Consider the following 72,089-nt stretch of genomic DNA (forward strand, 5'->3'; position numbering starts at 1 on the left):
GCATCTCATGTAGGGAGATGACAGGCCAGTTGCTAATCTCCAACATGAAGACAGCACGACGCAGGTATTCCTTCGCCTGTGCGATGCTCGTGAAGCGATCAATGATGCAACACTCCCTGGGCCCTCGCCACCAATTGCCACGATCATCTCCAGCAGCAATAGAGACCTCCACCACCAAGCGCACCGGCAAGGCCTCACCAGAGAGAGGAGGTTGCGATGGAGCCGAATTCCCAGCGCACGAGGAGGAATGACGCATACAAGAACATCGATGTGGGCGTCCACCAGAGTTGCCTTGGGTAACAGTGATCGATCCAACGGCAATGTCATTAGCGGCCAACACGCCAACGATAAGGGTAGTCGCAGAGACCTCAAGGCACTCCAAGCCCTATGGCAAGGGCGGCGAGATGCACCCTTGACCGCCAGCGAACAGGACCGGGCAGCTGTGCAAGCCATGCCCTAGGGAGCGGTAGCGGAAGCAGCGAGTACGCCAACGGCACTATGCCACTTGATGGGATGGTGAGAAACAATTGAAGCATTTCCCACAAAGGTCATTTGACACATTGTTGTGCGAACGACAAGTCAGTCAGAGGTGTCTTCACCGGGTCCGACGATCCTCAACCACCTACCAGCCATCCAAGTCCAGACCGCACCTCAAGAGAGAGGCACGGTGTACCTCAGACCAGGTGGCAGGGTGGGAGGAAGGATGTGGTGCGCCCTAGAGCACTTAGGATGATCTTGACCCTCAGCAGCCTCACAGGGGCAGGAACGACCAAGGCGGCTGGTGCAGCCATGGAAGTGACCGATGAGATCACTGCATCCCGCTAGGAGGAGGGAGTTGGGGCGTGGAAGCCCTCACCAGAGTCGACAGACTTGGAGGATGACGGGCTAGCGTCGCGCCAGCACGACTGCTTCGATCGGCCAATCGGGGGAAACGGTCGCACAATCGGTGATAAGGGGGATACAGGGCCTGACGCCAGGGAGGAGAGGAGGGTTTGGGTGGCCACCGTGCCTGGAGTGGACGCCAGTGTGAGGCTGTGAAGGGTGGAGGCGCCAAGAGGGCATGGGTCAGGGAGGGGAGCGAAAGGGTCCATCCCTGTTCTAAAACTCAACTAGGGGGAGAGACGTCCACCCTAGCATTAATATGTAGAAGGTGAGAATTAAACCCTAGTTGGCTAAGGTCCCAGGGATAAAAAGATTACATAAGAAGTGCATCACCATTAGAGGTCCCAAGGCTTCAAACAGAAAAAAGAATAAATTTTTCAAGGATTTTGGTTAAGTTACTGTTCTAACTTTTGAGTATGAGTCTGAAATATATTATTTCTAAAATTATTTTGGCTAGACATTCCATTCGAGTGATACATCTGTAACTACATACACTGGTTCAATGTGGAAATGCATAACTTTTATGTTCGATCCTATCATCAATTTTTTTTTCTCAGTTAATAATTTTTAGTTTAGACACTTCGTAAGATGAGTGTTGTATACAACCCACCGTACCTGTTGTACTAAACCTATTTTATTAATCTGAAATAGAGTTTGGTAACCGATAAACTGATACTTCTCTATGATTTTGCTTCTATGGTTGTTATCGTTTTGACTTCTTAAGTGAGGTATGTTGCACCTAAGAAATTCCATGATATATAAGCAGATAGAGGGAAACACACTTGACATTTGCTTCATTGCTCAATTACACCACTGGTGAGAACAATAGAGTTAGTTTGGTTCATGTTCTGGTTTCCTGGTTGCATCTTCTTCTTGATGGATGCACATAATCCTCACCGGTCATCTGAAATTTTCAGCAAGGTCATCCTCATGTGCAGATTTGTTTTCATCCAGGTGAAACTCTAGATTGCAGCACAATTAATCATCTTGAACATCATAGATTTTGTCGAGGTATGCAACCGAATAATCCTAGATGGACCATTGAAATGTTTAGCAAGGCCCTCATGTGCATATTTGTTTTCTTATTCAGATTCGTTTCATCCTGAAGAAGTCATGTATCGCAACACAATCTAGAGTTCTGGATTGTGTCAAATCAATCACTTAAATGTTAATATATTTTCATTGAGGTATGGAAGCAAATAATTCTAGATGGTCACTTGATTTGTTCTAGTAGCAGTAGACAAGGCAATGGCTTTTGACATTGAACTGGCAAGCGTCATAAGGGACTCAGACTTGTTTTATTGTCTGTTGGAGATTTGCCACTTTGTCATCACCAGTTAAATGTTTGACTGAGAGATCCAAATTCTAAATGAAAAGTGGGTTAAATCAACTATCAGCTACAATTGCATGCTATGCATCTTCAAATTAGGGTGATAATTGCATATATCTGATCATTTTAATAATTCTCCTAGCTACTTTCACTGAAACTTTTATCAAACATGATCCCTTGGATTTTGCAGTTTGGTATTTAATTCGGCAACTGTGGAGTTGTTACTTGCATAATTCGGTAGACAACGGACAAGAAGGGTTGTATGGGTATTTGTGGAGGATATCCATTTTTTTATGCGACATCTCACACAATTGGAGAAAGGTCTATAGAGTTAGAGAAGTGAAACAATTTGTTAATTTGGCTTCTTTTTTTTATGATTCTCAAAGTATTTCTTCTATTGGTTATCTTTTTGATAACTTGTGTTCACCAATGTGTTTGACTGACAGGTCATGACTGAAGCATCTATTTAATTTTGACTACTAAAATGCATGTGATGTATATGTTCATGCCTTCTATTCTTTTGGTAAGCATGGGTTTAATATATTTTTACACATTCGTACCATAATTCAACAAGATGACGATGAAAGCCTATACACTTGAATGGATGTTTTTTTTGAATAAATTGATTCCTTTAGCATTGTATTTTAAAACATTGGAATGCACGGACACCCTACTAGCATACATGCATAGCTCACTTTGTTCTTGCCTCAACTTTCATTTCAATGAAAACCGGGCCCAACACAATTTGTAGGTGCGTGGTCCTCTCACCTCATCCTAGCGTAACGAAGACAATGGCAACTGTCATGACATAGCTACTTTGATAAAATAGTTGAGTTCGAAGAATCAAATGACTATTTGAAAATAAAGTAGATATATCCATTGGACAAACTGAACTACTAATGACTACAAAAGCAATGTCTAATTTTACACGTAGCTTGCACTCTACACTTCTCACCCATAACACCTTAAAGGAAAGTATGTAGTCAAAGTTTTATATGAGGCATAACTTGCACAATAGTGCATACTAGTTTGTCAAAAAACACATTTTCATGATATCATGCTTAACATTTCCATAATATCATGCTTATATTAGATTCAAATGTTAACGTTCATAGTTATGTTTAGGGATAGGATAATCCATCAATCCATGTCCAAAATATTACCCATTTTACCGGAGACAGTAATGTAAAAATTGTTGACTGGGAACTGGTCCGTGCATCATACATAAGGATACAGGATGATGATATTATTAATATTTACAAGAATCAAGAATGGAAGCTTTGTTCAGAACACTGCAGATTTACAATCAATGATAAGACATACAAAAGAATATATCACCTACACTTGAATTACAAATCAAAACAAAGAAACTAAACATAAATACCAAAAATCAGATAAAGCTACACAATTTAGCCATGGAAACAGGGGAGGCCGATCAAGTAGCCAAAACCAATAAAATGCATCCAAAATCAAATATAGTTATCATCATCATGTTTAAATTCGATTTAGTGACCCAAAATTTGTGATATGCGTCGTTCAGCATCCAATGGTATATCTCTACCAGGCACATTGACCTTCAGTAGGCTCAAGTACCTACACAGTGAACGTTCAAACCAAATGAATATAGTTCAATTATAAATAATAGGGAAATACTTAATTACTTCACGTGCAACCCATTCATACAACTACATTACAACCAGGTGTTTAAGCCCTTTGATTTACTGGTTGTAAAGAAGCTATGTATGGATATGCTTATGTGAGAATATTCGGCAGGCTTACTCTTTTGCAGAAAACAAATATTCATGTTCGGCGATGAATCCAAGCAATGACTGCAAATGGATAAGTACTGTGAAGAATATTGAAAGACTAGCAATATGGAAGCATAATCAAAGTGATGTACCTCAAAAGGCAAATTCAATAACTCATAGAATGTTCGAACACGATCTAATCTCTGTTGGACTGCTTCACTATCTATTGAGGGTATGGCTGCAAGAGCCTGCAGAGAGGAGATTCAATTTTCATGAGTGACTGCATACAAAATTTTGCCTTTTACTGTAAAAAAACTTGTGTCAAATTGCACATGCAGACAGCTGTCATTATACAGATTAATATAATGTTTATATCATACTACAAAAGAAAAATCACCTGTTCTAGTGCTATGGAATTCCTGCATATTTGCTGGACTCCTAACAAGTTGATTGATTTCATTTGAGCAAGTGCCTGAATGAACATACAAACAAGGACCGCCAGTAAGATATCTGAGTTTACAGTACGTGCTTATAGCAAGAACATAATACTGCAGTTAAATAAAACAAACCTTTATTGACGCATTAGCAGCAACACTGGAAATGCCACCAAATACATAATTCCTTTTTGATTCTGTGATATAAGGAGCCATTTCTTCATCCCTACGTGCAATCTGTTTGCATTGGAAAGTTTGAACACATCATACACCCCACAAACACAAAAGTTGGAAGAACAAATGTACAGTTAACATGATGTTTTACCTGGTTGCCTAGGCACCTAAATCTCTTTTCTAACTTTTAGTATTCTCGTATGCGAAATGACTATTAAATGAAAAGAATTGTAAGGGAGCACCAAGCTTTTCTCAATTTTGTTAATATATTGCTATTCATAAATAAAAGGCAGTATACCTAAAGAAATTTGTTTGCGGTTTTTCAAAAAGTATATATAGCAAAACTTGGTTTTGTAATATGATTCCATGCAGATACCTTCTGTTATGATGTATCATATGCATACTAGAATCAGGGGATCTAATACAACATGACTAAAAAGAGAACCAAAGATATGGTTATCCAAAGGTGAATCAGCATACCTGAGTTGTTAGTGAGATAATGAAGTCATCAGGATCTTCAGCATCTTGATCTTCTACATATTCTCTTTTGGTCATTTCCTGTTTAAATTTATGCTGGTAGAAAATTCTTGACATAGAATACATCCATCTAAAGGAGTGATGCCAAAAGAAACTTTAGTGCTAGTACCTGCATGTGATATATTGTCTCTAGTTGCATTTCCAATCTCAATACTCTGACACAATCAATTGCTAGCCTTCTGTACTCATTAGCAAGAGATGCAAGACCTTTTGGAATTGCATTAGTTGAACGATTATGTCGACCATACCAGATGTGATTGTTGCTCTCTGAGGTGGTTGGTGGACTTACGAATGACTCTCCAACCCTGAAATTCCTCAACAACCAAAAGTATTGAAATTTCATGCAGCAAAGAATATTGGGCAATGACAGTATTAGGGACGGAAAGCCCAAAAGAAAGTTGTTAGGAATAGCAACTTGTATTCAATGGTAGCCCCAAGTAGCCAATATATAAAGTTCAAGAGGGAAACCCTAGACTAGGAGATTAAAATAATACCCTTGACTATTATACCCTTAACAAAAGTAACTACAAAAATGGATGGTGATAATGGTTTAGGTTAAAATTGAAATCAGATGTATACTAAAAATGGATTCTGATGGTTATTGTCAAACATGCAGATCTGTAGTGTTTAGCACTTCGCTCCAAGTTGGCCCTTCTAAATATTATAAGTGGAACAGTACTGCACTTCAGCAGGTTACACTTAACAAAAGAAATTATGAAAGCAGAGTTTATCAACTAAAATGGGTGTCACAATGATAAAGTGAAATAATAGGATTACCCTTCAACTGAATCAGCTAAATATTCCAACGAGTCACTAAGAGAAGCCAACAATATTAGTTTTTGGTCATCATGGATCAAGTTTTCCTGCATACCCAAGTACCCAAAAGAAAGGGTTAAAAGTGGTAACACTATAAGTATCTTGGAAATAGTGAAATAACATCAAATCACTGAAAAGTTTATAACATTGGATGTTATTTTCTAAATTGTACATATTTACAGCATTGTTGAGCTAAATTTTCCATTTGAGCATCGTATGAATTCCTTTAAAATTCTAATGAGAAAAAAACATAGTAAGCTGCTTGAGCCAAACTAGCACCTAACAGGTACTTTTCAAGGTAGATAATTTGTGTGCCCTATATTTGCCTGCAACACATATCAACCAGATCTTTACATTTGCATCATTATCACTATCAGTTTTTCAGACAAGATCAAGAAGAAATTGTGATTAAAAATCAACAGCTTAACCCACTGTAACCTATAACTCTGGAAGAAAAGCATGCAGGACATACTCGGAGAATGGACACACAATTAGTCATGGATTACAATTGATGCCCATAGAAATTCACAAATAAAAAAACTATAGAATTCATAAGCCCAACTAAAGAAAAGGCAAAAACATTCAATAAAGTTAAAACTGGTAAATGGTACCTGTTTAATTGGGCACATATCTAATAGGAGATCACTTATTTCAATCTCTACTTCGACTGCCTCTGCATCTGTTACAAGTTGACTAGAAGAATTTTGCAAAGAAATGTTTGATGGTTCCAGGCGCATTAAACTTTCAACATCATTCCTTGAAAGGAGAATATAGCTTTGCTTTTCAAGGACAGCCTGCAATTTTGACATACCATAAAAGAATCATGAACTTTGCATATGAGAGAAGAAAACAGTGTACTGATGTGGCTACCAAAAAAAAGAACTTTTTCTTTATTAATTTAGCACAATGCTAGCTGAGCTGCAATAGCATCAAAATAAGCTGCAATTGCAGGTAAGTGGCTACAAAAAGTTTGAGATATGCTCTTAGACAAAACTTATTGATGTAAAGATGTTCCAATACAATTGGTTAAGTTAGTTTGGTTGTGCATAACCCAATAGCTGTGTCTACTTCTGAAATATATGTAAACTCAGAAACATGCCAAAAAGTACAACTAGTAACAATAGTACATCACTAAATTATTACTATTATTATTTTATAGGCATCACTAAACTATTAAAAGCTACTTTCAAGACCTAGAATACAAAATTAAGGCATGCACTAGTTATTAGTTTACAGCCATGAAACATGTCTGACATATAGCAATCATTATAGCCATCCTCATAAATGGAGCGGTCATTTCAAGCATGACAAAGTACTAGTCTATAAACACGATGGACAGATAAGAAAAACAAGGTCACCACAAGGCACCAAATTCAGCATCAATGTAATTATTTCCAAACAAGTATTAAACTGTGATACCCTCAAGGTAATTGAAACACCTTTAGGAATCCCCATGCTGATCACTTAGCGTAGAATATAACATAAGGGTTGTTCGATGAGTGTAGTCCTTCAAATGAAGACACCTTATTCATAGAATTGCTAGCATATATATTCTATACTTTGGTATCAACACCTACTTATTATCACTTCATTCCGATGCATCCGATAAGGCAGGACATCTTCCAGCTCAGTTGGTATGATTTTTTTTTTCAACCAAGGGAACTCCCCTCTGTCACGTTTTTATTAAAGGGATCCACAAAAAGTTTTGTGATCGAATCATTACAAGGTTCAATTTTGCAGAGCAAAACTTGTGCGGGTGTAAATGTTGATGCCTGAAACATATTCGGACAAGTTTCATACTTTACGGCTTGCAGGCATGCGAAAATATCAGAAAGCGATAAAATATAACCAAACATAAGCTGCAGGAGTTTCATACTTTACGGCTTGCAGGCATGCGAAAATATCAGAAAGCCATAAAATATAACCAAACATAAGCTGCAGGCTAAACTTCACATCACACTACATATTGGAAAATAATAAGTTGAGGTGCTGATTTGCATGTGCTATCTCCAATTAAAAAAAATCTCAATTTGGCTCATCTTTTGTTCAAATTTATGTTTTAAGGCAATGTAACTGAGAAGTCAATATATAAATGTACAGAGGCACTTCTGCACTTTCGCGGAACTGCACTTGCTCGAGTAATGTTTTAAATATGTGTACTAGTTGATAAGTTAATGCATTAGGCAGTTAGAACACTATGAACAGCACATGTGGGAAATATACCAACTCAATACCCATAGCTGGGTATTTAAGAGTACAATAGTCATTAGCATTTCAGAACAACAGAATTATTTACAGATGCAGGCAGCATCCAGGACTTAAGCGGACAAGAGTTTGTGTCGTAGGTAAAGTCCACAAACAGTTTTATTAAGTCTGTCTTCCTCCTAATCTGCAAACACAGTCAGAGTCAATATCTAGTCCGAGCAAGAGATAACAAGCACCCTTATCAATATCTCTCCCTACGTATCTCTTGCTATCCCCTTACATTTCTCTCTTTTCGCCTACATGCCTATGGCCTATCTGTCCCTACCAATTTCTGTTTCTCTGCTCTGCTGTCTACTTCATCCAGCACCAAGGCACCTGGCTGCAAAGTCCCAGGGCCGCATGCCTACTTACCTCCTAAAGCTACCACCATATATGATGAAGAAAAAATAATAGACTTGATTCTATCATCATGGATGCAACAAAAAATACATAAGTTCATTAAAATACCTCCATATATGATGCACGACATCTTTCATGTGTACGTTCTAAAAATGTTTGGACATACTCCACAAGTTCAGTCGCATAGTTAGGCATCAATTGAACCCATCCAAGAACCTAAAGAGAAAATAAGAAATTATATTAAATAAATACAAATAAAATTAACAGAAAACGGAAACATTACTGTTGGGGCACTACCTCTTTAGCTATTATATCAACGGCTAGAAGACCTTGTAGCACAGGACGCCCAAGCTCAACTGATGAACTATATACTGAGGTTGCATGTACACGTGGTCTAAATGCTGCTGGGCCTGTCAAAAGCTATATTGTAATAAAGTTTTTCAAATATGCAAAGATGAAAACAAATGATAATATTATTGCAACCAGCCAGCCATATTACATGTAAACACAATTTTGGAACCCAAACTATCTACGTTAAGTCCATTTCTTCACAGATGGGTAGGGTCAGAACATTAGAACGGATCATTCACTATTTAATGATCTAGCTACAATCGTGTGCGCGAATATTTATATCATAACAAAAGAAACATCTAATACAGTATTTTCCATGTGTAATACTGAAAGCTTAAGCAATTGTCAACAATGGCTACAAAAAGGATCAAAAGAGCAGTCCCATTAATGGACTTTCAAACAATATACTTATGCCGGAGGTCTGATAAGTTCAATGGCAGAGCCAGATTAACCTTGGAAATAGACCTTGCATGTAAGCCAGTAATCAGCTGGTATAGGAAATAAATGACACATGTATTGGAAAATTTTGGTGTATAGCGCCTTCTTTTTGTTGTTTCATTTACATGCCACCTTTCTTTAGCATTAATCCCATATTATTATATGCATCAATATTTATATTAAAAAAGTTTGACTAACATAGAGAATATTACAAACACTAAGAATTCTCTAAATATATATGCGGGCTACATATTGTTCATTGGCCCTTTTAATATTTAGTCACCAATTAGATTCAAGATTTTGAAAGGCCTCAACCCATCCCATACTCATTAGAGCTTTGCTGCAGCGTAGATTAGTTGAGGTACTAGGTTATTACGATTACAACAGGATTAGCACTGTACTGGTTTTGATAGGACTTTTACACATAGTTTAATATTGGAGGCCAAGGGCACTATATAGTGTGCATGAGGAAACATGTGTCCAGACCAAAACCAATGTGGTACTAATATACCCTAACACCAAGCCAACATGCTGAATGCTTGAATCAGAGGAAACATGAGTCCAGACCAAAACCATTGTGGTACTAATATACCCTAACAACAAGCCAACATGCTGAATGCATGAATTAGTTACCCCTCCTTGAACCCTAGCTATCTCGATCAGTGATGAATGGGACCACCCAGATTCCCATCAGTGATGTACCACTATATGCTTCATGGAATAAAATGACCAAACTAATCAAGTTACTGTTCTGCTGCATGTAAAATGACCAGACTAATAAAGTTACTGTGGAATAGAAAATTAGCTAGGCACACAAAAATGCATGAATTGGAGAGTATTATCAGAAATTATACTTCACTATATGTTGGTGGACAGTAGCTGACTTACTGGATATAGCCTGCTGAACACATTTTCGGTAATCTACAAATATTGCTGGCAAGAAGTGCTCCTTCAAAAAGTTATTCACAAAAGCCAATAAGCCATCATTCCTGCATAAGTTTAAGATGAATAATAAAAAAACATGGTCTAGTTTTATATCTGCCATATTTAAAAGTTAAACACAGTGGACATTTCACTTAGATCCTTGTTTGGAAAATAAGCATAGTTTTTATGGCGGTGTGGCAAGACGTAGCGACCCACCACCTTCACACCTTTATATCGCTTATGGCGTGCGGCGTGGCGACACCATACGAGCTAAAGAAACACCAAAACAGCAGCAAGGGGAGGAAAGAAAAAGAAAAAGGAAAAGAAGGGAGAGGGATTGCCCAGCCCACCCGCCAACCCACAAGTGCTTCCCCTCCAGCATAGCACCCCTCCCGCAGATATCCCCTACCAGGTCTACCTCCCCATCTTTCTCTTCGTTGCACCATCAGCCCCCCACATCTCCCTCTCTCCCCTCCCTTCACTACGCAACCCCCTCAAATCGACCAAGAAACCGCCGGCCCCTTCCCGGTTCGCCGCCACCGCAGCTAACTGGGAGTGCTGCGCCAGCCACGGGTGCCAGGGCCACAGCCAACCATGGTGGACGATCGAGCGGCCCCCGCGCGACGGCAGGAATTGCAGATCCAGCAAGGGCCGTCTAGATCTAAGCTGCTGAGCACTCTGACACTAGATCCGACCACTGCGAGCTCGGGGAGGTCCAACGCGCCTGTCACACAGCTTTCGGTCACCATAGGACACCTTAGCGGTGCCACGGGGATACCATGCATGCTCGTGCCGTGGCGTCGGCGTGGCGAGACCCGGATTTCCACCACGCCGATATGGCAACACCATGACAACTATGATAATAAGACTCACAATACATGGGAACAGAGGCAATCATCACATCGGAGCAGAAGTCGGTGCTAGTCACGACCAGTCAACCAAGTTATTACATCAGTCCACTAGTGATTGACTCGACTTTACAACTTAAAAATCTTGGCTGGCACTTGTGACCACAATTATTCCCAGGTTCGAAAAACATCAATTAAGAAATAAGCTTCTAAGGAAACAAGCTCCACCAATTTTCTTTTACAAAAATTAAGCTTTACAAAAATTAAGCTCCTCATAATTTTGGTTCCAAAAAATTATACACAGCTCAGAACTGAATTCCTGAGCACTTCTTCAGGTCATACCATGGTCAGCCTCTGGAACATCATCATCTCTTTTGCACAACCTATATGCTATATGGACTCTGGAATGATATCATAGGAGAAATTCTTGGTAACGGCATGCACGGAGCCATCCTTGAATGGTGAGGTCTCCCAATCTAGTTTTACCAAGTCTATCTTTTTTTCAAAAATACAAGTAGGCACATTCTTGATCCTCTCAAAACAACCCCCTTAGGTGTACCTATTGGACTAGCTCTCTTGTGTATTTTGTCATTCCTCTGAAATTTCATACTAGCTAGTAAGCTTCCTATGCAAAATGAGAAAATTGAACCAGAGGTCCTCCAATCTGGTAATAAAGTGCCATTTTTTGTAACACGAACCCACAAGGTCACAACGACTTCTTTAATACTCTATACAAGGTCACAATGGGTCTATTGCTTTTTTCCCTTTTTTTCTGTGGAGTGGGTGGGGGTGTTGAGGGGGCCTGGACAGTAGTCAAAGTACAAACATGGTGAAGAGAAGCACATTCACACTTTACATTGCGTATGATCAACAGATCCATATAACTCAGGTTATCAGAAGGCAAACCTTCAATAGAAGTAATAAAAATTGAGATTGTGAGACCTAGCATTACCCAAGTTGTGCGTACTTCTGAGGCAACATCAACCCTATTTTATTCATGAACTGCAAAATAAAATATCTCCATGAACAACATAGTAATGACACTGCAAGATGCATGTACAACAGACAACTATGAGGCAGGTCACCTCAAAGACAGGACGGTAAACTGATGCGGCTAGGACAATTCCTTGGTCAGGTATGACGCTTGCTGTTCCATACCCTTCTTGTGGTACACTTGAATTTCTTCGCCATCCTTGACCTGTGGCATATCAGAATTGAACATACATGGCATACAACAACAAAGCCTTTGTCCCAAGAAAGTTGGGGTAAGCTAGAGATGAAACCCACAATATCCAACTAAAAAGATGATACATTGCATAGATATAGTTTAATAGCAAAGGAAATGTAAATCCACATAAAAGCAATAATTAGCTAAGGTGCATGACTAATGTCCAAACAAAAAACAAAAGCAAGCAGAAATATATTTATAGTAGTCACAACAGGCTACAGATAGATACATCCAATAAAGCCGTTAAAAAACAAGATTTCATCCAAAAGATGCGTACTAAGCTGGTCAATACATACCTTCATTTGGCACTGAGATCGCTGCATCAGTAATGCGGAAAGCAAAAGAAAGGCCTTCTGATCCATCCCTGTAGTAAGAATGTTTAGTAAACCAGCGATGTAAAAGAAAAGGAAACAAAGAAGTGTATATATATCGAAATTACATACAAAAATATAAGTTTATATGTTTAATAACTATTCTTATATAACAGACAGATTGAAATAATCCAAGCCATTCGTCTAGAAGAACCTATGGATTTGATTCAAAGTTGGATCCTTCTCAAATAAAGCACTAGCCATTAAGTAAATGAATAGCCACACAAGCCCTCAAGGATCCCAGTGACAGTATTGTAATCTGCGACATGCTGACTGGTGCCAGATGCCGGAGCTCAAGCACTACGGTGGTCAGAAATAGTCAGATGAAAGACAATGAAATTAAATGCTCTAGTACTCTATGTGAGATTTTCCTTGTCACCTATTCTCTACACTCATCTCACACACAGACAAAAGTGAACAAAATCATTCACTTGATTACAATATTGTAAATACACAATAAAAAAGTAGTAATCAAATAGTAGGTCACCGATAGGCGAATACTTGCCTCTTTTCCTTCACTGGATCTTTATTTGCAAGCCTAGCTGTCTGGACAGCTGCATCAGCAGTAGCAGCTTCTGGAGTCGCCCGCAAAATTTCACACAGAAGTTGCTGGCACTCACTCTAATCAAATAAGAAACACAGACGAGAATGAAAAGCATTAGAACAATAAGAGAATACTATAGTGGCAGAACTATTCATTTCATTGCACAATAACAGACCATGTTGATAGCATACTGCCCAATAATGATTAACAGGCTCATTACATAAAACTTTTTCAAATGAAAACTATGATGTTATACCGAATTCCAAAACACGAATGGGATGCATAGTGTTGACCAAATTTGAGAGAAGGAATGGCTGTGGATGAAGTATAGAAATCAGATAAATAATAAAACAACAGACAAGTAATATTAAAGGCTACCTGCACGACTGATAGAGAGAATGCAACGCTGAAACCACCAGTAGCTTGGGAAGATTCAGAATCTAGATTCCAGCTTGCATCACCATTTGCAATATGAGGTGTGTTTACATTGTCAACCTCAGATGATGATTTTTGTTCAAGAAGCTCTCCAACAATAATATGGTTCTCTGAAAAGTGGAGCAATTTTCAATTTTGCACAATCAACAAGATATAGCTTTATAAGCAACCAAAATAACTGATACACAGCACCTACCAAGTATGTCTACAAGGCATTCAAATATTGAACCAAGAAGTTGACTAGCTGCACGCTGAGCATCTCCTGTGGGTGCCATAGCTGGCAAAATAGGACTGACAACTAGTTGTGCTGCCATTAGTGATGCACCATTCTTTGTTTTCTGTTTAAGCAATTCGTATCGACGAATGGATACATCCGAAAGTGACACATCAGATGTTGTTCTTTTTGCAGCTTTGTCTATACTGGATTTTGAAGCCTCTTCAGAATAGGCTTTAATCTTTGAAGTGATAACATCGTGGATTGTAGGGCGCACTCGTTGGCTGTCATGAAAATGCAACTAATTAAAATCACAAAAGGTTAAAGTGGAAATCAGAACAGCACCAGCACAATTCTCTTGCTCTATGAAAGAGTGTATAGCCTGGAATAATAGATTGATAATGGCAGAGGCAAAGCTCATACACATATATATAGGCAAGGAACCGATTTGGCTAATAGAATCAGTGCCAATCAATCAAGGATCCTTGCCTAATCTAATACACCACACAAGGCAGGCAAGCAGCGTGCGGCTGCATGCTATAGGGAGCCGCATGCCAGGGGACCTGCCTAAACTAGGACCTGCCTAATCACCTTGCTAACACGCCCCCGCAGTCTGATCGCTAGTGCCACAGACGTTCAGACTGGACCTGAATTCTGAGAACACCGAAGACGGAAGACCCTTAGTGAAGATGTCGGCGTACTGAGACGATGTGGGAACATGAAGGACGCGAACATCACCAACTGCAACGCGCTCCCGAACAAAGTGGAGATCAATCTCAATATGCTTGGTGCGCTGATGCTGGACCGGGTTGGAGGACATGTAGACAGCACTGATGTTATCGCAGTACAGCAGTGAAGCACGGCGAGGGGGCGCGTGCAGCTCCAGAAGGAGTTGGTGCAGCCAGGAGACCTCGGCAACGCCGTGGGCCACAGCACGGTACTCGGCCTCAGCGCTGGACCTGGAGACGGTGTTCTGACGCTTCGACGACCAGGAGACCAGGTTATCACCGAGGAAGACCGCGTAGCCCGTGGTGGACTTGCGGGTGTCTGGACAACCAGCCCAGTCGGCGTTGGAGTAGACAGTCAGATCACCAGAGGCAGACGGCCGAAGAAGTAACCCCAAGTGGAGAGTGCCACGAACATAGCGAAGAATGCGCTTCAGAGCGGTGAGATGCAGGTCCCGGGGATCGTGCATGTGGAGGCACACCTGCTGAACGGCATAAGCAATGTCTGGCCTGGTGAAGGTGAGGTACTGTAGAGCTCCAGCAAGACTGCGGTAATCAGAGGCATCCGAAACAGGAGGACCAGCGTCAGCAGGCAACTTGGGGCTGGTGTCCACCGGAGTAGAGCAAGGCTTGCACTCAGACATCCCTGCGCGAGCCAGAATGTCCAGCATGTACTGTCGCTGAGAGAGCAGAAGACCATCGCCTATGCGCTGAACGTGCATGCCCAGGAAGTGATGAAGCTCGCCCAAGTCCTTCATGGCGAACTCCTGCTGGAGGGCAGCAATGGCGCGCTGAAGGAGTGCTGTGGATGAGGCGGTGAGCACGATGTCATCAACATAAAGGAGCAGGTAAACCAGGTCGGAGCCACGATGGTACACGAAGAGCGATGTGTCTGACTTGGCTTCGACGAATCCGAGTGTGAGGAGGTACGCAGCAAATCGACTGTACCAAGCTCGGGGAGCCTGCTTCAATCCGTAGAGGGACTTGTTGAGACGGCAGACGAAGTCAGGTTGTGCGGGCTCCTCAAACCCGGATGGCTGAGCGCAGAACACTGTCTCGGACAAGTGGCCATGGAGGAATGCATTCTTGATATCAAGCTGGTGAATGGACCAACCTCGAGAGAGAGCCAGGGACAGAACAGTGCGAACTGTGGCCAGCTTGACGACGGGGCTGAAAGTCTCATCAAAGTCCACTCCCGGTCGCTGAGAAAAACCACGAAGCACCCAGCGAGCCTTGTAGCGCTCGAGAGAGCCGTCAGAGAGGAACTTATGCTTGAAGATCCACTTGCCAGAGACAACATCGGTGCCCGGCTGGCGAGGAACCAAGTCCCAGGTGTGGTTCTGCAGGAGGGCAGTATGTTCTTCTTCCATAGCCGCCCGCCAGTTTGGATCGGCGAGGGCGCTACGAAAGGTCTTCGGCACGGGGGACTGGGGCGCTGCGTGGAACAGTGCCGGCTGTCGGTAGCCGAGCTTCGCCCGCGTCGTCATGGGATGCTGGTTCGTGATGGGACGAACCGGCACAGCACCCTTGGGCAGGGGCGATGTGACGGGCGGAGCGACGATCGGTGCAGGGCGCGGGCGGCGAGAGTACACCAGCAGAGGCCGCGCCGGGCCCGGCGCAGGTACTGGCGCAGGTGCTGGCGCCGCCAAGGGGCTGGCAGCCGGCGGTGCTGCCGATGGGCCGGCCGTGGCTGGCTCCAGGAGTGGCGCAGGAGGCTGGAGGGCGTCCAGCGCAGGTGAAGAAGCGGCCAGGACCGGCTGGCGGCCGCCCAGCACTGGCTGGGGACTGGCCAGGGTCGGCTGGCGGTCGGCCAGCACCGGCTGGGAGCCAGCCAGGACAAGCTGGGGCGATGGGGTGGTCACGGGAGGGCCGGCCAAGGTTGGCAGGCAATCAACCGTGACCAGGGGCGCCGAGGAGGCAGCGCCTGGCGTCGTCAAAGCCGCACGTGGCTGTGCGGCGGGTGGACCTGCAGACAGAACAGGGGGTGACGCCCCCCCCCCCCGGCCGCCCCTGTTCCCATGGCCGCCACCAGTGCCACCCCCGGACTTGGAGGATGGGTGCGGCGGGACGGGCGGGCGCGGAGCAGAGGGAGGTTTGGGGGTGATGCTGGTCCCTGCGGCGACGAGGGCAGTGGGTTGGGTGGTCGCCCGGTTGGCGGCGGTGATCTCCTCGAGAAGGAGATCGTTACGGACGTCGAGGAAGGACGGGAAGGGGCGGCCGATGTCGGCGAAGTTCTCGTTGAGACCGCGGAGCACGTTCAGCACCAGTGTGCGGTCTCCCCGAGATAGATAAGAGCGTCCGCCATGCTCTTGAACTTCCTGCAGTAATCGGTGATGGAGAGGTCACCTTGGCAGAAGTGGCGGAACTAGGCGTCGAGGTGCAGCGCGCGGGTCTCGCGGTTGCCGAGGAACTGGTCCTCGATGGCCAGCCAGGCAGCGCGAGCGCTGCCACCGCGTCCCATGACGATCTCGGCGAGGTCGGGGGCGATCGTGCCGTCGAGCCAAGAACGGACGACACAGTCCATCCGCACCCAGTCGGGACTGTCCACAGGAGGGGCGTCGCGGAGGACGTGGTCCTGAAGGGAGAAGCGGCCGACGGTGAGCAGGAATTGCTCGCGCCAGCGTGTGTAGGGGCCGGAGGTGGCGTCGAGAACGGTCAGGATCAAGCTCCGAATGTTCTGGATGCCTGCGGCCTGAGTGTGGAGGTTGAGCACGGCGGCAGCCTCGTGGAGAAGCATGGCGGCGTGAACGTCGGGGACGTGGGCCGTCTGGTGGGAGGCGATGGAGGCGCCGTCGTCGTCATCGTTGACGGGGGGGGGGGGGCCCTCGAGCTCCTCGGCGGCTGCAGCGGCGGCACGCGCGCTGGCGGCACGGGCAAGGGCATCGCGAACGCGAGCGGCGGCCGCGTCGCGCTCGGTGGTTGCTGCGGCGGCCTCCTGTTCCGCCTCGAGAGCGCGAGCCAAGGCGGCGTCGCGAGCAGCTTGGCGCGCGAGGCGAGCATCGTCGAGACGCTTGAGCTCGGCCTCGCGAGCCCGGGCGGCCTCGGCGGCGGAGGCAGCGGCGTCAGCCGCGGGAGCAGGAGGGGTGGTAGACCCGGCCATGGGGGGAGGCGCAGCCAAGGGGGAGGCGCGCGGCTATGGCAGCGAAAGAAGAATTCGGGTGAGAACCCGGACTCGTGATACCATGAAAGAGTGTATAGCCTGGAATAATAGATTGATAATGGCAGAGGCAAAACTCACACATATATATAGGCAAGGAACCGATTTGGCTAATAGAATCAGTGCCAATCAATCAAGGATCCTTGCCTAATCTAATACACCACACAAGGCAGGCAAGCAGCGTGCGGCTGCATGCTATAGGGAGCCGCATGCCAGGGGACCTGCCTAAACTAGGACCTGCCTAATCACCTTGCTAACACTCTAAACCACAAACTGGAGCTCAAAAGCAATCTTTCTAATGCCAGAAAACAAGATGTTCTTGTCATAGTCCTAATGCCGACGTATCAGATAGTTCTAATTATATTTTTAGAAGGGGAAGAGGAGCTTGTTCTGGTACTAGAACTATTTTTCTATGACCTCCCTTTCAACAGAATATAAAATGGACTTCTACGAAACTTTAAATCTTTGTACATATTTCCATGGATTCAGTAACAAATAAAGATTGTATTGTCCTATGGAAGAAAGACGTTTATCCAGTATATTTGTATGAAAACCAATTTGGGATAAATACAGAGCTTATTCAGCATAAAAAAATAGAAAATACAATATAATGAGAAGTACCATATCACAGCTCCAGCAGCTGCAACCTTTCCAAGCATGGATAAGCACTGCACCAATGTTCTCAGGTATTTCACATTGAGGGGAGCATCTGCCTTGATCATTGATTCCTAAAAAAGCATTCAGAACAAGTAAATATAAGTGAAGCAATATGATCAAAAAATACACCACCATGTACTGAGAAACAGAATAAGCCATACAAGGAACTCATCTGGTGTAGCACAGGAAAGAAAAACTGGGATTTCACGAGAAATACTTTTGGAGTCCTTCCGACTACGTCCATCACTTTCATGCATGTCTAAGCTACCATCATCATCTGGGCCATCAAATGAAAAGCTGAAAATATGAAAACAAAATCAGAACACACTAGTTGTCAATGTGTTCCATTCATTTAAGAATAGGGCTACAATTTATTGATTCTAATACAAATGATACAAAATTCATAGCATAATTCATAGAAACAAGGATCATGCAAAAGCTTATGTTTATAATCTTCATAGGCATGATATTGTTCCGAGAGATTCACTAGATGTGAACTGAAGTGTTCTGAAGATTAATGTCGAGATCAGACCAAGAAACAGTCCAATCCTTGCTATGTGCTAAGCCTAGTGAACGGTCCCAACATATAGTGACTTCATTGATGATAACACAACAATATCCATTACTTAATCGAGTAAATCGGCTTACAAAAGAGACCTTTAAGGATTAAAGAATCAAACAACTGTAACAGATCCTAAGCGTAGCCTTCATCTTCACTGGTAACTCCACAAGCAATCGACAGATAATACCTCCCTAGAATGCACCTTCTTCCATGAAGTTTTCGAAATCTTTCCCAATTTAGTGTGGTTTGGTTATAGCAAGTGTGAGTACATGTCGTACTCCGCATACTCCGCAAGTTGTGAGGAAAAGTATGCATATGAAAGCTTGAACAATAATATGGCATATGGCTCTTTTGCATAAAACATCATTTATTTCAAAACAATTGAAAAGCGAGTGATTGATTAAGTGGAGTAAAGTAAATAAACAACTCAAGATTCCAACCATCTTGACTTAACCACCAACTGACCACCTCAACAAAGATTTTCACCACCAAAGTTGACCAACCAACACCTCAACCATGACTCCCATCGCCAAGATTGACCAACTATCAAAATCACCTAAACCACGGTTTCCACCACTGTGATTGACCAACACCTTAACTATGATTCCCACCATCAATGGTTGATCAAGCTATCCACTACTAGCAAGTTCTAATCATATGAGGGTTCCTCATCGTTCTTAACTGTGAGCACGGCTGGATATACAGTTTCACACTCTGCAGAGGTTGTACACTTTACCCACAAATCATGATTTCCATTCTGCCCGTGTTAGCTAGACACTTATACACTTCGGAGGTGTGCGGCCAGAAAACCACTACAAAACTTTTACAAAACCCCTCTCAACATGTGTCTACCCGCTGAGATTTTACCACCGCGAGAGTACACCCTCTACTTTGAAAGCCCCCTCTTGCGCCTTACGGATCCCAGGAAGTACACCCTTCTATTCCCCGTACCACCAAATGGTCTCCACCATGCTGAGAGTAAAGCAAATTAATCAGCTAGATCCATTCCATACTACGCTTGTCATTGTACTGTTAACTCAAAATGAGCGCTCCACAAACCGGTCCTTAGATTTGAGCAAGTCTACCACAAACCCAACCATACAACCTGTACCGGTCTCATCCAACTATTTACTCAAATCCTAATTCAATGTCGCTACACAAATTAGATTATCTTTTTTTTATCATAATTGCATATGATCATTATAATATTCAGTTGAGTCCTTATCATGATCACCGTCATGTCAAAGCAAGGCTAAGCATCATCTACTCTTCCATAATCAAAACCATGGCTATTCCTAGTAATATTATTAGCATGCATGTTTGTCAAACAAAATATTTTAAAAATTGGGATCAACATGGTCAAGGACACAACTTGCCAACACAAAACTCAGTTGGGTCTTCAAATGTTTGGTCCTGAAGCCCTTCTAGCTCCTTCAAAACATTGGTATCTGCTCGCGAACATAACCAAAAAAAGCAACACATAAACCCCAAGATCCAAAAAGAACCAAATAGCACACAACAATCAGCATCACACACAAGATCACATTTTTCCGGGAATTTTGGAGAAAGAACAGGTCAAATCGAGGCTACAGTTGATAAGTTATGACTTCTGAAAGATTAAGATAAGACAAAAAGATTAACTATAGATGAAATTATGTGATTAGAATTTTTTCTAGATTTTTTTGGAGCAGCCTATGATTTTCTGGGACTTTCTAGGGTTTCTCTAAAAGTTATTAGCATTTACTTGGATTATTAAACTATATAAAAACATTAAACAGAATTAATAAACATTATTAAACTTATTATCAGACTAATCCTATTTAGAAAAATTATTTTATACCAGAAAACATATCTATTGGAATTATTTAACTAAAGAAAACATTAAATAGATTTAATAATCATTTATTTATGAAAGAGAAACGTTATTGAAATTGTTCTCAAATTATTTATTATTTATTAACTATTTAGAAGATTTATTAGAATTAAGCTATCACTGAAAATTATTTACCAGATTTATTTTAATAAAAATAAACATCTAACAACCTTTAAAAAATTAAATTCTAATTAACAGAATTATTGAAATTATTTTACTACTATAAAACATGTTTTATTGTGTCAGCAGAAGACTTATATGACATCAGCAGCACATTAAAATAAAATAAAAGAGAATGTTGACTGGGCAACTGACTAGACAGGACACGTTAACATCTGCGCTGAGGTGGCACTGCCACATAGGCTGGAAAGTGATGACATGACCCTGCTGAGATGTCAGGGGCTAGATCTTGGTCTCATTAAATCGGAATCACAGGTAGGTGATCCGACAGCCAACGCATCGAAGGAATATGTTTTTGATCTAATCCGGACAGCAAAACTCAAATCCTACGGTGGACATCTCACATGTTTCCTCTCCGACACAGCAGGAGGCCTTGGGCATCGAGGAGCTCCACAAGGCATGGGCGACAATTTGTGGTGGCTAGGGTTTTTGAGCATCGTGGACAGGGGTATCCAGCGTCATATCCATGATAATAGTTTGGGGAAAACGATCGGATGCATAGGGGGGTTGCCCTAGGCGCCTTTTATAGCCAGGAATGAGGTAGAGTTCGAGTTTGATTCACCTAGGGTTTTTAAAGCCCGGTGGCAATGGAGTTCGAATAGAGCTCGAGTCCGTCGTTTCTGAACACCAAATCCTTGGGTATATCATGTGGAATTGGTAAAGGAACAAAGACGAACTCCTTCGAGACATTCTAGAAGATCCTCCCTTTGATTACGACTCGGATTTGACTCTGTGGGGCTGCTGTCAAGTTAAAATCGAACAGGACACAGTGCTCGACTAGAGGAAGAAGACATGCCTGACCAGTGGGCCTGTGATGCAACTGCTCAAAGGGATGGGTGATGCAGCTCAAGTCGGTGCGGCCGAGTTAGGCCGTCGAGGCAAATTTGGCCCAAGTGCGCAAAGGGGGGGGGGGGGAGTTTGAGTTCGGTGCGACTTAGATTGAGAAGAGAGGGGGAGGTGAGAGCGAGCCAAGAAGGAAGAATTGGGCTACGGCTTTTGATCAATTGGCCTGAGCAGAAGGACGGCTACGGACCAAAGGGGGAAAGCGAGCAGGCCACGGAAAGACAAAGGAGGTGAGCTAGGCTAGAAATGGTTTCAACCCAGGGCTTCCAACAAGAGTTCCTTTTCTTTTTCTTTTCTCTTTCATGTACTTCTACATGCAGTTACTTATACAATGTATATGTATATATGGTGCATATATATTATACTATTAAGCACGTAATTATATACATATATATATATATATATATGTATGTATTCAAGCAACTCCACAATCGACAAATATATATATATATATCAAACATTTGCAAACAAAATTAATATCATAGGAGGAGACCTCAATGGCCACGTGGGTACATCTAACACAGGTTTCGAGGGGGTGCATGGGAGCTTTGGTTATGGAAGCAGAATCAAGAAGGAGAGGATGTCTTAAGCTTTGCTCTAGCCTATGACATGATCGTAGCTAACACCCTCTTTAAAAAAAGGGAATCCCATCTAGTGACCTTTAGTAGTGGCCAACACTCTAGCCAGATCGATTTCGTCCTCTCGAGAAGAGAAGACAGGCGTGCTTGCCTAGATTGTAAGGTGATATCTGGAGAGAGTGTTGTCCCTCAACATAAGCTTTTGGTGGCTGACTTCCGCTTCCGGATACGTGTCCAGCGGGATAAGCGCGCTAAAGTCGCTAAAACGAAGTGGTGGAAGCTCAGGGGGGAAGCGGCTCAAGCTTTCAAGGAGAGGGTAATTAAGGAGGGCTCTTGGGAGGAAGGAGGTGATGCAAACAATACGTGGATAAAGATGGCGACTTGCATTCGGAAGGTGGCTTCCGAGGAGTTTGGGGTGACGAGGGGAAGTAGAAGCGAAGCGAAAGATACCTGGTGGTGGAACGAGGATGTCCAGAAGGCTATCAAGGAGAAGAAAGAATGTTTCAAACGCCTACACTTGGACAAGAGTGTTGACAACGTAGAAAAGTACAAGGTGGCGAAGAAGACCGCAAAGCGAGCAGTGAGTGAAGCAAGAGATCGGGCGTATGAGGACCTCTATCAGCGGTTAAACACGAAGGAAGGGGAAAGGGACATCTATAAGATGGCCAAGATCCGTGAGAGGAAGACGAGGGATGTCAACCAAGTCAAATGCATCAAGGATGGGACAGATCGACTTCTGGTGAAGGAAGATGAGATTAAGAATAAATGGCGAGAGTACTTCGACCAGCTGTTCAATGGAGGAGGTGAGAGCTCTTCCATTGAGCTGGACGACTGCTTTGATGATGCCAACAGGCGTTTTGTACGAAGGATTCAGGAGTTTGAGATCAAGGAGGCTTTAAAAAGGATGAAAGGAGGCAAGGCAATGGGCCCTGATGGTATCCCTATTGAGGTGTGGAGATGCCTTGGAGACATAGCAATTGTATGGCTAACTAAGCTTTTCAACCTCATTTTTTGGGCAAACAAGATACCCGAAAAATGGAGGCGGAGTATATTAGTACCAATCTTCAAGAATAAGAGGGATATTTAAAGTTGTACTAATTACCGTGGGATTAATCTGATGAGCCATACGATGAAGCTATGGGAGAGAGTCATTGAACACCGCTTACGAAGAATGACAAGCGTGACCAAAAATCAGTTTGGTTTCATGCCTGGGAGGTCGACCATGGAAGCTATCTTCTTGGTACGACAACTTATGGAGAGATACAAGGAGCAAAAGAAGGACTTGCATATGGTGTTCATTGACTTAGAAAAGGCCTACGATAAGATACTGCGGAATGTTATGTGGTGGGCCTTGGAGAAGCACAAAGTCCCAACAAAGTATATTACCCTTATCAAGGATATGTACGATAATGTTGTGACAAGTGTTCGGACAAGCAATGGTGACACCAATGATTTTCCAATTAGAATAGGACTGCACCAAGGGTCAGCTTTGAGCCCTTATCTTTTTGCTTTGGTGATGGATGAGGTCACAAGGGATATACAAGGTGATATCCCATAGTGTATGCTCTTTGCAGATGATGTGGTGCTAGTCGACGATAGTCGGACGGGGGTAAATGGAAAGTTGGAGCTGTAGAGACAGACCTTGGAGTCGAAGGGTTTTAGGCTTAGTAGAACTAAAACTGAGTACATGAGGTGCGATTTTAGTACTACTAGGCACGAGGAGGATGAGGTTTGCCTTGACGGGCAAGTGATACCTCAGAAAGATACATTTCGATATTTGGGGTCGATGCTGCAGAAGGATGGTGAAATCGATGAAGATGTGAGCCATCGAATCAAAGCCGGATGGATGAAGTGGTGCCAAGCTTCCGGCGTCCTCTGCGACAAGAGAGTACCACAGAAGCTAAAAGGCAGGTTCTATAGGACGGCAATTAGACCTGCGATGTTGTATGGCGCAGAATGTTGGCCAACTAAAAAGCAACATGTCCAATGGTTGAGTGTAGCGGAGATGCGCATGCTGAGATGGATGTGTGGCCACACAAGAAAGGATCGGGTTCGGAATGATGACATACGTGATAGAGTTGGTGTAGTACCAATTGAAGATAAGCTTGTCCAACATCGTTTGAGATGGTTTGGGCATATACAACGCAGGCCCTCAGAAGCGTCTATACATAGCGGAAGAATAAAGCGTGCGGATAATGTCAAGAGAGGTCGAGGTAGACCAAACTTGACATGGGAGGAGTCTGTAAAGAGGAATCTGAAGGACTGGAATATCACCAAAGAACTAGCCATGGACAGGGGTGCGTGGAAGTTAGCTATCTACATGCCAGAGCCATGACTAGACTTGCAAGATCTTATGGGTTTCATCTCTAGCCTACCCCAACTTGTTTGGGACTGAAAGGCTTTGTTGTTGTTGTTGTTGTTGTTGTTGGTGTGTGTACTTATATGTATATATACTTATATGTATATATACTTGTTTAGATTTTAGATTATCCTATTCTCTTTTATTTTCTTTTGTAATAGAATATTTTTTATGTCGAAAATTGGGCTGTTACAATTAATCACCTTTAAGAAGCATCACTTTGAAGCATAGTTCTATTCATATCATGCATGTATTCGTAAACTAACCATAGATACCTCCAGTAACTAACAAAAAGTTGTCATGCACTTTTGGACATTTCACAAGATCTCCAAAAGACAACTTCGATCATAAATTTTCATTGTAATATACTTTTATAGCTTAAGAAAATCGTGATACTATGAAAGCACTTTTCAAGATAAATATAAATGTACCTTCATATGGCCAGTCTAAACATAACATCCATAAGATATTGCTGGTTGTTGGTCAAAGTTAAAATGTTTTTGCTGCATCCATTCTAGGAAACCACCAGAGGGAGAAATTCATTGAAACCTTTGGGAACAGGATCAAGTCATGAAAAGTCATCATTTTTTTATTTTATGCTTTTGAGATGGATAGATACATTATCCCAATTAATTGGAGGCAGAATAGGGAGTTGAACATACCCTCCAACAGAACTAGTTTTTGGAAACCCATCTGCAGTGACCAGTCCACCAATGTGATTATCGCCTTTAATTGACCTAGTTCTCCTCGAAAGTGGTTGCATGCTATTTACTAAGCGACCAGTAGCTAGAGAAGTTGGTACTTCCTCACTGTCAACCATGCTTATAGTCACCGAGCTGCAAGAGAAAATCTTGGAAATGAACTGACCGATGATGGAATTGCAGGAAATAGTCGCTTGATGCATAATTTTAATCATTACCAAACGAATTAACAAGAAGTTACATTAAAAGGAGATTTTCAGTGCAGAACAGATAGTCACCAGTGCTGACACCATTATAATGAAGTGAATGTGTTATAGCAAGCAACTATACAAAATAAGAAGTAAGATGGCTACAGTCTAAAGAAACAACTGACATCATCAAAGCGACTAAAAGAGAGCAAATCTTACCTATATTCTCCATTGTTGTACAAATGGCCATGCAGTTCTTCCAAAATTTTGTAAAACAGTACACCTCGCAGCTTTGTTAGATCAGAACGAACATCTTGAAGAGCACCTACCTTTAAAATTCTGTTAGCTTGTGATATTGCTATGGTGAAAGAAGAATATGTGCAAGCTCATGATAGGAAAAACAGTTGTCTTGAACTACAGACCACATGTAGAAGGACAACAAAACCCAAACGGCGTAGAATAACGACCTTAACTAATAAACCTCTGAAATATGTTCCATCATCACTTTGGAAAAAAGTGTGCGCCATATCAAGAAGTCAAGATATCATAATTTGAAAGTTAAATCTATTTAATGATTTAATCACCACACAATGGTGCTGAGCTAAAGTTTGAACAAACTCATTAAGATAAGCTTATCAAATTAAACCATGAGTTAGAATATCTACCCATCCATATGAGATTTTGGTAAATCAGGCTCTATCTATCCAGTCGTCACGGAAAGTTAATAAAATTCTCATCTATACTAGCTTACTAACTTCAATAATTGCAATTCTTAACATGTTCGTCACTGCTATGACTAGCTAGGTACCCAGCACACTCAGCATAATAGGCACCACATATTTGGCTCTCGCAAATGTGAAACACACCTTTACAGCAAATTTTGCTCCTGGGCATTTGCTAAGTTGAGTGCCCAGGAGCCAAATTCGCCCTGAACATAAAATCTCCCTGAACCTATTGAGCTAAAGTAATAGCCATTAGATACTTGTAAGCCAATTAACAATGCAATGCAGGACAAGTGTAGTTTAGCATTCTAATGGATTATTGCAGAACATACAACAGATGACCATCTTAACTACAAGGAACATGCAAGCTAAACACATCGTAATCTTAGCACAAATTTTCAGAACACTAAAGTACGAAAAAAAATCATGATTGGATGTTGAGACTAACCGCTTGAAGGCCTTCTCGCTCCAGCATCAGGATTGATTGGACATGCAACTGCACTGCAGCATATAGCTGCTTCTCTGCCATCAAGTTTTCGATTCGAGCAGGAACCTGTCAGATACTTTGTGTTAGAGATGGAATAACTCCCTCAAGTTTGGAATATAAAGAATGTTAAGGTTGGAAGTGGACACAAAGAGGTAAATAGTATAAGTATATAGGACCGCAAAGGTCAGAAATTAGATACATATACCAGTCCAAACGAGCCGAGCTCAGGCCTCAAACACTAGCTCACGAGGTCAAGCTACTTGTTCTTGACTTTTTCCCCATAAGTTTACCTCCCACATGTTTACCTCCCACATTTTCAAGCTAAGCTTGAGCTTTGGCCGAGCTGTTCTATAGGGCTTTATATTAAAGTAAAGTTACTCTACTTTTTCAAGCCGAGGTCAAGCTTTAGTAGTGCTTCTATATAAAATTTTACATTGAAGTGAAGTTTTTTAGATTACTCAAACCAAGCCCGAGCCCATCTCTAAGCTTTTTAGGGGAAATTTTCACAAAAAAGTACTTAACCTAATTAGGGGAATTTTTTTGTGCATACAATTATTTGGTGAAAAGGTGCAAATATCATAGGACATCCATCCGAACCCGATCTAAGGCTCCTTGTTCAGGCAGGCAATCTCCCCCATTGACTCATACAGTTTTGTGAAAAATAACCTTCCCACTCTAGGGCATGCTCCTCACTGGCTCACCCCTAGGTCCCCAATCACATCCTCTCCAGATTTCAATCTCCGCTCCATTTTGGGAGCTAGTGTTTCAAGCTTCCTGTGCTCGCCGCCATTGTCGGTAGGCCCTCGTTACCACATTTTTACTATCCTTGCAATGGGAAAGCGCTGAGCTCGCCGCAAGCTTGTCCCCGTTGTCCTCAAACCCTTGCCCTGGTCATCGACACGACATGGGCACCAAGGCCAAATCCTCTACCATACACATGAACTTCGCTTGGCTGATTATGGTTTGTTTTGCTGCGAACGAATACCATGCCCTCTGATGGATTTTGTTCTTTCAATTATGGACTACATGCTTGAGCTATTAGCAACATGGATGTTTGGTGACAGCAGCCCACCAATCAAAAGGATCTGAGGAGTTCGAAAAGCTTGGAAGAATTGAAGGTGTTGCACTCTTCCATGATCAGACTTGTGCATACAATGATTTAAGCCACCATCTCACCACCTTATCTCTCTACCATCTCATCCATGACTTTAGTGTTTCCCGACCTTGGCTATGTGATTCACGCAATGATGGAAAGCTGAGCTTTTGTTAATTGTGTCATTTTTGTGTGAATGGTTCCGATTTGGTTTAGCCGTAACATTTAAGTTCAATTGTAGCTCATTTCTCTGTTGCATATTGTCACATCAAATATTTTTTCTTTTAACAAATGGATAACCACATTAGAGAATGGTTGTGTTTAATCATGTAACATTCAATTGAGAAATGTACAAATTCCGGTGTTAATTGAAAAGTTTGAGTTTGTGTGCTTCATTTGTAACTAACCTATGAATGATTGATTGAGGTGTTAAATTTGAGTATCAATTCCAAGGTAGCACTAAACGTCGAAGTGTAGCTGAGTGCACTGCAATGCACTTAGTTTATGACAATGTTGTGGCTTAGCAAATTTGTGAACAGCACCAGGTTAAGGAATTTATCGGAATGAATTGTGATTCATGTTGGCATGATGCTGCTGCCATATGAACAGTGACATATTTGGTAGTGGTACTACTACTAAAGAACATCCAATTTTGCCTGTTCGAAACAGTAACAAGCTGTAGCAAGGATGACAAATAGGTCATCATGAGTCAATAAAAATAATTCAGCAGTCGATCGCATAGTGATCAAATAAACTGATTGAACGTAGGAAGCAAAATATAGTCGAGCATTAGATTGACCCAACAAACTACGGTTCTTCCAAACAACATTATCCAAGGTCCTAAATGGCTTTTCAGAAGGTGGTATGTATATGCTGCACTTTATTTAACATGTTTCGAAAAAATGTTTTATTATGTTGGTCAGCTAGGATGGCATTTATGGTTGAAACTAGCCCATTTTTACATGTTCCATGAAAATATTAAAATGTTTCTTTTAGTTAAAAAATCACTTGTTTAGTTTAAATCTAAGTCTATAAATTATATCAGTTTCGCCTATAGCAACTGAACAAGATATTTATGACAATCAGTGTCCAAATCCCATATAACATAAGCTTGTCGCCAAGAGCACACAGTTGGAAAGAATGAAGCTTATGCACTGACCTTGGCGACATCCTCGACCTGATCCAAAAGGGAGAGCACATGGCGCAGCGTGAGGGACCGGTACCACAGCTGCCCAAGGTGCTTGTTCTTCCTGCCAAGCATCTTTTTGGCCTCCGCCATCTCCCCCTTGAGTCCGGTGATGCTCTCCGCAGACTCACTGAACAACCGCAGGATCTGCCATCGCGACACATAAACACAACAACTCCACTCAGCATGTTGACATAAATTGGACATGAACGAAGGTTTTGCCAGTGAAATAAAACAAAATGCGACGGTAGGTGGGCCGGACCGGACCTGAGAGTAGTTCTGGATGGCCTTGTTGAAGCCGTGGTGGTAAGCATGCACAACCTCGTCAACGACATCCTCGATGAGGTCGCTCTGCTCCTTGAGGAACTGGATCTCGCCCTCGCGGTCCTTGGAGGTCAGGATGTGCACGACGTGCGGCAGCGAGTCGAAACGTGCCGCCGCCCACCCCTCGTCGATCCGCGACAGCCCTTCCTTCAGGTACTGCACCCCCAGACGCGGGAAATTGGGATTTCCAACAACAATTCCGGGTCAGCATCCTGAACGAGGGACGACGGTAGGGAAGGGAAGAGGGAGAACTTACGGATTTGTCGGCCGGAATGGGGAGGCCTTCGAAGATGCCGCGGCTCATCGTCCCGGCGGTGAGGAGCGGCCGCGCGGGGAAGGTGCGAGATCTGAGGTGGTTGTGCGGTTTGGACTTGGAGGTTGGGTCGGGAGGGGTGAGAAGGAAGTATTAGGATCTGGGATCACCGATAAAAAGATAATGATATGCCTTGGAATGTTGTGGGGCGGCCACTGGTTCTACACCTTGGTTTCACGGACGAGTGGCACACGGACAGGAGATTAACAGGGACGGGAAGATCAGGTGGAGGGAGGTCGAGCTGGCCGCGACCCGGGCCGCCGTCGCCGGGTAATCTAGGTCTGGTAACCTGTTTCGTGCGGGAGAGCGGAGTGCCGGAGTCGGGCAAGGGAGGAGAGGAACGGGGTGCGAGCGACGGACCGAGTTTCCAATTTCTTATACTGGTGGCATAGTGCGGTAAATATCGTGCTTTGATTTTTTGAAGGAAAAATATCGTGATTTGATGGCACGGCGAGATTTTTTCAGTAAAAACGCACACACGCCTTACCACTAAACCCGTGTTTGGTGCTGTGTGCAGATCACGAGCAGCTTCCTCCCATTTTCCAAGCATGGGCATAAGCCGTTCCACGAGTTCTATTTTATAGCCTTTTGCAGAGTCTGGGTTAATCTGGGGGAGCACACAAATGAAGGTTAGGCACATAGCGTCCAATATTATCAATAGATGATTTCTTAATTTTTCTAGGTTTTAACTCTGCCTCTTGACATCTTCTAAGCCCATGCAACATAGCATTTTGCTTGAGAAGAAAATGAAATACAAGATGAGATAAATGTATCACCTCTAGAGCAGCATTTGCATCACGAATTGCAGGAAGTGGTTTCTTCATTTTTATAAACACAGATGCTGGATAAGCATAAGAATTCCACAACATGATTAGTACTCGTTAGATGAGTAATGCATCATGCATAGGTGGTAACATTTGGTATTTATGGAGCATAAAATGCCTACCAATTACCTCTAGTACCATACATGATTGCTGAGAATGGATCCAACAGTATTGCTTTGGTAAGATGTTCAACAGCATATTCGAGCTTTCCTGTGATTACAAGACAAGTAATGCCACAAATTGGAGAATCAAACATAATCCAGATCGCAATAAGCCCAGAAAAGGATCGAGGAGGAAAAACAAGAGTACCTTTTGACGTTGCTTCCATAGCCTTGCCTTTTGCTTCTTGTGAGGCATCACGATTTTCTTCAGTCACCTCAACTGAACAACCTCCCATCTGCCATAGCAAAAACGGACTTAACAGCTCAATCAACTCTACATTTCCTTTGTAGTTTGTACAACTAATCAGGCCATCACGATCATGAGTAGACGAGACTTAGAATTCCACATGTTGGTGCCTAGAGAATTAACTAGAAAATTACGTGCCGTTGGTGCGTCGTGTAGCCTGTTGCTAAGCATAGTGATATAATAAAACCAAAAAATAGAATAGGAGGTACTTCAATAGCAATTGGACATCACTAAAGTTTAGCTGATGGGATATTTGTAGTTGGATATTTGTTTAGTACATGTTACAGGTGGACATATGATAGTATATAATTTCCAAAGTCGATTACTGAACTGCTCAAATTTAGCTTGAACGATTAAAAAAATCGGTACAAACAGTAGCAACAATCCCTGGTCATAGCACGAATGCAACTCCATTTCATTCTCATCATCTAGATCTTGTCCTACACGTTGATCATAGCATGTGTTAGGGGATTCGCTCAAGTCTACAAAGAGGTCCACTAAAAAGGTAACTTATGTAAAGGGCCCAAGAGACACCTTGTAATATTTGAACACCATCAAGGGTTGAAGATGAAATTTCACCTCTCCCCCTCACCTATATAAAAGATCCAAAAGATCAAGAGGTGGGAGATTGCTCTCACCTCCACTTCTCTCTCTCCTCCACTCATCTCTCTCTACCTAAATAGAACCCCTTCGGCCCTGTAGGCGAACATGGTCCCCACGGCATGGATTAGGACAAAGCAGGAGCCAGAATAATACTTGGAAATGAAAAAAATGCAAAAGAGAGAGTAATGTTTACGCTTGTCAACCATTTAACTTTAGCAACCATATATAGTAATTGTCGGTGTATTGAGTAAAGGGTTACTCTGGCAAACATGCCTCGCAAGCGATATAACGACTAGAGGCGTATATTTCCTAAAACTAGTCGGTCGTGCGACCAGGATATGGTTTCCATGACCAGTATGAGATGTACGTGACCAATCTCTCTGCGCCATCACATTAACCCGCGACCGGCCTCACTGGTCGCAGGATCGGATCTGACACAACCTATCCAATCGCATTTATTCACATCGACTCAAGTGTTTTTCTTCCTCGGGCGTCAACTCCAGTAGACGAAGTCATGGACGGTGCAGAAGGGTTTTGTCCCATCTCGTAGCATTAAATGCTACAGAGTAGGACTTTTGCAAGTTGACGTGGCGTCGTACAACGGACAGGACGTTGTCAGCATGCCAATTAAGCAAGTGGTCGGGGACGGTCCTCCGTAATGATAGCTTAGGCTAGATATTAGAATGAGCAGGGTCTTTTGTTTGGATCCACACGTATGTTCTCCTCCTCCCTACTATATAAAAGGATGAGGATCCCGTTTGTAAAGAAGAAAAGATCAAGTCTGGCAGCCAGCTAGAACTACCTCTGTAACTAATTGAGATCCTCCATAACACAACACACATGACGTAGAGCTATTATCCTCTGTGAGGCCTGAACCTATATAACTCCCTATGTCTCTGAGTCCATTGTACGTTCACACATCGATTCTTAAAACACTATTCACGCACTCACAGTCCAACATACCCTAAAATCACTATTAGGGACTAACCCTCGACATTTGGTGCGCCAGGTAGGGGACGTGTTTTCGTCGTTTCATCAAGTTTGAAAAGCTTGATCAGGTTGGCCATGGCCGGATCCATGGCAACCGCTGAGTCCCGTTCCGATGACCCCCGCCGCTGTGAGATATTTGTCATGGGGTACCACCCAGATGAAGCTAGTGTGCTCTAGGCATGGGACACCGAGACGGAGTCCGGGAGTTCCGAGACCCAACACGAGGTCTGCATAGTAGACCATGCAGTAGGGGCGCTGGAGGCCCTCACGTCCCAAGCGCTAGTTGGCGAACCCCCAACTATACGCCCAGAAGGAAACTAGTCCAGCACCGGACAGGTAGGTGCTTCGAGACAACCCCGCATCCTCAGCGTTGTCCTGAGGAGCCCTTGCACAGGGCATAGTCTACGGTGGCGTCATCACCAAGGCCATCGTATCGTCCAAGCGTCGGGGGCTCCCCCCCCCCCCCTCTTGCTGATGAGGATAACCTTACGACACATTCTTCACCGTCACCTACTCATCAAGATATACGCATCGAGTTGCCAACTGGACCAATTACAAGAGCATGTGCCAAGAAAATACAAGATCAGGTGAACTTGTTTCTTAATGACCATATCATTCATTTCAAGGAGAATTTTATACTACCCCGATCTTGTAATTTACGTGTGCTTAGGTATTTGGATCAATATGATGCATAAGAGGAAGAAGAGCTGCATTGTTTGTTGGCACATAGACAAAGAAGAGCTAATGGATGCGTGGGAGAAAAAGGTTATCACATGGTGTCTAAAGGTCATATGCAGCTGTACATGGACTTTCCAAAGGCATTGCTCGGGGAAGTTCAGACTGGATTGAACATACTCGGGGAGGAGGTCACACAACTACATACAGAAATCAACAACAGCTTCGAAGAGTTGCACGCTATGTTTGCAAATCTCCATGTGCGTGTGGGTCTACGAGCTGACGACACAAGTGTACACGGGCCTCAAGCTATTTAGCACACTGAGACCGAGGAGGAGCGCGCTATTCGCATGGATGAGGAATGACGACAGCAACTAGCTCATCATTTGGCAGTGTAGCAAGATGCAACGGCGCGTCTTGTTGCTTCCGGGCATGGTCGAGGCAACGGTGTTTTTAACGACGCCCAAGGAGGAGGTGTTAACATATGCATTCATAATGCTGCTACACATATGCATGGTGCACGTAGCTGGGCTGACGACGCTGAGCTCTCCATCGATGATGATTTCCGTGCTGACGCTTACAATGAATGACAGCCCCATAACCGCAACAACAACATGCGTTGCATGTTGCTAACTTATTTTTCAGGGAGATCATGAGGTTGCATGGTGTGCCACGTACCATTGTGTCAGATCGTGATGTGAAGTTCATGAGCTATTTTTGGAAGACACTTTGGGGTAAGTTGGGGACGAAGATGTTATTGAACACAACTTGTCATCTCCAAACTGATGGTCAAACAGAGGTGGTGAACCGCACACTTTCAACACTGCTAAGGACCATAATTAAGAAGAATCTAAGAGAGTGGGAGAACTGTTTGCTGCACGTGGAATTCGTTTATAACCGGGTTGTGCACTCCACTACTCAGATGTGTCCTTTTGAGGTGGTGTATGGTTTTAAACCGATTATGCCGCTTGATTTGCTGCCACTTCCAAATCAACACCAAGTAAATATAGAAGCGTCAAAGCGAGCTGACTATGTCAAGAAATTACATTTGAAAACAAAAGAAGAAATTGAGAAGAAGGCGAAGTACAATGCTGAGAAAGCAAACAAGAAAAGGAAGAAGGTACTGTTTGAACCGGGCAAACAGTCTTGCAAAAGCTCTGGCAAAATGGAGAGACTTTCGAAAACCTCCGCGAGGCGGAGCGTCTTACGAAAACCTCTGCCAAACACTCTTGCAAAAGCTTTGGCAAAAATAGAGAGACTTCCGAAAACCTCCGCGAGGCTGAGCGTCTTACAAAAAACTCCGCCAAACAATCTTGCAAAACCTCCACCAGAACGGAAAAACTCCCAAAACCTCTACAAGACAGAGAGTCTTGCAAAGACTCTGGCAAAAACAGAGAGACTTTCGAAAGCCTCTGCAAGGCAGAGCATCTTACAAAAATCTCCGCCAAATAGTCTTGCAAAAGCTCTGCCAAAATGGAGAGACCTCCAAAACCTCCGCAAGATGGAGTCTTACAAAACCTCTGCCAGATGAAGAGGCTTCAAAAAACCTATCGGACAAAATCCCCCGGCATCTTGAAGGCAAGCACCTCGACAGGCGCAGCCAACAAACCAAAGGGATATGAATCCCCCTCCCCACAGGTAGTGGTATGGCCCGCATGACTCAAACACATGTGGTAATAGGAAATAGTATGGTATCCCCAGCTGGTTATTGCAAGAGCAGGGCAGCGGCAAAGGGATGAGGGGGTCGAGGACCACCTCTCCCGTCTGGCCTTCGGGTTCGTCTCCGACACGCTGTCGCCAGGCTCCGGGTGGATTACCTCCAGAGTCAGGCAGCGCCTAAGGGCCGAGGGGGCCGAGGACCACCTCTCCCATCTAGCCTTCAGCTTCGCCTCCGAAAGCTGTCACCAGGCTCCTAGTGGATTACCTACGGAGTTGGGCAGCAGCTAAGGACTTGAAGGGTCGAAGACCACCTCCGGACCTTGTCTCCAAAGGATCCAGATGGGCTTCGCTAGGTCAAAAATCTGGAACAAATTTGGAAGAAGGCACTACCAGCGCCGAGCCTAAGGAGTACGCGATAACCAGAACCGACGAGGTCACTACCGCTTCACCCGGCCCTCCTTAGTTAACCTGTGTATCTACCACCGCCAGATTCCTGAGGCCCACCTCTCCCCCAGAAGGAACAAAACCATCAATGATCTATGCGAAGGCTCGGTACGTCAGACATCCAAAAAATTAGCCATCGCCTACGAAGGGGACGAAGAAGCGCGGCTTGAAGCACGAAGGCACATGGACAAGCGGTCCTCTGCGCGAAGGATCCCCTTACACTTCGGCCCAAAAAGAGATATAATCGCCCCCAAAGATCCAAATTATATTATTAAACAAATCGTGCATCCGGAGGACGCGTACAAAGAAGCAAACAGTACAAAGGCCGCTGCAGAGGAGACAAACCCTGAGAGAGCAAACCAGGGGGAGAAAGAGTACAAGGTGGCAAAAGACAACTATGACCCGTGACAGGGCCATAGTCGTACGGCAGAACAGGGATGTCCACGAAGCACCCCTGAAGGCCACCTTCGCCTCCTACGGATCCCGGTAGGGGTCGCGCATGGAGCGGCGTATACACCTCATCCGCGGCCTACCACTACGGAAGTTGATGCAGTAGCCGACCCCCAAGCTATCAGAAGACGAGGAAGAAACCGAAGGGGCCACCATTGGGTCGTCCTCCTGCTTCTTCTCAGTCCTCGCTGCCGAAGTTCGCTCCTCCTTGTCACTCTCCCTCTGCAAGAGATCCTAGTTGATCTCCACATCATCATCGGAAATATCGATGATCTCGATAGGCATGGTCTCCCAAACCGGTGGTTGGGAAGGGGCAACAGGCAGCTATCTACCCCACAGGGATGGAAGCCGGACGTCCACCGGTGGCTGAAACAGCCCAAGACCAGTAGAAGCAGTCGAGATCATCGATGCTCTGAAGAGGATGGGTAGGAAGACGATGCCATATTCAAAGTCAAGTTAAGTGCTCGCTCGTGGGGCAGTGATAGATCCAGCCGGATGACCCCCGCTTTATACCTAGGTCGAGCGACCACGTATGCCTAGGAAGAGAAGCAGAACCAACGTGACATTGCTCTGTGGCATCCCTCATTAATCTTTGGGGGGCTGTGGCCATATCCCGGTCGTTCCACCAACACATGGCAACATCCCACGGCAATGCCTCATTTTCTTGCATGAATGTCCCATCTCATTAATGATCTAGATTCCTTTCGGTGCCTGCCAGGGGCGTGGGTGCAAGACCCTAGATGAACCCACGCATTATCGAGTCAGAAACACGCCAGTGACATGTCCCATCTTACCGTCCTCAAACTGGCAAATGTGGGGATTCCCCGATCCCACACGTAATCCCCCACTTTGAAAAACTCAAATGGCGAGAAGACCTATCACCAAAAAAGTCCAAAGAATCTAAATCAGCCTCGGCACAGACCCCAGAGCGCATCACCTCCACCAACGACCCTCCGGCCTTGAGTACCGATACCACATACTCCAACTCCAACAAGCTCTGGAACGTACCTCATCTGCTGATATGTCTTCGGTCTTCAACTCCGACTTTGACGCCATCTCCACCTCCAACCTCAGCATAACCCTAGGGTGTGCCGCCATCACCAATGCACCATCATCATTGAGCTTCACTATCAACGCCCGTAGTTCCCGCCGAAAAACTCCTCAGGGACAGGAAATGGCCTTTGGGCATTCTTGTTACAAACCTAGGCTAGAGTTGGTTTTCCTCTACATCCTCTCACCCCTCCAAGCATCGAGGCTAGAGAATGAGGGGGTACTATTGGGGGAAAATAGACCAGCCTGAGGATAATGGTTGGCGGTCGCTATCAAAGGTTCCTCCAGAGCCTTCGGCCTCCGGACTCGATAGGAGGCCCCATCCCCGAGGCTACGAATCCCTTCGGGCCACCTCTCCAGCTCGTACATGACCTTCCGAAGACTCAGAGCTACATCAAGTACCCCAGAGCCTTCGACCTCTGAACTCAACAGGAGGCCTTATCCCCGGAGGCTGCGGACCCCTTCGAGTCGCCCCTCCGGTGCCCATGCGGCCTTCCGAAGCCGCGTAGTATATATAGTAGAGTTCACGACCCATAGAGGGCAGACCACTTTATGCATAAGATTGAAACATAGCTATTGCTTATTCTTTCATACCAGTGTTCATGCGAGGACAGCTGAGAGAGAATTAGGCAATCATTGTTTATCGTTCTGCAATCCAAGGTCAAGTTGTCGTTCCGCTGGGAATTGGGGACATGGCAATCGTCACTTGTGGTCTCACGATGATCATCTATAGGTGTGTGTTGGGCATATTCCGAAGAGTTGAGGGTTCGTACATTGGTGCGAGTGTTCAGCTAGCGACATCGTCTACTTCACATCTTTTATCATTGGCTCTTCCCAAGAAGATCGGGCTGCCTCGGTATCACTATGCTTCAATAAAACTCGATTATTCTGGCCACACTTGGTCTCTATTTATGGGCATGCAAACCCCTAGACATTGCAAAACAAACTAAGGAAACAAATCTGAGTCTAACTCTATTTGTTATAATGTTGACTCATTCTAAGGTTTTCGAGTCACTCACGAGGAATCTATTGATGGGGCTGGATCAATTGGAAAGATCACAGTGTAATCTTTCCAACCTATGGCTAAACACTTCCATTAGACTCGGTATGAAAGAGATATCTTCCTTTCGTTGCACAGCTATTTGTTCAATTCAAAATGAATTTGGAAACTGAGTAGTAATTGACTTGGAATCCAACTTGTCTTGGTTTCCAAATTGTTTGGGACTCAGAGTTAGTTAGTAGCATTCCATCCCCATACATATGGATGCGAGCATAGGGGATCAAGCTAACCTCATGATTTAATTGATGTGCACGAGGTCGTGTTATAGGACCTTGCAATGGCCCGACAACAAACGGTTCTGGAGGATTACTTGTAGTGCATGTATCCGCAGGGGTGATGTCCTCATCATCCTCCTCTTCTTGAATTGAAGTCGACCTCGATGGTAACTCTTCTTCTTCTCCTAAATATGGTTTTAAATATGTAACATTAAAAGTGGGACTAACCCCAAAATCTACAGGTAACTCAAGCTTGTATGTATTATCAATAATCTTCTCAATAACTTTAAAAGGATCATCGGCTCAATGCATCAATTTAGACTTTCTCTAATAAGGAAATCTATCCTTCTCAAATGCAACCAAACAAGATCACCTGGGTCAAAAGTAACATGTTTTCTTCCTTGATTGATGATGAGTTTATACATGGCATTCTTGTGCTCTATATTTTTTTTAGTGGTCTCATGCATTTTTAAGATCAATTCAGCATGTTGCTTAGCATCATAATTTACCTTCTCTGAAGATGGAATAGGTAATAAATCAATTGGAGCACGATGTACGAGACCATAAACGATCTGAAATGGGCACATCTTTGTAGTAGAATGATGCATTGAACGATTATACGCAAACTCAATATGAGGTAAACATTCTTCCCACTTTTTAAAATTATTTTTCAACACAACCCTAAACATTGTAGATAATGTTCTATTAACAATGATGATGAATACTAGATAGTTACCATATCCGTGCATCCTAGAATTTCCTATAATTCTTGGGGCATATCTCTATCTCAAGAAAGGGGATCCTTAGATGAACTACCTGTAGGTACCCAGGACATATTGTAAATAGGAAGGTTTATCTCCAAGAATGTGAGGAAGGACTCCAGAGGATGTATGATACACCCATATATATACAAAGCTAGGGGGCCTTGCAGAAAAGAGTCGAACAAGAGCCATTAGAAGTTGAAAAAGTTGCTCAAACCTTTTGAAAAGCCAGAAGACACCCAAAGCCGAGTAAGGAAGTCATTAACTAGGTTTAGATCCATCTAGGCTAGCCACATACCCTCTTGTAATAGGCTCAGATCAATACAAGATAAATATGACATAGGGTTATTATCCTCAATGAGTCCCGAACATTTATAAAACCCCCGTGTGTTCTCCTTGATTCATCTACTCAAAGCATCCCCTACCTCTTCAACAAGTTCGTTAAATTAACTTTTCACAAATCATCGATAGCTAGAGCCGTCCGTGGGGATCATGATAATAGGCGTTGAAGAATCTACACAAAATATGTCATTGGTGTCACCCAAGCCTTCGTTGAGAATCAGTTTTTTAGATGTGGGGTTCTACGACAACTTTACCCCTATTCCTAGCGTGCCGGTGATCGATCGGGTCAATTTTGATGATGAACTTTTTGGTGATGATTCAAGCGATGAGGTAAGTCGATTTATGGAAATTAAGTAGGCATCCACATCTCGTAGCCAAGAAATTAAGTGCCATAAGTGCCAAGGGTGTGGGCACATTGCCTCTGAGTGCCCTAACAGAAGAAACATACTTTTTTAATGAACTAGGAGAATGGGAATCTAAGAGTGAGCTAGAGGCGGATGATGGAGATAACAATTGCTTTATCTATTGTTGTGTGCTTGGTGTTCATGTTTTGAAAGGAGAGAATTTTCAGTGACGTAACCTATTTCACACTCGAGGCACCATCAAGAGCAAGGTATATGGGATTATTGTTGATAATGGCAGTTGCAATAACATTGCAAGTTTAGAATTGGTAGAACAATTGGGACTAAAGCAACACCGTCATCTTGCCCCATATAAGATGTAATGGATTAATGATTCTGGACCACTACAAGTGAACAATATTGTGACCATCGAATTCTCAATTGGAAAATACCAAGATCTGGTGGAGTGTGATGTGGTTCCAATGCAAGCATGCCAGTTACTTTTGGGGCAACCTTGGTTATATGATCGTGATGTTCAGATTAGTTGCCGAGCCTTACCCTTGCTTTTATGTATAAAGGGGAGCATATCACTTTGCTTCCTTTAACACCAGAGGAGATAATGATGGATGATCTGAAAAAGAAATAGCGAGAGAGCAAGAAACACTTGAGTGAGGACCACAAACATAGTGAGCAAGTGAAACCAATGCTAAATAAAACTCCACAGCCGCAAAATACCAAGATACGGGAAAAGAGGGATTAGTGATGATGGCTAGGAAAGGGAATATAAAAGAATTTAGAGAACCCAATGCCATGTTCTTTGTACTCCTGTACAAGGAATGCCTTTTATCAACTAACGACTTACCCTCTACTTTACCGAGTGTTGTGTTGGATCTCTTACAGGGTTATGATGACGTGTTTCCTGATGAACTACCACCAGGGTTGCCACCAAAAAGAGGCATTGAACAAGACAATGACTAGTGTGTAACTACCACATCTGGACACCCTAGGGTTTTCTGTTATCCTTAGAGTATATCTTTATCTCTGGAAAGGGATCCTTGGAAGAATGGAAACTTCCTGTAGGTACCCAGGATATCTTATAAATATGGAAGTTTATCTCTAAGAACAGGAAGGAAGACTCTAGAGGACGTACGATTCCCCTTTATATATACGGAGCCTCGAGACCCTACGGAGGACAAGTCATTAGAAGGCAAGACACAAGCTCATCAAGCCATTACACGCCTGTGGAAGCTCTATATCAACCAAGCCTATCACAGCTAGATCTTCTCCTACTACATGCAAGGAAGTTGTTGACTAGGTTATATCTATCTAGGCTAGCTACGCACCCCTCTTGTAACAGTCTCAGAGATCAATACAAGACAGATATGACATATGGCTATTATCCTAAGGGAGATCTGAACTTGTATAAAAACCCCTCTATGTGCTCTTTTGATTCGTCTACTCAAAGCATCCCCTATCTTTTCTACAAGTTTGTAGAATCAGTGGTTCACCAATCATTAACAGCTAGCGCTGTCCGTGTGGATCATGACAATATGGTTGAAGATTCTACACAGAACATGCCATCAAGTCGGTTACACATGCTTTCCATGGCATAGTACCCAGATCCTCGGCCACACATATTGGCTAAATATCGCTCCTTGTCACCTTAGGGAAGCATGGAAACTTCTAGACAGAAAAGATTCTGTTTGATGTGGTCAAATTCGAGATGGCACACAATGCCATCTTGGGATGGCCAACTTTTGCCATGTTCATGGCCACCTTGCACTATGCTTACCAGTGCATAAATATCCCGGGACCTGAAGGGATCTTTACCAGATGGGGTTGCCCTAAGGCAGGTCTCCATTGTGACAAGAGGAGCCTCGATATGGTGTCTCAACACCGATCCAGCAAGGAACCCAAGAGCTCAAGGATCAAGATGAATGAGAAGCCTTAGTAGTAACCGCGACCACAATGCCTCGAGATTCAAACCTAGAAACCCAGGGAGTTGGTTCCACGACTAGTTCGGAACGAATGTAGCAACGCTGATGCTAACCTCAAAGTGATATCGGTTTAGTCTAGTCTGTGTAATTTATGTTTAAGATATTAGGTCTACAATAGCTCGTGGGTCATCAATTAGCTCTATAAGTCCCAAGTGTAAGTACTAAGAGTACCTTCATAATAATAAAGATCATATTTCCTAGGAAGTCTTTTTTTTCCTTGTCTTCCCGTGCATCCTAATGTTCGACAATGGGATAAGTCGCTTCTCGGATCCTTCACCCCATACGCGCACCTAGGGAGGAGAAAAGCTTTTCTCGACCCGAAGACAATATGAGCTTTGCTCAATTTGTTACATTTTTAGACTGTCTTCGGGTAGACAGTCGAGGGCTTAACTAGTACTTAGTACCAAAAACAGAAAATGACATATTGTGTATGGTCTAAAAGCCGATTCCAACGACAATGGAAGGATCGTTACATTGCAACATTGGGGTTGCGAAAAGGCTCCTTATCGTGTTCCATGAGTGAGTGGGGGCTATGACTCCCTCCACTCAAGCGGTCCGAAGGCTGGACATAATCAAAGGAAGAAGTAAGTAAGGAAATAACGATATGCTATCGAATGTGTCCAACACTGAGTGCTCCCATCGAATGCAAAAGGTGTTTAAGATAAATAATTCCTACAAGCCTAACAAGCTGCCAAGTTCTTTGTTAGAGATATCAGGGTAAAATCCTATGGTGAGGAGCCAACTTTGAAGTCCATCGCATCCACAAAAGCCTTGGCCGCCCCAAGAACCTCCTTCATCCTATGTGCCGATGCCTCATCCATCTCTTCCCTGAAGCCTTCCTAGAGAACATTGGTGTTGATGTTCAGGTAGTGGACCATCAGTATGGCCAGCATAAAGGTGACCGCTTCCTCCGTGCCCCACTTGGCTTGGCTTGAGAGGTGCTCAGCCACCTTCCCTTGGAGCCCCCTATACGCCTCCACAAGCCTAATTGCTTGGACGACCAGTTCAGGGGCGTCAACGTTTCCAACGGGCTCCATCTGGATCCCAACCAAGGCGAGTGTCTCTTGGAAGCCATCAAGGGCTACGATAAGCTATTGTTGGATGGTGGACATTTGGGCCCTGTCACACCCCAAAATCCTAACGTAGCCATAGAGTATGCATATGCATCATGGTATCATGTTTAATTCCTGAGCATCATGTTTAATGTTTTTGGCTTTTGTTAAATTGCTCAAATGTTTTGAAAATGGTACGTCGTTAAGCAACTCGAGTTTTCACCATGTAATTATGAGTGGAAATTACTTCCGGAATAGTTTAGGCCCAAAACCACATAGGAAGGAAGGGAAAAAGAATTGGTAGAAAAAAGGGAGAGGAGGAAGAGCTCATTGCACGTGGGCTTGGCCCGTGGTATGATCGGCGTTGTCTACGGTCTCACTTAAAACCACATTGACCACATCTCTTCTAACTCTCTCCCTCATTTCCAACCTCCACCTAAAATCAAGAGAGAGAAAGAGGAGGACCACCTCGACCACCATGATGGCTAGAGATCGAGGGAGAAGACCTCCCCGAGCTTCACCAACCTCCCTGCCATCATCGTCGCTTGAGAAGCTTTCCACCTCAAGGTAGACCACCACCTCGGAGCCTGATCTCCAAATCGAAACCTCCCAAGATTTAGCTAAACCCCTAGGAAGCTTCCGTACACCAAGGTGAGACATCCCCGACCATTTCCCTCTCATCATCGAGCTCCAACCGACAATCATTAGCTTAGACCCAAGCACCACCCCTAGCCATGGATGTTTCCTTGGGGCCCTAGAGTTTTTCCATGTGCATGTCATCCAAACTACCAAAAATGAACTCCCCTAGACTTGTACAGTGTTTTGGGACCACTCTTGGCTGAAGGCATCGCTGGATCCTTCGCCGACAACCTTGCTGAGGTGCTACTAGCCAGGCCCAGATTTGACCGCCACTTGGGCTAGTTTGACTGCCGGGTTGGAACTTGGTCGGCTAGTTTTGATTTCAGACTCTATGGTCATGAGTTAGACTACCACTGTGGCTGGTCTAATTGCCAAACCCCATGGTCTGACTGCCATAGCTACTCAGTACCAATTATTCTCTGTTCAATCCCCACAATCTGACCGCCACCCCACCTGGTCCGACCGCTAATTACTCAATACCTAGTTAGCTTAGGTTATCCAATGTGTTGTTTAAATCTCTTCTAGCCTAATCCATCAAGCGTTCTTTTGCATATGGTTTTATGGCATATCACAATGCATCATAGGCATATCTCTTAGATAATTTTTTATTTATTCGATGCATTATTCCATTTATTAGAGAGTGACATGTCGACGGTTCAAGAAGTTGAGACCGAGATCGAATCAGAGGTGTACATGCGTGAAACACCCAAAAATCAAGGCGAGCATCTATCATATTACACCCTTATTTTACAATGGTCATGTGTATGAACTTTCTATTATTGTATGGGATAGTTGCATTAAGTAAGTTTGAGTTATGAAGGTGAAATGGGTAGATCCTATCTTGTTGCATTACCTTCCTTGTAACTGATGTTACCAATTCCTTGTAACCATGGGCAACGATTAGAAAAAGTCTAGTGTTATCGATAAATTCTTAGCTATGCTTAGTGTATCGGTAGAAGTCGAGCGGTGGATGTTGCCATCGTTTGTGAGTTGTAGGATTGTGATGCAAACTCTGCGATGAAAGTAAGTGAATGTGGTAAGTGTTGTTGGTTTACAAGACTTGGGCGGGTGGTAGGGACACATGAGAAAGGAGTCTTAGATGTTGTAGCCCCACTTGAGTTGATTAAGGACTGCTCCGATGTTTTCTTGTGCCCAACACTTATCGTACTTACCACATATCCGTGTATGAGATGGATGAGCTGAATATCATATGTTGTGTGCATCGATTAACTGTTGCCCTGTGGTGTGTCGAGAAAAATGATGAGACAGAGAAGTTTATATTGGGATTGTGAGGACCCTAGGGTGTCCAATAGGGAAGAGCCTCGACGGAAACTAGGTATCGTATGCAGCGTAGGAATGTGCCGATCTGATGCATCACATATGAGAAAGGTTGTCACGAGGTCCAAGAGGATAGACTCATGATGTGTGGGTAAAGTTGTACCCTTGCAGAGTGTAAGATCAATTTGAATTGCCACGCTCTCGGTCATGAGCATGCTTGGTGTCTTGACACTTTGTTGTAGAGTCACGTAATGATCTTGAGATGTTGGTCATGCTTATCGGGGATGAGTGTGAAAAGGGAAATGTTGATGTGATCCCTTTGGGTTGATCATTGGTTAAGTTCACTCATTAAGTTATGGGTAGTATTTGGGAAAGAATAGAGTCATGTCAGTTGAGTCGCTTGAGTCTTCATACTTGGGTGCATACATATTAAGATCATGAAAATTACATTTAAGCAAATGTGTCAGCTTATGGCTTAGTTTCCTTGCCACCACCCAAATGTATTATCCTTCAAGTTGGAAATATATATACCCATATTTATAAGTCTTGCGAGTACTTTCATACTCACGGTGCTATTATTGAGTTTTTGTTGCAGGTGAGGACAAGCCGGTGTTTGGCTACTTTTACCATGCCGATGCCGGTGATTTGCTAGAGTAAAGCAAAGCGATATGAGACCATCTGGTGCATTATTTGCGTATTTCGCTCCAGTCAGAACTCCTTTTGAAATCAACCTCTTCAAGACCCGTTTTTGGACCCGTTTCTGTCCAAATTAACATCGGAGCGAAATCAATCAGAACAAACTCCAACATGCCCTACGACACCTGGGACGACCATCCAGTGCGTTCTGGACGCGTTTTGCTCTGGTTATAACTTCCTTGAAATCCACCCGTTCGAGACCCATTTTCGGGCTTGTTTCGGACCCAATGAACACCGGAGTGAGATCAATTGAAAGAAGCTCCAACATTACCTGCGACACTTAGGAAGACCATCTGTGCGTTCTTTGCGTGTTTCGCTCCGGTTATAGCTTTTTTGAAATCCACCTCTTTAGGACCCATTTACGAGCCCATTTCGGTCCCAATTAACACCAGAGTGAAATAAATCGAAACAAACTCCAACATGACCAATGAAACAAGGGAGCACCAGCCGGTGCATTCTAGCCATGTTTCGTTGAGGTCATAACTTTTGTGAATCTACCCATTTTCTGGCCCATTTCGGACCAAATTGACACCGGAGCAAAATAAACGAGAACAAGCTCCAAGATGACTTACGACACCTTGGAGGACCATCCGGTGCATTTTGTTCCAGTCATAACTTTTGCGAAATCCACCTGTTTTGGGCTCGTTTCAAACCAAATTAACACGGAAGAGAAATCAACCGGAACAAGCTCTAACATGACCTATGACACCTCAGAGGACCATCCGGTGCGTTCTGGACGTGTTTCGCTCCGGTTATAACTTTTATAAAATCCACCCGGTCGGGTCCCATTTTCAGGCTCGTGTTGGACCAAAATAACATCAAAGCAAAATCGATCATAACAAACACCAACATGACCTGTGACACCATTCAGGACCATACGGTGTGTTCTGGGCACGTTTAGATTTTGTCATATCTTTCGTGAAATCCACCCTTTCGGGGCCTGTTTTCAGCCAGTTTTGGACCAAATTAACGTCGGGCAATATCAGCAAGCATATGCTCCAACTTGACCTATGCCACTGATTAGAACCATCCAGTGCATTTGTTGCACGTTTCACTCGGTCATTATTTTCGTGAAATCAACCCTTTCGGGACTCGTTTTTGGGCTTGTTTCGGACCAAATTAACACTGGAGCAAAATCAATCGGAACAAGCTCCAATATGACCTATGACACCTGGGATGAGCATTTGATGTGTTCTAGGCTCATTTGGCTCAGGTCATAACTTTTTTGAATCCACCCGTTCAAGACCTATTTTCAGTCGAATAAGCTCCATCATGACCTACGACACATGGGAGGATCAACCGCTACGTTATGGGAGCGTTGTGCTCTAGTTATAACTTTTGTGAAATCCACCCGATCTTGATCCATTTCTAGGCTCGTTTTGGACCCAATTAACACTAGAGCAAAATCAATTGGAACAAACACCAACATGTCCTACGATACCTAGGACGACTATCTGATGTGTTCTTTGCTCCTTTCACTCTGGTCATAACTTTTTTGAAATCCACATCTTCAGAACACATTTTTGGGACTATTTCGGTCCAAATTAACACTAGAGAGAAATTAATTGGAACAAGCTCGGGACACGTTGTCGGGCCTACTTCGAACGAAATTAACAACAGAGTGAAATCAACCGGAACAAGCACCGACATGACAAACGACACCAGGCAGGACCATCTAGTGTGTTCTGGGCACGTTTTGGTATGGTCATAACTTATTTGAAATCCACCTGTTTAGGACACTTTTTTGGGCCCGTTTTGGTCCCAATTAACACTGGAGAGAAATCAAGATCGTCTTGCCCCAGCAAGTATGGCAAGAGTTTCTTCTGAGGAGGAGACTCAAGCATGGAGACGAAGTTTGAGAGGAAGGAACACCACAAATGTATTGATAGTAGAAAAATTGATCGGTCTGGGGAGGAGTATCACAGTGTGATTTAGTGTTTGGGCAACTCTGTGTCCTATGTGTTGTGTTAAGCATTCTCCTTGTGACCTCCTCGTCTCCCTAGATGACCACAACCCCCTATTTGTAGGGTGGTATGTAGCTTAGTGTACAAGTTATCACGATGTACAAATATCTAGGACCTAACCGAATTACCGAGCCTTATCCCGGATAACTACTTTTTACCCTGTATAGAAGATAAATATCTACCATAGTAACTATTATGGTGCCTGCACCTTGAGGGGTGAGCCGATAGCCAATTGCGGCCCGACGCCGCGATGTCAGGGGTGTCAGGATAACCTCCATTGTACTAGCGTGTTAGGACGGCATCCACTAGCCTAGGTATTTAACGCCAGTAATTTTCTTGTAGGCAAAGGTTGACCAGCATTCCCCTTCTGGCCGATCTTTCTTAAGGCTTGATGACTCACCCCATAGCCTTTGGGAAGCCTGCCCGAGCCCCAGAGATAGGGGCTCTGGGGGAGGCATGGCTCCGGGAGATGGAGGCTTCGGGAGGAAGGGCTCCATGGGCATGGGCTAGCTGAGCCATGGGTTCGTCGGGGGTCTTTAACAACGACCCCAAATAGTAGCCCCACGCGAGGGCAGACAGCGGAGCAGTCAGGCCTATAGTTTTTTCAGAGCAGGGCATCTGGGGATCCTTGGCTTTGCTGTTGATGGCTGATGGTCCCTAGTATCGCTTGGCTTGTCTTGGAGCAGTCGATCCACTTGATTTGGACTGTCCGTTTGATGACGTTGGTGATAAGGGGCATTGAATGTGCCCTGTGAAGAAAGACAAGATTATGTCTTGTCAGGTGGACTTGGGACGTGTGGCATCTTGTGGTTGGGGGGTCGCGGGGGGTGGTTCCGCTCCCCCATGATTGTGGCTTGGTAGGCGAATAGATAGGGCATGCACCATTTTTCTAGGAGAGGTAATCTCTCCCTTATCTTTATAAGGAGAGGGATTACCCTGAGTGGCCTTTTTGCCTGCGCCTCGTTCTCGTCTGTCCTTTGCCTCCAGTTGTTCTTACTTTGTGCGTGTGTCCATCGGGTGTTGTTCTTCTTTCTTGCTTGCTGTCCAACGCCTCTCACCATCCTCCTACGATCCGTATGGCTAGCATGAGTGCCCTGGGCGGAGCTGGAACTCAGGCGGCCAGCGAAACCGCCAGTGCAGTCGCAATGGGGGCCCTCAGGTGGCGCCGATTCCTCTGTTGTTAATGGGGCCGCCACTAGGGGTGGAGCTCCGCCGCGCTAGCAGAAGTCATCCCCAGCAGACCACCGCGCTGGGGGTGTCTGCCTTTGATGATGAGGAGCTTGACCGGATGGTTAAGGAAGGGAAGATTCCCTCTAGGGCTGTCGCTCAGTCCCCGCTGGACGAGGAGGTCCCGGAGCCTCTAGCCCATGAGGTCATGGTGTTCAAGGCTTTCTTCAAAGTGGGCCTGGGCTTTCCTTCGGTGCCGCTGCTCGAGAAGGTGCTCTGCCACTACTACGTGGAGCTTCCACAGCTCCAGGCAAACGCCATCGCCCGCCGGGCCACCTTCGAGTGGTCATGCGGGCGGAGGGGTGTGAAGGGAGGGCGGATTTCTTTGTGGCCCTCCACTTTGAAAGTGCATCTAGCCCCTATGTGTGGTTTTGGTAATTAATGACAATACCTATGTACTAACAATAGTGTTGAGTTTATTAGTAGGTTGTTCCATAGGTGATGCATGGATGAGAGATATGCATGAGCTTTAAATGAATGGGGAGAATGAAAATGCATCAAGATGAATGAGCTCTAGGTGATGCTCGGGTAAGTGATGATAACGCCTATGGACTAACAATCATATTGAGAATTGCTATTAGGTTATTCCATAGGATATGCATAAATGATGAAGCATGGATTATTTGAGAAATGTCATGAGTTCAAAGAATTGCATCAAAAGTCGTTGAGATTTTAGTGATGCTCATAAGAAGAAGAAGAAGCTCAATAAGATTGGCAATAAGCTTGAAAGCTAAGTTGCTTGTGAAGATCAAGTAACTAAAGGTATGATTTGTTAATAGAGTTTTATGGACTAACCCATGTGTTTTGTGCTTGAGAGTGAGTTGGGGTTAGGATCCATAAGAAGGCATGAGTTGAATTGAAATCATATATGCCAAGAGTGAAGAACAAGAGTGGACTCCATATATGAAAAAGTGAATTCCTTGAAGATGTCGAATACAAAGTGGTTTTCTATGGCAAGACGGTGAAGGGCAAGCAAGACTCAGCTGCGATGGACCATCCGTGGTGAAGGGCAAGCAAATGGCTTGGCGCCGAAGGACCAAAGCGGTGGTGAAGAGCGAGTGAAGGCTTTGCGCCAATGGACCGTGCGAGGCTATGGGAAGCTATGGATGATTCACATCAATCGTATGAAGAATCAAGAAGAGATGGAGTGAATAATATATGGAAGTTGGCAACCCTCAAGGTTTGAAAGAAAAAGAAGCGGTACTTGAAAGTTTTCAAATGCTCAAAGTGGTTCAAATGAGTTTTATCTTTGAATTTGAGTATAGGTATGCCGCACTATTAAGAGGGATGCAACGTGAGCTAATTGTCGTGTCTCGGTGCTCAAGAGTTCCCAACCAAACCCAAAGTGAGAGTTTGTTGTTAAGAGTCCGGAGCGGAAAGTGGGGAAGTGTCCAAAATAGGTTTTAGAGTGTTACTAATTTGATCCTATGTGTTTTAGGTCATGAATTTAGTTGGGATGTGTAGCCCTCTGAATAAGCTTTCCATAGAGTCCAAAATCGTCGAAATCGGACTCCGGGATCAAAAGTTATCGCCGTTTTTCGGAGGTCAGCTATGCTGTGGCCGGAGACTCCGGTGTAGGCCGGACACTCCGGTACCTGGAAAGGCCGGAGACTCCGGTGAAGTCTGGATACTCCGGTACCTGGAGTGGCCGGAGACTCCGGGAAGTCTCTGGGGGTGTTTTCTGGGTTAAGTGCCGACCGAAGACTCCGGTGTAGGCCGGATACTCCGGTAAAAGTCCAGAAAAGAGCATAACGGCTAGTTCTGACACATTCTGTGACTGTTCTGACGCTGTATTTGGATTTAGGGCCGGATACTCCGGTGTTCACCGGATACTCCGATCAGTTCTGACAAAAACAGTAACGGCTAGTTGTTTGGAGTGGGCTATTTATACCTTACTCACCCCATCCTTTGGGGCTGCTGCAAGGGCACGAAAGAAACACTTTTTAGAGCCAAAATAACTCCATCCCACTCCATTCTAGTGTGTGATTTGAGAAGAAAAGTGAGTTGGGTTGAGAGATTGGAAGATTGAGTGCAAGTGAGCTAAATCCATTCTTGAGCACTTGAGTTCTTGACAAGAAGTTCGATTGCGTTTGTTACTCTTGGAGGTGAAGCCTCCTAGCCGGCTAGGTGTTGCCCGGTGAGCTCCCGCACGTGTGGTGAGTCGCGGGAAAGTTTATGAAGGTCGATCTCGCCTCCGAAAGGGAAGAGATAAAGCTAGTGGATCGAGGAAAGCGGTTGAAAGAGACCTGGCTCGTTGGAGCTTCCTCAACGGAGACGTAGGATTCATGGTGGTGAATCCGAACTTCGGGAAACAAATCTTTGTGTCTCCTCTCTTGTTTCCTTACTTTTATGTTCTTGCTCAAATCTTTGTTCATTATTCTCGATCTACTTGTTTGTGTGTATTTAAGTGTAGGTTCTTCGTGAATCTACTTGGAATCATCTCCGGGAACACACGACATCACTTGGTTTGAGCTAGAACTCTCTACTCATTAATTTTATTTAGTTTTGGGCTCAGTTCTGTACAGAACCCGGAGAATCCGGCCTTTACCGGCCCGTCACAGACCGGCCGGAGCGCATCGTCGTCTTCCTCTCCTTCGTGGCGGCCGGGCTGGTGTCGTCATTCTTGATGTTCTTCCTCCAGATTCTTGACACGTTCGGGATTCAACTAGCGCACCTCAGCCCGAACTCGGTGGTCATTTTGGCAATCTTCGCGCATTTCTGCGAGATGTTCGTCAGAGTGCCACCGTCGGTGGCACTGTTCCACCACTTCTTCGTGCTACGGCCGGCCGGGAATAAGAGGAGCTCCTCCACCGCGGACGTCACCGGCTGCTGCAACTTCCGGCCGCGGGATGGCCTGGCGGAGCTATATATCCCCCAGGTGCTGCGGAGGAAGTGGGATGACTGGCGGCGTGACTAGGTCTATGTCGACGTCAGCCCCCACGACCGCCTCACGTTGCCGGAGTTGGTGGCGGAGACCCAGAGATCGATTTGGGAGGCAGCGCCGGCGGAGGACAAGCGGATGCGGCCAATCCTGGACCGCATCGACTACCTGTGCCAGGCGGGTCTGACGTCGGTGATGGTGCTGGCGGACTACCTACACCGCCGCCTGGCACCTCTGCGGGAGTGGGTCCGCCCCAGCTGGATGTACACGGGCTCCCAGGACATCACCAGGACCCCGATCGGCGAGGCCGGGGACCGGGACGAGGCGGCGCTGGCGGGCCTGCTGCGGGTGGTGACCGGCGTGGAAGAGCTTGCCTGGGCGGTGCTTCCCCGGGAGCAGTTGGCGCTCTGCGCCGACCCGGGCCGGGTGGCGCTGCAAGCGACGCTACCGGAGTTCGACGCCTAGGGTTTGGTCGACCGGCCGGGGCGTCGGAACCCCGGGACCATCCAGATCCCCGGCCGTGGGGCTACCGCAGGCAGCAGCCATCAGGCCGGCGGATGAGGCGCCGCTGGCAGCGGAGCGGCGGCGGCCCTGGGAGACAAGGGAAAATGCCCCCTGACGTTCGTGCCTTAGCCATCGTCCTCGTCGTCGCTGTCGCCTCCCCGGCAACGGCCGTTGGTGGGCGGCGTGAAGGAGGGAGGCCGGGGTGCCCTGTTGTCCGGCGCGGAATCCGCAACGGAGGTGAGGTCCATGGTGCGAGAGCCCGGAGACCAGGGCTGGCACGGGAGCGCGTCTACAGCGAGTGCCCAAGCCGGCCTGTCGCCGGAGACGGGCTCCACGGCGGCGGCAAGGTCCAGGGCGTAGGAGCACGGAGACCAAGGCCGGCGCGGGAGCACGTCTACAACGTGTGCCCAAGCCGGCTCGCCGCTGGAGACGGGCTCCACAGCGGCCCCTCAGAGCCCCCCACCAAAGAGGAGGAGGGCAGACTCTGGGCCGAAGTCACAGGGCCCGGAGTTCAAGATCCGAGAGTCACGATGGCAATATCGTGAACCAAAGTCAGCGTAAGTTTTCTTTTTTTGAGCGCGTTTCACCCGGAGTAAGTTAGGGGACAAACCTGCATTTGCTTTCAGGCCGCCTAAAGACGCCGCCGGAGACCAAAGGCGACCGGAAGCGCCAAGGCCGGTTCCTGCCCCTGAGCCGAGCGCGCAGGCCGAGCCAGAGCCGCAGGCGCCGCCGTGCCCTGAGCCGAGGGCAGCGGCCGCGCCCGAGCCTCCGGTGCTAGCTGAGCCCGCCCTGAGTACTCTGAGGGCTGGGGAAATGGCCGCGGCAAGGGTGGTGCCGACGTGGCAGCAATCGGGGACCCCGAGCGCCTCTGCAGAGAGGGCTCGCAGGGGACCCAGCACCCAGCCGCCGTCGAACCCTGCTGCGGAACCCCTGCCGGATGTGCTAGGAAGCGCCCAGGAGGTGATCGAGCGGCTGGAGATGGCTGTGGCAGGGGAGCGGGCACAGCTCAAGGCAGACCGCACCGCCCTCGTAGAGGATAGGGGGCGTTTGGAGGAGGTCGGCTGACTTTTGGAGGCCCGCATTGCCTCGGCCTGCGCAACCCATGAGAGGGAGAGGCACACGGTGGCCGAGGAGCGAGAGGCCCTGGAGGAGGTGTGCGAGGAGGCCATCGCCGCGCTAGAGGAAGCCACCCGCTTGGGGGAGATATCGCGGTGGCGGGCCGGGGAGCTGCTCACCAGGGAGCGGCTGGTGCGCGCTCGGGAGGAGGCCATCGTGCCGCGGGAGAAGGTTGTGGAGGCCTCCCGGGCGGACTTAGCCCGCCGGAACGACGAGCTCGAGCGGAGTCACGCCGATGTCCTCCGTCGGGAGGAGGAGGTGGCGGTCCGCGAGATTGACGTTGAGATCATGGTGATGGCTCAGGACGCTCGGGAGGAGCAGCTTACCCTGCGCGAGGATGAGGCTGCCACAGTGCTGGTGGCCGTAACTGCTCGAGAGGAGCAGACCACCAAGTGGGAGGCCGAGCTGGCCACCCGGGAGCAAGCCCTTAGTGCCCTCGCCGAGCAGGTGAAGCAGGGCTAAACCCCGACGACCAGCGGCGTCCCGACCAGCGCGACCGAGGAGATTAGCCTCGAGGAGCGGCTGCAGATAGCGAAGGACGAGCTCGAGACCGTCGTCGCCGAGTGGGCCAACATCAAGCTGATGATGCGAGATATTCTTTGGCAAGCACTGAGGTCCGTGAGGGTGGCCGGGCTTAGGTGAGTCAACGTGGGCGAGAAGGGGATGGATTGAGAGACCATCGGCCACATCGCCCTAGGCTTCGAGGAGATCAGCCGGCGACTGAATGCTCTTCCCCAGGCTGTGCAGGAGTTAGCTTCCCAGGAAGGGCGTGCTCTGGCCCAAGCAGTGGCTGAGCACGTCCTGGCCTGTTACTGGAGCCGGGACCCCAACTTCTCGCTGGAGCCAGCCCGACAGGGGATTGTCGAGGCCGAGGAAGGGGCCACCCGGGAGGCTGTCCGGGGCGTTGCCGCCGAGGTGGCGGCTTGCTTCACACGGAAGCCGCCGCCGATACCGAGCAGTGGCAGCCTCCTCCTCACTCCGAGCTCGGGGTGCCCGGGAACTTAGTTCCTTCGGTCGGAGCGCCAGAGCACTGGAAAGCATGAGGGAGAGCCAGGGGCCAGGTGGTCCCGACCACTCATGCCCAAGCAGTAGGACTACTCGAGGACCCCCTAAGCTTGAGCAGCGGCCTGGGCACTGAGGCCCTCGCGGTCGGGCTACTTTTATTCTCGGTTGTTGATCTGTAAGCTTTGGGAAATAGGAAAAGATTCTTTGTTTGGTGCACTCTGTTAGTGCGGTACTCATTATAGACTGCTCTCATTTTTTATACGAGACCTCTCGAATACCCGGACCGGCGAAGTATACAGACAAAGGCATAACCCAGAGGTCCTATGGTTCGGTGGCGCCCGGGAAGGACTGACCAGACCGAGCACCGATAGCCCGCCCCTGGGGTCTAGGCTCCCGACCACTCTTTGCTCAAGCGGTAGGATTACCCGAACACCACAGCTTACCACAACAGACATAGGTCAGCGGCAACCCACGCGCATACCGATCGGGATTCTTTTATCAACGGGAAAAATGAGAGAGCATGTTTTTCTCGCACAATCGAGCATCTCATCAGACAGATTAAACATATGGATTCCAGAGAGAAAATAAAATTTGAAAATAAGAACTGGACAATGATAATATATATTGACAATTTTGTACAAGATTGGGGTGACTTATATGGTTAGTGGTAGCCCTCGGCCAACTTGGGCAGGGGGGACCCCCGGCCTGGTTGGCCCGAGCACAAACATGGCCACCTAAGGATAGAACTTGCCCAGATGCTCGATGTTCCACGCGTTTGGGAGTGGCTGTCCATCCTCTGCAGCCAGCTGAAAAGAGCCTTCTCGCGGGACACCGATCACGGTAAAGGGGCCTTCCCACATAGGGGACAGTTTATTCCTTTCTTCGCGCGATTGGACGCGTCAGAGAACTAGATCCCCCACCTCGAGAGACCAGGCCCGGATGTGACACTGATGATAGCGCCGCAGGCTTTGCTGGTATCAGGTTGCTCGGACGGCGGCACGTCGCCGGCGCTCTTCCACGTAGTTGACGTCGTCGTGCCTTCGTTGTTCCTGTTCGCCTTCGGAATAGGCATGCATCCGAGGGGAGCCAAGAGTGAGCTCGGAGGGGAGGACCGCCTCAGTGCCGTACACGAGGAAGAATGGCGTCTCTCCGGTGGCGCGGCATGGCATGGTCCGATTGGCCCATAGCACAGCAGGTAGCTCATCGATCCACCCTTTCCCATGCTTTGCGAGCACATCGTAGCTCCGGGTTTTGAGCCCCTTCAGTATCTCAGCGTTGGCATGCTCGACCTGCCCGTTGCTCCGAGGATGAACGACTGAGGCGAAACAGAGCTTGATGCCGAGGTCCTCGCAGTAGTCCCCGAACAAGGCACTTGTGAACTGAGTGCCATTGTCGGTGATGATCCTATTCGGGACGCCGAAGCGACTTGTGATACCGCGGATGAACTGAAGCACCGTGTTCTTGGTAACCTTGGTGAACTTGTTGATGGCGACGTAGATGTACTCATAGCCCCCGATTGCTCGGGGGAATAGACCCAGGATGTCCAGCCCCCAGACCGCGAAGGGACATGACAGGGGGATGGTGTGAAGAGCCTAAGCTGGCTGGTGAATCTGCTTTGTGTGGAACTGGCACGCCCTGCAGCGCCGAACCAACTTGGAAGCATCCTGGAGAGCTGTAGGCCAGTAGAAACCTTGTCGGAAGGCCTTCCCGACCAACGTGCGGAATGATGCATGGCCACTGCACTCGCCCTCGTGGATCTCAGTGAGAAGCTCACCGCCTTCTGCCCCGGGTGATGCATTTTAGGAGGACACCGTCCGTGCCACGCCGATAGAGACCCCCATCTACTATGGCATAGCGTTTGGACTGCCGTGCAATCCTCTCGGCAGAGGAATCATCCCCGGGAAGGAACTTGTCCTTCAAGTACCCTCGGATCTCGTCCATCCACGAGGCATCTTGAGAACCGCCGGCAAGCGCAGCGCACTCACCGGGCGGCGGCACCCTGACGGGGCTCCCCACTGAGGGTGCCGCCTGGGTCCCCTCAACTATGCTCGAGGGTTCCCCTTCATCCTGGTCGGCACGCAGGACGAAAGGTCGTGTGAGCCTTTCTTCAAAGACTCCGGCAGGGACGCGTGCACGGGAATAGGCCAGGCGAGAAAGGTCATCAGCCAGAGCGTTATTGCGGCGGGATATATACCGCAGCTCCAGGCTGTCGAAGTGCCTCTCCAGCCTCCTGACTTCCGCCACGTATGCCACCATTTGAGGATCCGCACACTGGTACTCTTTTGACACTTGGTTGTCCACCAGCTGGGAGTCTCCCTTGACCAGCAGGCGACGAATCCCGAGGCCCACCACGGCCCGGAGGCCAGCGATGAGGCCCTCATATTTCACCATGTTATTGGTTGCTCGGAACTGCAGCTGCATGACGTACCGGAGTTCTTCACCCGTTGGGGAGGTGAGAACCACTCCGGCCCCCGCGCCTTTCAGTGTGAGGGAACCGTCGAAGTGCATAACCCAGTACTCGAACATATTGTGCCCGGGATATGCGGAAATCTCTTCTTGGTCGATCTCGGGGACGGGCGTCCACTCTGCCACAAAGTTAGAGAGCGCCTGGCTTTTGATCACCTGGCGGCTGACAAAGTGCAGATCAAACTCCGCCAGCTCCACCGCCCACTTGACGATGCGCCCAGTGCCTTCTTGTTCCGGAGGATGGGTCCCAGCGGATACGTGGTAACCACCAAGACCTTGTGCGCCTGGAAGTAGTGGTGCAGCTTCTGGGAAGCGATGAGCACGACATAGAGCAGCTTCTGGGCCTGGGGATATCTTGTCTTGGCGTCTCAGAGAACTTTGCTGACGAAGTACACTAGTCACTGTACACGGCGGGCCCGAACTGTGGCTTTACCCGAGGGCTTATCACAGCCCCCGAGCTCAGCGGCGTGGTCAGGGCTGGCCGAGTGCTCCGGCTCGACTCCCTGGGCGGGAAGAGCCAAGTGCTCGGGCTCGACTCCCTGCTCGGGAGGAGCCGCGAGAACCGGAGACTGCCCGGGGGTGGCCGAGAGCTAGGACCCAGCACCATGCCCCGAGCACTCATCATGCTCCACCACCAGTACCATACTCACGACCTGACGAGTGGCCGAGACGTACAGCAGTAGAGGCTCGCCCTCGAAGGGGGCCACTAGTACGGGCGGCGAGGTGAGATATTTCTTCAAGTCGCAGAAGGCCTACTCGGCCTCCGGCGTCCAGTCGAAATGACCGGTCTTCTTTAGGAGTTTGAAGAGGGGGCGTCCTTGCTCCCCGAGCTTGGAGATGAAGCGCCCGAGGGTTGCATGCAGCCGGCGAGGCGCTGAACTTCCTTGAGTTGAGCCGGGGGTCGCATCTGCTCGATGGCCCGGATCTTCTCTGGGTTGGCCTCGATTTCTCGACTAGAGACCAAGAAACCGAGGAGCTTGCTCGAAGGTACCCCAAAAACACACTTCTCGGGGTTGAGCATCAAGCGGGTAGTGTGGAGACTGTCGAAAGTCTCGGCTAGATCTTCAAACAGGGTGGCGCGGTCTCGGGATTTGACCACGAGATCGTAAATGTAAGCCTCAACGTTGGGGCCAACCTGCGAATCAAGGGTAATGCGCACAGCACGCTGGAAAGACGACCCAGCGTTGCGCAAACCAAATGGCATTGATACATAACAATAAGTCCCCACCGGAGTGGTAAAAGAAGTTTTTTCTTCATCCTCTACGACCATGCGAATTTGGTGATTACCAGAGTTTGCATCTAAAAAATATAAAAGACCGCACCCCGCGGTTGCATCTACAATTTGATCTATGCGGGATAAGGGAAAAGGATCTTTTGGGTAAGCCTTGTTTAGGTCGGTGTAGTTGACGCACATGCGGAGCTTGCCGTTGGCCTTCAGGACGATAACTGGGTTTGTCAGCCACTCAGGGTGGAGGACTTCACGGATGAAGCCGGAGTCAAGGAGCTTGCTTACTTGCTCCCGGATGAACTCCTGGCGCTTGGGCGCCTGCCGCCGGACTTTCTGCCTCACCCGTCGTGCGTCCGGGCGCACAGCCAGGTGGTGCTCGATCACCTCCCTAGGGATCCCAGGCATATCGGACGACTGCCATGCAAACACGTCGACGTTAGCCCGGAGGAAGGCGACGAGCGCGCTTTCCTATTTGCCGCCTAGGTCACCGCCGATTCGGATGACCTGGGAAGCGTCTTCTCCCACCACGACCTCCTTCGTAGGAACGGAGGCGTCGGCTGCGAGTCGGGGTTTGGATGAAGAGGGTCCCAGGCCCCCTGGGTAACCCTCGACCTTGGCCCGAGATGAGACCAAGGCTGAGTATAGCTGCTCGGTGCATGAGACAGCGCTGCCGGTCTCGGCGAACACGGAGATGGGGCCTGCAGGGCCTGGCATCTTGACCGTGAGGTATGCGTAGTGGGTGACCACCATGAACCGAGCGAGCGCTGGGCGCCCAAGAATGGTGTTGTAGGGGAGGGGAAGTTCCACGACATCGAAGATGACGTCCTCAGTCCGGAAGTTATCCCGGCTCCCGAATGTTACGGGCAGCTCGACCTGCCCGAGGAGCAGGGAGTGCCCGGGCGTCACCCCGTAGAAGGGGAGCGACGGCTTTAGGCGCCTGGAAGGCACCTGCAGCTTCTCGAAGGCCTCATGGGAAAGGAGGTTCAAGCCTGCAGCCCCGTCGATCAGCACTCTGCTGACCTTTACGTTGCAGATGGTGGGGGACACCAACAGGGGTAGTTGTCCCACGCCTGCAGTACTTCGCAGTCCCTCTGGCGTCGCTCAATGAGACCTTTGACCATGCAGCACTCTATGAGGTCATGCCACTCGATCTGGTGGATCTGGCACCACTTCCCCAGCTCGGGCCTCGCAGGAGCAGGGGCCCTTGCGGGAGTAGGAGCCCTCATGGGAGCCGGAGCCCTTGCGAGCGCGGGCCTTCTGTCGACGGCCGCCTGGTGCGCTGGCCGGCGGTCAGGCTCTTGGGCTGGCCCATGGGCAGGGTCCTAGGCTGGCACGACAGGGACGGCCTCGCATCTTCTTCTCTTTTTCTTTTCCAGCCTGTCAGAGCGGGAAGGACCTGGTTGATCGGCGGCAGGATGCTCAGGGCATAGAACATGCCACGCCCGAGCCTCCGCCACCTTGGCGCACTTGTCGGCCAACGCGAAGAGTTTCGCGGTGGTTTCGACTTCATGCGTGCCCAGCTTCTCGAGCATCCGCTCGTCGCGGACACCCTGCCGGAGCGCGACAATGATAGCGTGAGGGGTTATCCGCGGGATGGTGTTGCGGACCTAGCTGAAGCGCTGTATGAAGCGCCACAGCATCTCCCCCTCCTGCTGTTTGACGGCATGGAGGTCGCACTCCAGGCCAGGGCGTGTGAACATGCCTTGAAAGTTTGCCACAAACTAGTGGCAGAGGTCATCCCAGGAGCCGATGGATCCTGGGGGTAAGTTCATAAGCCAAGAACAGGCAGAGCCCCTCAAGGCTACGTGAAAATAATTGGCCATCACCTTTTCACTGCCGCTAGCCGCTTGTACAGCGGTGGTGTAGATTTGGAGGAACTCGACCGGGTCGATGGACCCGTCGTACTTCTCTGGCAGTTCTGGCCGGAACTTGGTGGGCCATTTGACTCGGCGGAGCTCGCTTGTGAAGGCGTGGCAGCCTGTGCCGTACCCTGCTGCGCGGGCAGCACCCTTGGGTGGTGAACACCGGCGAGCCAGGGAGCCCCAGCGGTCATGGGTCGGCATGGAGGAGGTCTGGTCCTCAGCTTTGGCCTCATGCCGGGACTCCCTTTGGCGCTCGAGGGTAACACGCGCGTCTTCGACGGCCCTCCGCTCGTTGAGGTGCAAGCGGAGGTCCTGAGCTTCGGTAGTGGGCGGGGGGGGGGGGGGGGGGGCGGCACTCCGCTTGGAGGCGCCCCGGCCGGTTCGACCGCCACCCGAGGATGGACTGGCCTTGGTTGCGCCGCGGCGGGAGGTAGCCCAGGAACTTTCGGCCAACACCTGATGGTGAGCCGTGCCCACCAGAGCGGCCACCTCTTGGAGCCAGCGACCTTCTGGGGTTTCCCCCGCCGCCTGGACTGGTGGGTGCCTGAGGAGAGTTTGCGCCGCAAGCAGCACGCTCCCAGAACTAGCCTCGCCAAAGGCGAGCCTACGCTGCAACAGCGCACGGTGCTGTCCAGACGTGGACCTCGCGGTAGGAGTTTCTGCCGCTTGCGGAGGGTTAGGTGACGTGCTCGCAACGGCGGCGGTGGCCCTGCTGGGCCCGGCGCCATGGTCCCCATGAGAGGGGAGCACCGTGTCGGCGGATCGTGGCTGCTGCTGAGGAGCAACAGCGACTGGGGCCTCCTGCGCGAGGGGCTCCATTTCTTCACTGGAGCTAGAGCCGGTGCGTCGGAGACGATGGCCACCTACCGCTTTTTCTGCAGGAAAACAAAACAAATTCAGGGATGCTACCCCCCTACCTGGTGCGCCAGCCGTTGGAGGGTGAACTCCTAAAGCAGGGATCCGGAGGGACCCCCTTTGAGATTCGGCCGGGGGGATGATTCTGAATCTGTTTTGCGGGTGAAATAAATGAGCGTAAATGCGACTGCAGGTGGAATGGAATGATCGGATGCAGAATGCAGTAAATGCACTGGAGGTTTCTAGACAGGTTCGGGCCGCACTGAGCGTAATACCCTACTCCTGTGTGGATGCTATAAATGCCCTGAGAAAGTCTCTTAGGGATGTTGCTGGTTACAATAATGTTTGTCTATCCTAGAGCTTCGGGCTCCTTGTCTTTCGGTGGTCTCAGCTTTTGTGCTTGTACTTAACCTCTGTCTTGTTCCTTGGCTCTGAGTGTTCGAATCTGGGGAGAGGATTTCCGTGTCCACCGGCTCCTCTTAAATACTCACCGGCGTAGCGTGCCCTGAAAGGGAGGGCATGAGTTCCAAGGTGCCATAAATGGAAAAGCAACAATCATGGGCTGCTACGTGAAGTGACGGGGGGTTGAAAACGTGCCCCCAGCCGGTCTTGGTCGTCATGATAGCGTTCTGCAATGGGCGCCGCAGAGAGGGCCCACCGGGCACCCACCGAGCAGCCCGGCGTGCCCGCCCAGTCTTGTACGCCTGACACAGCCGGTCGGCAAGCGGGGCGCCTTGGGCCTCGTGATGTTATCCCGAGGCGCGCCGGATGACACGGGATGGGACCCGTGCATTAAATGTCCCCACGCCCTCCTGCCAGAATGTGGCAGGGACTTACACCGAGTGTGGCAGGAGCAGTTGGAAGTGACAGGCCACGCGCCCTCTTAAATGCGGTATCGGGCCTTTCACTGGTTAACACCTCACCGTTGGACCTCTGTGGGGGCCACCGGTGAAGGACTTCTTAGGCCGTCGGGGAACCGAGTGCTCAGGGGTCACTGTTCACATCCCGGAGCACTCTCTCCCGGATATGTCCTTTCTTGGTCCTCAAGGAACCGAGTGCTCGAGGGCCGCTGTTCACGGCCCCGAGCACTCTCTCCCGGAATTAACTCCCTTGGGTCCTCGGGGTACTAGTGTGCTCGGGGGTCGCTGTTCGCAGCCCCGAGCACGCCTTTCCCAATACTCAGCTTTTCTGGTCGTCGGGGGACTTGGGTGCTCAAGGGCTACTGTTCATGACCCCGAGCACTTTTTTCCCGGCACTTGGTCTTCGCGGATCATCGGGGAACTCGGGTACTCGGGGATCACTGTTCATGGCCCCGAGCACCCCCTCTCGGGACTTATTCTTCTCGTACCTCGCGGAGATGATCCCTGCGGGAGGGCGCCATGTGGCAAACTGCTTACCTGGCCTCAGGACTCGGGGACCCCAGGTTCCTGATTCACCGACAACTGCATTTGCTTTTATCTTGGAGTGGAGGCTCTGGCATGGCGGGATCTGCCGGAGCCTAAGGCTGCTGGGAAACAAGAGCGTGCCACTCTCGCGATCTGTGCGAGGCTACTCTGAGCCTGATAGCCTTCTTTCTCTGAAGGTTCGCATATTTGCTCAACGACTGAGTCATCCGAGGTGCTGCTGGTTTGTAGGAAGCGCCAAAGGTGGGTCGGGAGCGCGGGTGACCCGTCCGGAGGTGAGGGTTAGCTCGGTGGTGGTCACCAGGGGAAGGACCTGACCTCTTTGGATATTGCCGGCCACAGCCAGAGCTGGAGAGGAGGTGTGGCCTCTGTGGAATATGATTTTGGGTTTGCTGGTTCGGATGTCGAGGACGTTACGGGCCCTTCTATGAGAGGTTTTGAGGAACTTGGTGAGGCATTGTTGCTTCGTTAGCTATATCCTGTTTTGGTCATGCACCACGATCTTGATTTGTGTTTCTTGGTATTTTGCAGCGACCATCAAGGTGGATGTGTCCTCGACTCCTCCCCCAGAGGCTTCAGAGCCTCGGCAGGGGTCAGGGACTCCTCTAGAGGTGCCCCTGAAGGTCGCCTCGGGGGACGTGACCTTGTTTCCGTGGAGCCCCGAGCCAGCTGGTGACTTGGCCCTGGCGACCAGTGCTGGGGGCATTGTGCCCTTCGCCGGGGCTCCCTTTGCAGTGGTCAAGTGGGGCCCTGGCCTTGGGGTCTTGACTTTGGATGACTTTGCGCTACGCCCAGAGGCGTTAAGGGCCTTTGTTGCGGCCTCCTCCCTTCTCCACAGTGCAGAGGTCAAGCGATCATTGGCTCAGCGTTCTTTGGAGGAAGTGGAGACGCATCTGGTAGCGGCAGCCCTGTAGGTCAGTAGTTTTAGTCATGATTTACCGGGTCCGGTGTCGGGTTCTAAGTAGCTCATTTGGTACTTTTTCTTCTTCTGTTGTGCCTCGTACCAAGTAATTTTGACAAGGGCACTGGGAGATGGGGGCACCAGGCCTTTGCCGCAGCTCGTGACGAGGTTGAAGGCCTTCTTTAAGCCTTGGAGGAGGCTCGGAAGCAAGTGGAGTCTTTGGAGGGTCGCCTTCAGGGGGAGATGGAGCTCTGCGAGCGTGAGGGTCTCCGGCGGGAGGATGTTTTGAAGCGGGAGCGCATGGAGGTTGAGGCGTGGAAGGCTGCTGAAGATCTCCGGGAGGCGAGGGAGTTTGCCAATGCGGCCAATGCATCCCGTGTGTCTGCCGAAGGTGATGTTGAGACCCTTCTGACTGCAGTCGGTGAGCTGCGGCGAGAGCTGAAGGAGGCTCAGGCATCGGAGGTGGAACTGCGCTCAGAGTGCTAGCAGTTAGCTTCTCTTCTGTTGGACATTGCCCAGATCACCTCCAATGCTATGAGCGGCCTTGGGGCCATGTGTCCGCCACTACTCTTCGACTCAGAGGTGTTGTTTATGCCGCTCTTTTGGCTTCGGTCTGCTACGAAGGTCATGGTTAGAGCCCTGGAGACCTACGCGAGATCCAGCACATGCGTGGCTGTGGTGCTCCAGCTGACCCTGCAGCACCGAGCAGGGGTTGGTCCCTTTGAGGTACTAGAGCAGCAGGTGCTGGACTCCATGATCGAGGGTTTTCGGCCAGAGGCACCTTCGGTGGAGTTTCACGTGGCTCTGGGGAACTTCCACCATAATTTATGGGCGAGGCATGGCCGAAGCTTGACGCTATGCTATATGACAGGTCAGGTGACTCCAGGCGCCTCAGGGGGTCTACGCCCGGGTTCTTCGTTGGGAGGTCCAATCCTTTATCTGGAGCCTACAGGACCATCCTATGCATTCTTTGCATGTTTCACTCTGGTCATAACTATTTTGAACTCAACCTGTTTAGGACCTGTTTCGGTCCAAATTAACACCGGAGTGAAACCTATCGAAACAACCTCTAACATGACCTATGACACCTGGGAGGATCATCTACTGTGTTCTAGGCGTGTTTCAGACCAAACATAACTTTGGTGAAATCCGCTTGTTCAGGACACATCTTAAGGCCCGTTTCTGACCTAATTAACATCAGAGCGAAATCAATCGAAACAAGCTCCTACATGACCTACGATACCTGTGAGAAATAACTTGTGCATTCTTTGCGTGTCTCGGTTTGGTCATAACTGTTTTAAAATCCATCTGTTCATGGCCCATTTTCGGGCCGAATTCAGTCCAAATTAACAATGGAGCGAAATCAACCGGTACAAGCTCCAGCATGACCTACGAACTTGGGAGGACCATCCTTTGTGTTCTTTGTGCTTTTCGCTCTGGTCATAGCTTTTTTGAAATCCATCTCTTCAGGACCCATTTTTGTGCCCATTTTGGTCCAAATTAAGCCTGGGGAGAAATCAATTGGAATAATCTCCAACATGACATACAATGCCTCGGAGGACCATCTGGTTTGTTCATTGCGCTTTTCGCTCCGATCATAACTTTCAAAAAATCCTCTTGTTCGGAAATCGCTTTAGACCAAATTAACACTAGAGCAAAATCAACCGGAACAAGCTCCAACATGACCTACGATAGCTCAGAGGACCAACCGGTGCATTCTAGAAGTTTTTCACTTCAGCCATAACTTTTGTGGTATTCACTCGTTCGGGACTCGTTTTCGGTCCTATTTCAGATGAAATTAACAACGGAGCGAAATCAACCAAAACAAACTGCAACATGATCTATGACACTTGGGAGGACCATCTTAGTGCATTATTTGCACGTTTTGGTCCGGTCATATCTTCTTTGAAATCTACTTGTTTTGCACCCATTTTCAGGACTGTTCTGGTCCAAATTAACATCGGAGTGAAATCTACCGGAACATGCTCCACCGTGACCTTCGACACCGAAAGGACCATCCGGTGGTTCTGGGCACATTTCGCTCTAGTTATAACTTCTATGAAATCCACTCGTTCGGGATCCATTTTTAGGCCTGTTTCAAACCAAATTGACATAGAGCAAAATCAACCGAAACAAGCTCTTTGCAAATCTAACATGACCTACGATACCTGAGAGGACCATCCTATCCGTTCTTTGCGTGTTTTGCTCCGATCATAACTTTTTAAATCCACCTGTTCAGAACCCATTTTTGGGCCCATTTTGGGCCAACTTAACACCTCCAGTCATAACTTTTTTTAACTCCACCTCTTTAGGACCCATTTTTGGGCCAATTTCAGACCAAATTAACATAGGAGTGAAATCAATCGGAACAAGCTCCAATATGACCTATGAAACATGGCCATGGAAGGACCATCTGCTGTGTTCTTTTCATTTTTCGCTCTGGTGATAACTTTTTTGAAATCCACCTATTCCTTCAGGACCATTTTTGGGACCGTTTTGGTTTAAAACATAGCTATTTTAGAGAAAGATTGGAATAGGCAGTCACAGATGTAAGTAGAAATTTTAGAAGTAGGTTAGGTTTATGCACGATGAGGTATGCTAGCTAGAGCTACTTGGTCATAGAAGAGAAATAGCTTGTGCTTTTTCACGAGATAGTTTCTAAGTATAGACATTCACAGTAGGCACGACTTGGATAGTTTGAGTTGGTTTCTTGCCATATAGATTCAAGGTTAACTTGATTTGATACTAAGTACGAGAAGGTGCTGAGAACACATATAGAATCAAATAAGGCTAGCAACTCTAATATTGGTAACAAATCTGACAAGGGAATACTAGATACACTAGTTGTGGTAAGTCAATTCATTCAGGATGCTCGTAACTATCGTGAATCCAATAATAGGGCATTAGTAGAGGCGCGAAGCGTGGAGATTGAGAAATAAAAAGGAAACATAGTACCAGAACAAGTGACAAGATCAACCTTACCAAAATTGGATTTTCCAAAGAAAGAGGGGACAAATCCTGATGAGTTCTTGATACAAACAAGACCCATATGGTAGTGTTGCAGTTTAGTGGGAAAGCCAGTTCATGGTATAGAGGCTAGAATCTAACCCATGATCACCCTTGATCTAATTGAACTGGTTGAGAGGGTATTCCCAGATGCTAGTAGCCTCACCTCACTGTTAAGGCTTGGAATCTCCTGACTGACTTGAGCACTATTTTCTCACTGCTTGCTTGAGGGAAGACATCAAAGACCTTTTCATGGCAATGAAGGCAGTAAGTTTGGTGCATTTTATCCAAAGACATGGATGTGGCAATTTCTTAACAAAAGAAAAGAAAGAGAAGTAGTTTCAAGCCTAACAACCTTCTGACGTACCCTAGCCAGAATAAGGGAATTATGGTCAAGGGAAAAATGAAAGAGCATAAGCCAGAAAATGGAAACTCTCAAAATAGGAATGAAATATGGGAAGAAATAAGGGCAAAATGAAAGAGCATAAGCTAGGGAATTATGCTTGACATGTGTTGAGCTACCCTGGTCATCAGTGCAAGGTGAAGATGAACATAGTAATAGGAGACAATGAAGAGAAGGAAGATGAGAGATACGTTTCTTTGAAGTCATCTTCAACTTACTTCTAGGAAAGCCTCTCACCATGCGAGCAACTAAGCCTATGCCCTCGGACATTGATTGCTATACAAAATTTAGCATAATGTACTTATTGAAGAAAGACTTCAAAGAAAAGGAGAGAATAAGTGTTTCAAGTAGTAGTTGATAAAGTATCAAGTAGATAAGTTCTTCCTAGCTTCTTTTCAAGCAAGAAAACATATTGTTCATACAAAAAGCAAAGTACTTTCTCCAACCGAAGAGGAATTCTGCAATCAAGTCTAATAATACAAGTCTGTAGTTTGAGTAGTTGTTCCTTGCTTTTTTTTTCTTCTTCCTATCGGTCCCAAGGTCAGAGAAATAGGTTCAATGGTTCAACCTCCCAAAGGTTAAAGAAAGACATCGATATTAAGACCACTCCCTCCAAATGATGATATGCACTAACCATCTTTAGCCCATGGTTCGTTACTCGGGAATTCGGAGAGGTCAGATGAGATAGATGGGTGTGTTCAAAATGGAATGACCCCCTTTCTCATGTTTGAATTCCAGTTGTCCACAAATAAATAAAGAGTCCGAAAAGACATATGCACAAAAGAGTCAGTACCTAGGTCATTGGGTTCAGTGGAGAATTGCATTACTATCATAGCAAAGGTATCTATGAAATGCAGTACCAAGGTCAATGAAATTGAAAGGCACCGCTGACAGCAGAATCAAAAGGGATTCGGCGGCTATAGATGACTCAGAGGGGTTTTCATAAAGAGAAGCTTTCGTGCAGTACACCTATTTTCTATAGAAGTGAATGACCCCTTAGTTGGCTAGTCTGATCAATCGGCATGCTCAGCCTCTACATCGTATTCTCATATAGAAAGAAAATTACCAAACTCCTGGAGGGTGAAAGAAGAATCTCAAGTTGATACTTTGCCAAGGGATCTGTCCACAACTGGTAACTTCACATGCCTTAGAAGTAGATTTGAATGAGAATAAATGAATGAGCAAACATTACTAGGAAGGTGAACTTGCTATCAAACTATTGCTTGCGCTAGGGGAAGCAGGAAAGAAAAACCAGTTTCAAGATCTGATACCCTTGAAGGACTCCTAGGAATGAGAGAGCAAGTACAAGGACAAACAGATTTTCTAAGGATAGGTGGTATTCCATAATTAACATAGTTTGGTTAGAGTGGATTTTAAAAGCTACAATAGATCGATAAGTTGCTAATTTATCTAAGTCAACTCCACTATGGAATCTAGCTCTCCATAAGAGGGTACCAGAGTGAGACAAGTAGTTTATCGAAAGGACCCTCTGTCTAAAGATTGTAGTTCAGATTTCTCAGAATAGAATAATTGAATGAGCAAATGCAGATGGTTAATCTCCATCATGAAGCCAAGTCTCTCTGTCTTCTTATTTTATATAAATATATAGAGAAATAACTCGATGGGTCGTAGAATGATTTCCTGATCTGATCTTCATTTGGGTGGCTTTCGCCCAATCCGTGGCTATAGTGATAAGGCAGGGGTAAAAAAAGAAGATATAGAATTGTAGCTAACAGGGTTTCCTCTCCCTCGCCTGTCATTATAGCATGTCATTTTCTCTTTTTCCAATATGGATTTTTTAGATGTGAAGTGAAGTTGACCAGAAACGCTAGCTATATGCTTAACACAGGGTAGGGGATTCCATTCCACCAACGATGTAAGGTGAACGAGTTCACCCCGACTCCAGAAAGATAGGTCAAACTGTGGACCGAGGTTTAGTCAGGAATTAGCGTATAGAAAGGAGCAAGAAAACATATGTGCTTTAGCAACAAAGCGTTCATCCCTTCTTCTTTCTCTTGGAAGCTCAATCCCCTCGCTTCTTCTTTCGCTTCTACGCTCATGCTTTCAGCAAGTTCGTACCAGTAGTCAACCAAGGAGGGAGCTCCAACCTCCACTCCTAGCTGCAACCTAAACACTGGTTCTATCTCGGCCAAGGAAACAAGGGGAACCCCGATGGGAAGAGGGAAAGAAAGATCAAGGGAAGAAGCGGGGTAGATGAATTGGTCAACTCATCAGGCTCATGACCTAAAGACTACAGGCTCCAATCCTTTAACTACCTAATCACGTCAGATAATTGTATGAGTCCTAATCACCTGGGTCAAAGAATCTATGTTCAAGTTGCCTTCCTAACAAATAGATGTGGTTTGATCCTACCATGGAAAGTGTTGCTGTGTCAAATTGAGATTGTGTGGGGTGCTCAGTCTACCGCTCATGTTCACATTCTCCAAATCAGGCTTTTGTTGGAAAAACCAACACCGACGTCAAGATCGGTCTGCTTTATCTTTTCGGGAGCAGAGCTGAAAAAGATGGATAGTAACGATCGTGTAATATCAATTTATCGGCCTTGTCATCAAAAGCGGCTTCCAATTGCTCAAAAAATTCTTAGCTATATGGGGGACTTTGATGGTGAGCAAAAAGAATTGATCAAGAAATTGGTAAACTTTTGCATGATCGATGGTAAAAGAACGAGAGTTCGTGCTATTGTTTATAAAACTTTTCACCGCCTAGCTTGAACTGAACATGATGTAATCAAACTTATGGTTGACGTCGTAGATAATATAAAGCCAATATGTGAAGCGGTCAAAGTAGGAGTCGCAGGTACTATTTATGATGTTATTGGGATTATAGCTAGGGATCGTTAACAATCCTTAGCTATTTGTTGGATCCTTGGAGAAATTTTTACCAATTATAAAACAGCTTTCAAATGACGTTTAAACTGTAGGATAAGCTTAGAGAAATGTTCATTTGCAGAGATATTGGATGCTTACAGAAAGAGGGGAATTTCACGTAAGAGAAGGGAGAATCTTCGTGGACTAGCTTCCACCAATCGTAGTTTCGAGCATTTCAGATGGTAGCAAAGTGATACCACATAAGGAGATCTTCCTCATTCAGTCATACTCAACAAAAGTCAGAAATGCTTGACCTTGGTCCTTTTTTCATCTTCATATAGAAAGAAAATTGGCCTTCCTCATACTCCCCCCTTCATTCATGGAGTTGAAGGAATCCACAAGAGGCCTGCTCATAATTGCATAAAAGAACCATTCCTTTTATGAAAACTCTTGTTCCAAACAAGCAACGGATTGAGCAACTAACGCACATCCATTTTCTTGCTGCTCACCTCAGGTCGAATGAATATGAAAGGGAGATCAATCAAATCAATAAGCCATGAATGAAGTAGTGGGCCTTTCGTGTTATTTTGTTTGACTCATGGAGTTGAGAAATCTACTTCAAAAAAGGGGAAAGAGTGCTAGTCCGAAAGAACAAGCAAGGGATGAGCACACGGGAGCGAAATCCGTTGCGCCCACACGCATACATTTTCTTGCTGGGTATCGGTACCCAAGAGAAAACCACTATTTGGAAAGATAGTAGCCAGTTCAACTAAAGAGCTCATTATCTCCATCCCACTCCGAACTCTAAGTGTTAACTGCAGTGGAATTTTCATTTCACCAGAAAGGGATGCGGATAAAGAGAGTAAAGTGACTTCAGGGCTTGGCTCTGCATTCATTTCAGAGGCTATAATGTAGAGCTGAACACCCAGATAAAGATAGATACAATCCGAACCTTTTCTTGCGAGATGCATTTCAAATGACTTGTTATGTCTATGCGAAGTAATCCTACACTGGAGTAGGAGTAGCAGGAATATAAGGCAATCCAAAATCTTACTGGGAGTTTTAGGTTTATTTAGATAGGTTCTCTTTTGGGGTTGTTGCAGAATCGGTTCTTCAAGGAGTTCTTAGTACGGTGGATGCATCGAATGCAAGCTGTAAGGAAGAAGAATTCTCTTAGCAGGCATGAATGAAATTCAATTAGTCCCACACTTCATGCAGGAATTGAAGAGTATGCAAGCACATTCATTTACTAGGAAAGCTTTCCTTGGCTAGGCCCCTATGAAAAAAAGATGCCAATTCCCAAAAGCAATAGCAATAGCAATAGCTGTAGGAATAGCATTAGTAATTAAGACTGTCATGCCTCATTCATCAGAGTTGTAATCCTTAGTGGCTGAAAAAGAGCCCAGATTCCCCAGAACAAGCTTGGAAAGGAAGAAGACATGAAGGGAGGAGTTCCGCTTAGCCTTTGCTCCTCTTTAATAGAAGTTACTCTTTTGTTTACCAGAATGGCTTGTTAGGAAGAAAACACCATCTTAGGAAATGCATTAGAATATGCCAACTTTGAACCAAATTAACACCAGAGTGAAATCAACAGGAACAAGTTCCGAAATTACCTACGACACATAGGGGGGAAATCCGATGCATTCTTTTCTGCGTTTCGCTCTGGTCATAACTGCTTTAAAATTCACCCGTTCGGGACCCGTTAATGGGACCGTTACAGAGCAAATTAACACCGGAGCGATTACAACGGGACCAAGCTCCTACATGACTTACGACACCTCGAGGAACATCTAGTGCGTTCTTTTCACATTTCGCTTTGGTCATAACATTTTTGAAATCCATCAGTTCGGGAACTATTTTTGGGCATGTTTCAGACCAAATTAACACCGGAGCGAAAGCAACTGGAACATACACCAACATGACCTATCACACCTGAGAGGATAATCTGGTGCCTTCTGGGATCATTTCGCTTGGGTCATAACTTTCCTTAAACCTACGAGTCCGAGAGTCATTTTTAGGCCTGTCGATGCAAATTAACACCACAGTAAAATAAACCAGAATAAGCTCCAATATGACCAATGACACTTGGGACGACAATCCGTTGTGTTCTGGGCATGTTTTACCTTGGTTAAAACTTGCCTAAAATCGACCAATTCGGGACACGTTTTTGGGCCCATTTTGGACCAAATTGACACTACAGTGAAATCAACCAAAAAAAGTTCCAACATGACGTATGACACCTGGGAAGACAACCCGATGTGTTGTTTGCATGTTTCGCTCTGGTTTCTGTGCCCATTTCAGATGAAATTAACACTGGAGCAAAATCAACCAAAACAAGCTCCAACATGACCTAAGACACTTGGGAGAATCGTCCGATGCATTAAGGGCACGTTATGCTCCGGTCATAACTTTGCTTAAGTCCACCCGTCGGGACCTGTTTTCGAGCCCTTTTCAAACCAAATTAACACCGGAGCGAAATCAACTAGAACAAACTCCAACAAGACCTACGACACCAGAGAGGAGCTTCTCGTGCATTCTAGGTGCATTTTGCTCCGGTCATAACTTTCATGAAATCAACTAGTTCGGGACCCCATTTTCGGGTTCGTTTCAGTCCAAATTAACAACATGGTGAAATGAGCCTAAATAAGCTCTAACATGACCTATGAAACTTGGGCGGACCATTCGGTGCTTTCTAGGCATGGTTCGCACCACTCATAACTTTCATGAAATCCATCCGTTCGAGACCCTTTTTTAGCCCATTTCGGAGAAAATTAACAGTGGTACGAAATCTACCAGAACAAGCTCCTAAATGACCTACAACACCCTGGAGGACCATCCGGTGTGTTCTAGGGTGTGTTTCGCTCTGATCATGCACATCCTCCTTCTTTTACATTAATCCATGCCATCAGTTCTGAAAATAAAAACATACACAACTTATGGTGCAGCACCCTTTGGTCAAATATATTAAAAGGCAAATCTAATATAGAATGCATGCACCATCGCGTGATGTGGTGATGTCCTCATCACGTTTTCGGGCTCGTTTCAAACCAAATTAACATTGGAGCGAAATCATTCGAAACAAGCTCTAACATGACCTACGACACATGGGAGGAGCATCCAGTGTGTTCTG

The 72,089-nt window shown here is 46.6% G+C and overlaps 2 protein-coding genes and 1 pseudogene across 3 annotated transcripts; 1 reads left to right on the forward strand and 2 right to left on the reverse strand.

Moving 5' to 3' along the window:
- Nucleotides 1-3,433: 3,433 nt before the first annotated feature.
- Nucleotides 3,434-30,193, reverse strand: LOC133895493 (exocyst complex component SEC8-like). Of its 2 annotated transcripts, XM_062335838.1 has the most exons (26): nt 29,770-30,193; nt 29,457-29,669; nt 29,163-29,336; nt 26,872-26,976; nt 25,921-26,030; nt 25,475-25,648; nt 18,579-18,714; nt 18,382-18,488; nt 13,861-14,162; nt 13,608-13,774; nt 13,191-13,306; nt 12,611-12,678; nt 12,172-12,284; nt 12,039-12,088; nt 10,203-10,303; nt 8,823-8,935; nt 8,634-8,741; nt 6,533-6,715; nt 5,883-5,968; nt 5,215-5,410; nt 5,049-5,126; nt 4,530-4,631; nt 4,358-4,432; nt 4,113-4,208; nt 3,992-4,041; nt 3,434-3,805 (listed from the first exon to the last, which is right to left on the reverse strand). In XM_062335838.1, exons 1-26 carry the CDS (start codon nt 29,815-29,817, stop codon nt 3,718-3,720), a joined length of 3,159 nt encoding a protein of 1,052 aa, XP_062191822.1. In that variant the 5' UTR covers nt 29,818-30,193; the 3' UTR covers nt 3,434-3,717. The 2 variants fall into 2 exon arrangements, with proteins under 2 accessions (XP_062191822.1, XP_062191823.1); XM_062335839.1 differs by lacking the exon at nt 25,475-25,648.
- On the reverse strand, nt 30,102-36,935 carry LOC133895072 (FAM10 family protein At4g22670-like). The gene is made up of 6 exons (XM_062335272.1): nt 36,888-36,935; nt 30,960-31,047; nt 30,780-30,860; nt 30,603-30,667; nt 30,314-30,433; nt 30,102-30,206 (listed from the first exon to the last, which is right to left on the reverse strand). The coding sequence occupies exons 1-6, from the start codon at nt 36,933-36,935 to the stop codon at nt 30,102-30,104; spliced, it is 507 nt and encodes a 168-aa protein (XP_062191256.1).
- Nucleotides 36,936-68,709: 31,774 nt separating this feature from the next.
- On the forward strand, nt 68,710-69,439 carry LOC133896169 (small ribosomal subunit protein uS7m-like; annotated as a pseudogene).
- The last annotated feature ends 2,650 nt before the right edge of the window (nt 69,440-72,089 follow it).

The sequence above is a fragment of the Phragmites australis genome, chromosome 16, assembly GCF_958298935.1.
Source record: "Phragmites australis chromosome 16, lpPhrAust1.1, whole genome shotgun sequence".
Lineage (NCBI taxonomy): Eukaryota > Viridiplantae > Streptophyta > Magnoliopsida > Poales > Poaceae > Phragmites > Phragmites australis.

Bases quoted from the DNA above. Each gene is read 5' to 3' on its own strand.
- LOC133895072 (XM_062335272.1), bottom strand. From the start codon at position 36,935: ATGGCGTCAAAGTCGGAGTTGAAGACCGAAGACATATCAGCAGATGAG. The intron at 30,861-30,959 runs GTACTCTTGTTT...TTGTAATCACAG, and splicing joins TATGGAAGCAACGTCAAAAG to GAAAGCTCGAATATGCTGTT. The intron at 30,434-30,602 runs GTGATACATTTA...GTGCTCCCCCAG, and splicing joins ATGCAAATGCTGCTCTAGAG to ATTAACCCAGACTCTGCAAA.
- LOC133895493 (XM_062335838.1), bottom strand. From the start codon at position 29,817: ATGAGCCGCGGCATCTTCGAAGGCCTCCCCATTCCGGCCGACAAATCC. The intron at 26,977-29,162 runs GTCAGTGCATAA...AGTATCTGACAG, and splicing joins AGGTCGAGGATGTCGCCAAG to GTTCCTGCTCGAATCGAAAA. The intron at 12,089-12,171 runs GTGACCTGCCTC...TTTATTTTGCAG, and splicing joins TTTACCGTCCTGTCTTTGAG to TTCATGAATAAAATAGGGTT.